General features: G+C 42.2%; 1 protein-coding gene across 1 annotated transcript; it reads right to left on the reverse strand.

The window, feature by feature from the left end:
* Nucleotides 1–23,829: 23,829 nt before the first annotated feature.
* On the reverse strand, nt 23,830–38,167 carry FGF6 (fibroblast growth factor 6). The gene is made up of 3 exons (XM_049881484.1): nt 37,822–38,167; nt 36,243–36,346; nt 23,830–24,006 (listed from the first exon to the last, which is right to left on the reverse strand). The coding sequence occupies exons 1-3, from the start codon at nt 38,165–38,167 to the stop codon at nt 23,830–23,832; spliced, it is 627 nt and encodes a 208-aa protein (XP_049737441.1).
* Between the last annotated feature and the right edge of the window lie 33,922 nt (nt 38,168–72,089).

The raw sequence follows: 72,089 nt of genomic DNA on the forward strand, positions 1-72,089 counted from the left end.
ACTGATAGTCTTGGTTTACAATTTTGACATTTTGTTCATCATGGATTTTTTGCATTAATTTTGAGTTTTAAAAATATTGCATTAAAATGTTATTTGTATTGATTACTGAGTTTTTTGGTACTCCCTTAGATTTTGCTCCCAAGGCAACTCCCTCACTCACCTCACCCTAGTCATGGCCCCGGAAGCTGGACTGTCCTACATAGTCTCATTCTTTCAGCTTTGATGGAAGCAGATCACCAGGCATTTCCTCTGTGGTACCTCTGGGTGGGTTCGAAATGTTAGGTTACCTTGAGGTACCAGGGCTGAACAAACTCCTCAAAACCCTACAATGTCAGGTTGCCAGAAAGTGGCCAGAGTTCAGGCCAGTCCTCACAAGGCCTTGCTGTGAAAAGCCTCTGAGGTACAGGCAGCCAACATGAGTCCCTTCACTTGGGAAATACCTCGAGTGCAGACCCCACTGAGAAACCCACTGCTTGAGCCCAGATGTGATCACTTCCGGGCCTAGCACCTTCCCAGCACTTTAGCTCTTTCCTTAGATCTTCTGCTTAGAACAAATTCCTTCCATGGGTCAGTGCTCAGCAAAGATGCCAAGATCCCCACCCTAAGGATGCTTTCAGAAAGTTACTTAGGGTCAGGGTGACAAGTCTCCTATTTTGCCACCCCCTGCCAGGGAAGTTCTATTCTGTAACACAGTGGGTCGCTGTGAGTTGGAATTGACTCAATGGAAACTAACAAGAGCAACAGAAAGGTCCCGTTTGCTCCATGTCTATATAGTCTTTTATCAATCACGTAAGTAGATAATTCTTGTAAATAGGGGTGGAATGGGAGTGGGCAGAATCTGTCACTCCACAATTAGAGCAAATAAATAACTAGAATCTGCAGAGAGTAGCCCTGGTGGCACAGTGGTTAAGAGCTATGGTGAGCTTTGGCTGCTGACCAAAAGGTCAGCAGTTCGAATCCACCAGCCACTCCTTGGAAACCCTATGGGGCACTTCTACTCTGTACTATAGAGTTGCTATGAGTTGGAATTGACTTGATGGTTTTTTTTTTTATGTGCAAAGAATATTCACATAGATGATCTGATATTTTTTAAGACACTGACATATTTAATGATAATCCCTTGCATGTTTATAAAACATTCTCAGTATATGGATTTATTTATCCCCATGGTGACTATTATTAACACCGTTCTATGCTTTAAGCTGGAAACCCTCATGGTATAGTGGTTAAGAGCTAGGGCTGCTAACCAAAAGGCTGGCAGTTTGAATCCATCAGGTGCTCTTTGGAAACCCTATGGGGCAGTTGGAAACCCTGGTGGCATGGTGGTTAAGTGCTACGGCTGCTAACCAAAGGGTTGGCAGTTCAAATCCGCCAGGCGCTCCTCGGAAACTCTACAGGGCAGTTCTACTCTGTTCTATAGGGTCACTATGGGTAGGAATCGACTTGACCACACTGGGTATGGGGCAGTTCTATTCTTTCCTATAGGGGACTATGAATCAGAATCAACTGGATGGCAATGGGTTTTACACTTTACCCTCAGTCAAACTGGGCCAAACTGGTAAGGGCTACTGGAGTGGAGAGCTTTTGAACTTACAACGATTTAGAAGAGAATTTAGCCATTGTGTGTTTTGTCCTTTTCGCCATCAACTTCCCATTCCCCTCCCCATATCTAATTCCTAACATGCGAGATTACACAATTACAAGAAGACACCAACTTATGAGATGCTAGTTTCACTTATTTGGTAAAAAAAAATTTTTTAATAATTTTAAATTTTTTGTTGTTGAGCAAAAACATACACTAATTCAAGTTGCTACTTGTACAATTCAGTGACGTTAATTACATTCTTCCAGTTGTACAACCATTCTCACTCTCTTTTTCGGAGCTGTTCCTCTCCTAGTAACATAAACTCACTCTCCCCCTAAAGTTACCTAAGTTGTTGAGTAGCTGTTACTTTGATCCCATATACGAAAAAGAACCTCGCTGTCGTCGAGTTGATTCTGACTGATAGCAACCCTTTAGGACAGAGTAGAACTGTCCCATAGAGTTTCCAAGGAGCTCCTGGTGGATTCGAACTGCCGACCTTCTTGGTTAGCAGTTGTAGCACTTAACAACTACGCCACCACGGTTTCCTGATCCCTTATAAAAAGAAAAATAGATAGTTCCTAAAAAAGCATAATGCTCAAGGCAGACATTATTTACTAGTTAGCTAAACTATTCTTTGGTTTTAAGAAGACTTCAGGGGATTTAAAAAAAATTTTTTTTATTGTACTTTAGATGAAGGTTAAAGAACAAACAAGTTTCTCATTAAACAGTTAGCATACATATTGTTTTATGACATTGGTTAAAAACCCCACGACATGTCAACACTCTCCCTTCTCAACCTTGGTTCCCTGTTACCAGCTTTCTTGTCCCCTCCTGCCTTTTAGTCATTGCCCCTAAGCTGGTGTGTCCCTTTAGTCTCGTTTTGTTTTATGGCCCCACCTAATCTTTGGCTGAAGGGTGAATCTTGGGAGTGACTTCATTTCTGAGCTACAAGGGTGTTCAGGGGCCATACTTTTGGGGTTTCTCCAGTCTCTGTCGGGCCAGTAAGTCTGGCCTTTTTGTGTGAGTTAGAATTTTGTTGTACATTAATTCTAATCTTTCTCGAGATATTTTTGGCTTAAGGTTTAAAGATTATCTCATGTAATAGTTTCGAGGGTTCATTCAGCCTCCATGGTTCCAGAAAGTCTGAATTCCATGAGACTTCAAAATTCTGTTCTGCATTTTCCCCCTTTTGATCAGGATTCTTCTATAGACTCTTTGATCAAAATGTTCAGTAGTGGTAGCCAGCCACCATCAAGTTGGGCCTCACAGCAAAGGAGGCAGTTGTTTATGAAGGCAATTAACCGCACATTCCACAATTTGATTTTGAAATCCATACTTTGCTGTGAATATTATCATCTTCCTTTCAGGCAAGGTATAAAAAGCTCAGGCAGACGTGGAGCTGAGATTCAAACCAGGTCTTCTAAGTTTCATATTCTTTTCACTTACATACTATGCTGCTTAAATTAGTAGGCATATTTATAAATCTGTAGACTGATACGGGAAAGGGAGAGTAGGAAGGCAAGGGCTTTCCAAATGGCATGGAAGGGCATTCAGATAGGTTGCCAGATAAAATACAGAACACCCAGTTACGTTTGAATTTCAGATAAAGCACGAATGACTTTTTAGTATGAGTATCTCCCAAATATCACATGGGGCAATTTTAAAAATTAATGGAACAGATTAGAGAAAGGTTAGTCCAAAGGACTAATGGACCACATCTACCATGGCTTCCACAGAACTGGGTCTAGCACAATTAATTATATGGTGCCCGGTTACCACCAATGACTGCTCTGACAGGAATCACAATAGAGGGACCTGAACAGAGCTGGAGAAAAATGTAGAACAAAATTCCAACTCACAAAAAAAGGCCAGTAATGGCCTGACAGAGACTACAGAAACCCCAAGAGTATGGCCTCCGAATACCCTTTTAGCTCAGTAATGAAGTCACTCCAGAGGTTCACCCTTCAGCCAAAGATTACACAGGCCCATCAAACAAAATGAGACTAAAGGGGTACACCAGCCCAGGGGCAAGGATTAGAAGGCAGGAGGAGACAGGAAAGCTGGTAATAGGGAATCCAATGTAGGAATGGAGAGTGTTGATATGTTGTGGGGTGGTTAGCCAATGTCATACATTTATTTGTTGTTTATCTGAAATTGAATTTTAGCTAGGCATCTTGTATTTTTATTTGCTAAATCTGGCAACCCTACATAGACAGTATTAGTTGTCATCAAGCCAATTCCAACTCATGGTGACCTATGTGTGTCAGAGTGTAACTGTGCTCTATAGGGATTTCAATGACTGATTTTTTTGGAAATGAATTGCCAGACCTTTCTTACAAGGCACTTTTGGGTAGACTCAAACCTCCAGCCTTTTGGCTAGCAGCTGAGTGCCTAACCATTTGTGCCACCCAGGGACTACAACGACACATTGTTATTATTGTGTGCAGTTGAGTTGATTCCGACTCACAACCACCCTGTAGGGCAGAGCAGAACTGCCCCATAGGGTTTCCTAGGCTGTAATCTTTATGGGAGCAGATCTTTCAGGAGGTGCTGGTGGGTTCGAACTACTGAGCTTTCAGTTACCAGTTGAGTGATTAACCATTGCACCACCAGTACTCCTTAACCCTACATTAAACCCAAAAAAACCCAGTGCCATCGAATCGATTCCGACTCATAGCGACCCGATAGGACAGAGTAGAATTGCCCCATAGAGTTTCCAAGGAGCACCTGGCAGATTTGAACTGCCAACCCTCTGGTTAGCAGCCGTAGCACTTAACCACTTTGCCACCAGGGTTTCCCTAACCCTACATTAGGAGTATGCAAAAAATGAGCAGAAAAGTTAACTTTTTGAAGTTCAAACATTTATGTGTGTGTGAGGATGTTACAGGTCCCAGATGGAAGGGTTAAGTTGGAGGGAAAGAGAAGTAAGCGTAAGAATTCAGCCCGAGATCCTGCCATGTCTTTAGAAGAGCTCTGGAGGGGTCACAGCCAGCTACATCTGGATTGCTCCGTACCTGAAAAACACAGGCGAAGCTCAGGCTGCTCCTCCTGCCTGCTCAGCATCCTCTCCGCAGGAGAAAGAGTGCAGTGCGGCAGGGTGGAGCAGAGGATGCTGTGACTCAGTGAAAGTCACACTGTGGACAGGGGCTCAGGGAACCCAAATCTCCCACACTGTAAGTGTGGGGCTTACTCCTCTGCCTTAAAGGGATAGGAAAACACAAACCTCCCACTCCCTCTCGGCCCCTCCACCCCTGCCGTTATGAGCTAATATTGAAAAAGAACTTGGAGCTTTTCTCAGAAAGATGCTCTATAAATATGTCTTCTTGCTAGTCACGACTCCAGGGGTGACAGACAGATCGCCAGAGGGATCCAGTTGGGGAGGAAGGGTCCCCTGGGGACTCAAATTCAGCCCAGGCAATTCAGCTCAGGCCAGTGGCTGTGAAAGCCCTCTGTGCTGTCCCCAGGAGGAACCGTCAGGGGAACACTGTTTCTTCTTTGTAATTTGGGGACTTCCCCTGCCCTCAGTCACAGACCCAGAGGACCATGGATTAATATGGAATTTTGGATACACAGTATGAATTTTTATCAGCAACTGTTGGGACATCCTCCCTTGTCCTTGCTGTGAGGTGCTCAAAACCCATTGCCACTGTGTCGATTCTGACTCATAGCGACCCCATAGGACAGAGTAGAACTGCCCCATAGAGTTTCCAAGGAGAGGCTGGTGGATTCTAACTGCTGACCTTTTGGTTAGCAGCCTGAGCTCTTAACCACTTCACCACCAGAGGTGCCCAGGCTCTGCTAAATCCAGACCAGACAAGGTGGCTGCTCAGACAGACCTTACAGAAACCAGCAAGACCAGGGAGGCGTGGGATAAACTAATTTCAGAGGGCGTTCCCAATCTGACCTAGTAATGGCCACCAGGGGGTTCTGGGAGCTTTAACTTCACCTTCTCTAGTTAAATGAGGTAACACAGTAATTCTCTACCCTATCATACAATATTTGATAACAAATATTTTATAATACCTCCTTTACTATCTTAAAGTGAGATTTGTGGTTAATATAATTTACGGGTTGCTGTTGTATGCCATCGAGCCAATTCCAACTCATAGCAACCCCATGTGATAGAGTAGGGTTGCCCATAAGGTTTTGTAGGTTGTAATCTTTATGGGAACAGGTGGCCGCTGGTGGTTTCCAACTGCTGACCTTTGGGTTAGCAGCTGAACACTTAACCATTGCTCCACCAGGGCTCCTTATGATTTATGTACACTCATAATTTTAAAAGAAAAAATCAACATAATGCCTTAACCATAGGAAAAATAAAGGGAAAGTAATTTAAAATAGCCTGTATTTCAGTATCTATATGAGCAGACACAACTACATTAAGCAACATAATGAAGTAGTCAGATATGTGTACCTAGTTAAACCTAGTTACAATGAAAATATAAAGAAAATATGTAACTAAAATTTTTGCATTGCTTTTTTTGCATTTGAAATATGGGTTAAATCAGCGTATCTGTGTAAATATACACAGAGAGAATCGCTGTGAACATGGCAGCTCATAGTATTGAGTCATCAGTACAACTACATCCGTAGCTGCCGTGTTCACAGTGATTCTCTCTGTGTATATTTCCAAAACGGTTTCTAAACAAAACCAAGTACACTCTTCCCTGGATTTACACCCTACTTACCCACTCCCTATAGGGTCGCTATGAGTACCAATCAACTTGAGTGTAATGGGTTACCCATTCCATACTCCTGCCTTAGAGTCCTTGCCCCATCTAAGGCTGCCTACTGCACCCAGGATACTGGTTACGGGTTACCTGTTGCCATCGAGTGGATTCTGACTCATAGCCACCCTACAAGACAGAGTGGAACTGCCCCATGGGGTTTCCAAAGAATGGCTGGTGGATTTGAACTGCCGACCTTTGGGCTAGCAGCCAACCTCTTAACCATTGCACCAGCATGGCTCTCCTGTAAAGATTACAGCCTGGGACAGTTCTATTCCATCACAGGGGGTTGTTATGAGTTAAAAATTGACTCGAAGGCCCCTGACAACAACAACGATATCCGTTGAATCAGTTCCCGTCCTTCTCCTCTCCCACCATTGCTCTGCCCGGGTTCTCTTCACTTCATACCCTGGCCTATACAGGCCTTACTTCATGCTGCTCGTCCCCTTCTCACCAGCCTGCAGCTGCACTGGGCTTCTCTCCGTTCAACTTCTCAAGTTCAAGGTGCACATGCTGCTTCCCTTCCTGGAATGCTCTTCTCTGTTTTTCATAAGACTAGTAGTGCCTTCTTTTTCTCCAAAGTCCATTTAAATCTCCCCTCCTGGGAGAACTCTTCCATGACCACCCTTTTCTATTCTAAAGCAGACTCTTTGGTTATTCTATATCTTAGCCCCATGTTTGTTTCCTTGCCAGCCCTCTCCATGATGTGTAATAATGTGATATTGTTGTGTGGTTATTGAATGTATGTGTCTATTCTCCATTAAAATGAGTTACCAGTAGGCAGGAGCCAAATAGCTAGCAAGTTCACTGTTCTTCAAAAGTATTAGTGCAATGCCTGATACATAAACCAAGAACCAAACCCGATGCCATTGAATCAATTCTGACTCACATCAACCCTATAGGACAGAGTGGAACTGCCCCCTTAGGGTTTCCAAGGAGCACCTGGTGAATTCAAACTGCTGACCTTTTGTTTAGCAGCCAAGCTCTTAATCATCGCGCCACCAGGACTCTGCCTGATACATAAAAAAAAAAAAAAAAAAATTTTTTTTTGATACATAGTAAGTTTTAAATAAATATTTAACTAATAAATGAATTAGCAGCTTCCTTGCTTCCAATCTTTTATCCTCTTCACAAGCTCTTCCCCTTACAATAAGGTCACATCACGCCACTTCCCGTGCAAAAATCTTCAGTGGTTTACCACTACCATGTTTTTACATAAATACCATGTATGCTCTATGTTTGCTTGCAAACGGAGGACATCTTGCAGAGAGGTATTTTCTTAAGCGCCACTGTGCTGATTTTTTTTTTTTTTACAGCAACATGTAAAAAAAAAATTGGCATAGAGGAGCTTACAAAAATACCTGGTGAGGGGAGGGCGCAGTTGGCAAACAAAAGTAGAAGGTATGTATTATTTGCATAAAAGTACGGTATTGTAAATTTTGAGCTCCTTAGCTTAGCATTCAAGATCTGGCTCCTACTTGCACCCTCCTCCCTACCCATCCATGCCACCCACATTCTAATACACCCTGTACCACTCACCATTAGTAAAAACAAAACCCAAATCTATTGCCGTCAAATTGATTCCTATTCATAGCAAACCTATAGGACAGAATAGAACTGCCCCATAGGGTTTCCAAGGAGTGGCTGGTGGTTTCAAACTGCCAGCCTTTTCCATAGCAGCTGTAGCTCTTAACCACGACACCACCAGGGTTTCCACTCACCATTAGTAGCTAACATTTATTGAACACTATTTGTAGGCCAAGATCTATGCAAAACACCTTAGGTACATTATTCCATTTAATTTTCACTAGGACTCTAGGCGATAGGCACTATTATTATACTCATTTTTATAGATGAGGAAACTGAGGCTTAAGTAACTTACCTAAGATCATACAGATCTTGAATTGGAGACCTAGAACTTGAATTCCCACCTGTCTGCCGTCCAAATGCATACTTTAACCTCCATATCAAACTGAACTTATCTTGTGCTTTCATACCTCCAAATTTGGAGAAAATTTCATACCTGTGTGCAAGCTCTTCTCTCAGCCTACAGTATCCCTTCCACTTCTCCATGTGCCTTTCATCTTTCCAGTCCCAGCCCCAGTGACCCTTCGTCCATGACTCTTCCCACCCAATCCACTATGGTGAGTCACTTTCTCCTCCGTGGCTTCAAATGTATTCTGATTTAAAGCAGCTGTAGCCGGACAGGTGACTGTTTTCCACATAAGCAAGGACCGTGATCTATTCACTTCTAAAATCAGCATCCAATCCCAACACACAATGGCACTCATCAAAACTTCTGCGCATTTGATGATGAAATCTAATGATGAAATCATTATTATTAAGGAAATAACCACAAGGGGGCAGTACCAACAAGCCTTGTAATGGATTGCCCTGACTGGTCTGGGAGACAGATTTTCTGTGTTAGAGGCCCTTTATGTTTAAAACAATGGCCCTGAAGGGCAGAGGAACCAAGGTATAAAATAATTGGAATTTGATCAGCCAAAAAGGCAAACAACACTGCGAAACATGGTGGTGGGGGGGGTGGGGGAGGAGGGAATGGAAGAAAGGGAGAAAAAAAATCTTTATAGAAGTTTTGGAAAACTTTTCAAATTTTTTTTCAAAAAAATTTCAAAGACATGGGTGAACTAACTTTTACTGCTGAGTGTTCTTTGATCTTCTCTATAAAATATTTACATCTTTAATTTCCCAAACCCAGGTCAAATAGTCCCTACTGCCCATCTGCCATCCCTATACTCTGGAGAATTCTTTTTTTTTTTTTTAATTTTTATTGTGCTTTAAGTGAAAGTTTACAAATCAAGTTGCTCTCCCCCTAATATTTTATATTAATGAGACAGCACAATTCTTCTCTCCACCCTCTATTTTTGTGTCCATTCAGCCAGCTTCTGACCTCTCTGCCTTTTTGTCTCCCCTCCAGATAGGAGATGTCTACACAGTCTCGTGTCTACTTGATCCAAGAAGCTCACTCCTTACCAGCATCCCTCTCCAACCCATTGTTCAGTCCAATCCACGTCTGAAGAGTTGGTTTCGGGAATGGTTCCTGACCTGGGCCAATAGAAGGTCTGGGAGCCATGACCACCGGGGTCCTTCTAGTCTCAGTCAGACCATTAAGTCTGGTCTTATGAGCATTCGGGGTCTGCATCCCACTGCTCTCCTGCTCCCTCAGGGCTTCTCTGTTGTGTTCCCTGTCAGGGCAGTCATCAGTTGTAGCCGGGCACCATCTAGTTCTTCTGGTCTCAGGCTGATGTAGTCTCTGATTTATGTGACCCTTTCTGTCTGTCGGGCTCATAATTACCTTGTGTCTCTGGTGTTCTTCATTCTCCTTTGCTCCAGGTGGGTTGAGACCAATTGATGCATCTGAGATGGCTGCTTGCTAGCATTTAAGACTCCAGATGCCACTTGGAGAATTCTTTAAAAAAAATTTTTTTTTTCTTTAAATGTGGTTTTGATGAAAGTTTACACAGGAAATTAGGTTCTCATTTAACAATTTCTATACATATTGGTTCAGTGACATTGGTTACATTCTTCATAACATGTCAACATCCTCACTATTTCCATTTTGGTTGCTCTGTTTCCATTAATCTAGCTTCTCTGTCCCCCCAGCCTTCTCATCTTTGGTCTAGGGTAAATGTTAACCATTTGGTTTCATCTAGATGGTTATTTTGAAGAACACAGTACTCATAGGTGATATTATTTATTTTATAGACCAATCTGTCACTTGGCTGAGAGGTGACCTCTTGGAGTGGTTTGAGTTCCAAGTTTAAAAAGTATCTCAGGGCAATAGTCTGAAGGTTCATCTAGTCTCTACCAGTTCTTTTTTCAGGAATCTGAGTTTTATTCTACATTTTTCTCCCATTCTACCAAGGATACTCTACTGGGTCTCTGTTTGGAATGGTTGGTAGTGGTAGCCAGGCACCATCTAGTTCTTCTGGTCTCAATGTAGGTGATGCTGTCGTTTGAGTAGACTATTGGTTCTGTAGACAGTTTCTTCTTTGAGTCTTTCATTTCCTTCTTTCTCTTTGGCTCCGGAGAAGTAGAGAACAATAGTTGTATCTTAAATGGTTGCTCACAAGCTTTTAACACCTGAGTTGCTACTCACCAAACTAAGATGTAGAACATTGTCTTTAAGGACTGCATTATGCCAATTGACAGAGTTGCCCCTTGAGACTGTGGTCCGAAATCTTCAGACCCAGTGGACCAATCCCGCGAGGTGTTTGTTTGTGTCTAGGAAGTATCTGGAGAATTCTTGATAATTCACTGCCTTTGTCACAAACCCAGAAGGACTTCTTGGGGATCAGGTACGTAGGTGTAAGGGTTGATAGTTTGAAGTTTCTCTTTATAGACTTTACATTCTAACCAGGATCTCCAGTGAGGAATAGTATAAGAATTTCAGGCTAAACAAGAGGAGTGGTACACCTTAGAGCAGAGTATCTCAGTCTCAGCACTGTGACATTTTAGGCTAGATAATTACTTGTAGGAGGCTACCCTGTGCAATGTAGCATCCCTGGTCTCTATCCACTAGATGACAGTGGCACTCCTCCCCACCCCCTGGCCATTGTGACAACCAAAGATGTCTCTAGACATTTAAAATGTCCTGGGAGTCAATATCACCCTTGGTTGAGTGCCAGTGCCTTAGAGGTAACTGCCTCTTTCACCTTCTCGAAAGAATTACCAGTAACCAGTTGCTGGCAACCCCACGTGTGTCAAAGGTGAACTGCTTCATGGGGTTTTCAATGGCTGTGACCTTATGGAAGTAGTTCATAAGGCCTTTCTCCCGAAGTGCCTTTGGGAGGGTTTAAACTGCTAACTTTTCATTCAGTAGCAAAGCACTTAACCGTTTGTGCCACTTATTGTTGTTAGGTGTGGCTGAGTTTGTTCCGACTCATAGCAACCCTATGTACAACAGAATGAAACACTACCTAGTCCTGCGCCATCCTCACAATTGTTGCTATTCTTGAGCCCATTGTTGCAGCCACTGTGTCAATTCATTTTTTCAAGGATCTTCCTCTTTTTAGCTGGCCCTCTTTTTTTTTTTTTTTCCTACCTTATCAAGCATGATTTCCTTCTCCAGGGATTGGTCCCACCTGATAACATGTACAAAGTATGTGAGACAAAGTCTCACCATCCTTGCTTCCAAGGAGCACTCTGGTCATGCTTCTTCGAAGACAGATTTGTTCGTTTTTCTGGCAGTCCATGGTATATTCAATATTTTTTGCCAACACCATAGTTCAAAGGCATCAGTTCTTCTTCGGTCTTTCTTATTCATTGTCCACTTTCTCATCCATATGAGGCGACTGAAAATATCAAGGCTTGAGTCAGGGGCACCTTAGTCCTCAAAGTGGCATCTTTGCTTTTCAACACTTTATTTCTATCTCTCTCTCTTTTTGATTGTATTTTAGATAAAGGTTTACAGAATGAACTAGTTTCTCATTAAACAATTAATACACATATTGCTTTTCTGACATTGGTCGCCAACCCCACAACATGTCAACACTCTCCCCTTCTGGACCTTGGTTCCCTATTACCAGCTTTCCTGTCCCTTCCCGCTTTCTTGTCCTTGCCCCTGGGCTGGCATGCCCATTTATTCTTGTTTTGTTTTTGGATCTGCCTAATCTTTGGCTGAAGGGTGAACCTCAGCAGTGACTTCATTACAAAGCTGTAGGAATGTCGGGGGGCCATACTCCAGTCTCTGTCCGACTAGTAAGTCTGGTCTTTTTTGTGAGTTAGAATTTTGTTCTACATTTTTCTTCAGCTCTGTCTGGGACCCTCTGTTGTGATCCCTGTCAGAGCAGTTGGTGCTGGTAGCGGGTATCATCTACTTGTGCTGGACTCAGTCTTGTGGAGGCTGTCAACATTTTAAAGAGGTCTTTTGTAGCTGATTTCCCCAATGCAATTCATTGTTTGATTTTTTTTTAACAATAACATTAATTGCTGTTAAGATTTATTATAAGATCGGCTTCATAAGGACAAAGACATGGCCTGATTTGAGTGCTTGTTTGTTACCTGAATCCCCAAGGATTTTTGCAGTGCCAGGCATACATGATTGATTGGTAGATAGACAAACAGACAGCTTATTCAGTCAACGCTGATTCATGGTGACCTTATATACAACAGAATGAAATGTTGCCTGGTCCTGCATCATCTTCACAATTGCTGGCATGTTCGAGGCCACTGTGCCAATCCAACTCACTGAAGGTCTCTTTCATTCTTGCTGGCCCTCTACTTCACCAAACATGATGTCCTCCTCCAGCAAGTGATCCCTCCTATAGCCCTGGTGGCGCAGTGGTTAAACATTTGGCTGCTAACCAGGGGGTTGACAGTTTGAATCCACCAGCCACTCCTTGGAAACCCTATGGGGCAGTTATATTCCGTTCTATAGGGTCAGTAGGAGTCGAAATTTACTTGATGGCAATGAGTTTGGATGATGTGTCCAAAGCAAGTGAGTTGAACAATGTTCTGTGGTGATCCATAGATTTTGCACTGGCTAATTTTTGGAAGTAGATTGCCAGGCCTTTCTTCCTAGTCTGTCTTCATCTGGAAGCTCTGCTGAAACCTGCGTCATTTGATTTCTTGACTGTTGCTTCTGTGGGCATTGATTGTGGATCTAAGTAAAATGAAATATTTGACAACTTCAATCTTTTCTCCATCTATCATAATGTTGCTTATTGACCCAATTGCGAGGATTTTTGTTTTCTTTATGTTGAGGTGTAACCCCTACTGAAGGCTGTAGTCTTTGATCTTCCTCAGTGAGTGGTTCTAATCCTCTTCACTTTCAGCAAGCATTGTGTCACCTGTGTGTCACAGGTTGTTAATGAGTCTTCTTCCAATCCTGATGCCACATTCTTCTTCATATAGTCCAGCTTCTCAGATTTGTTCAGCATACGGATTGAATAAATATGGTGAAAGGATACAATCCTGATACACAGTTTTCCTGATTTTAAGCCACACAGTATCCCCTTGTTCTGGTTGAACAACTGCCTATTGGTCTATGTACAGGTTCTGCATGAGCACAATTAAGTGTTCTGGAATTCCCATTCTTCCCAAAGTTATCCATAATTTATTATGATCCACAGAGTTGAATGCCTTTGCATAGTGAATAAAACATAGGTAAACATCTTTCTAGTATTCTATGCTTTCAGCTAAGATCCATCTCTCATGAGCAATGATATCCCTGGTTCCATGTCCACTTCTGAATTCAGCTTGAGTTTCTGGCATTCTGTCAACGTACTGCTGCGACTGCTTTTGAATGATCTTCAGCAAAACTTTACGTGCATGTGACGTCAATGATATTGTTTGATAATTTCCACATTCTAATGAATCACCTTTCTTTGGAATGATCAAAAATATGGATCTGTTCCACTCAGTTGGCCAGGTAGCAGTCTTCAAAATGTCTTGGCATAGATGAGTGAACACCTCCAGTGCTGCATCCGTTTGTTGAAACATCTCCATTGGTATTCTGTCAATTCCTGGAGCTTTGTTTTTTGTCAGTGCCGTCAGTGCAGCTTGGACTTCTTCCTTCTATACCATCTATTCCTGATCATATGCTACATCCTGAAATGGTTGAACATCGGCCAATTCTTTTTGGTACAGTGACTCTGTGTATTCCTTCCATCTTCTTTTGATGCTGCCTGTGCTCTTCAATATTTTGCCTGTAGAATTCTTTAAAATTGCAACTTGAAGCTCGAATTTTTTCTTCAGTTCTTTCAGCTTGAGACATGCTGAGTGTGTTCTTCTCATTTGGTTTTCTAACTTCAGGTCTTTGGACATTTCATTATAATACTTGGTCTTCTCCAGCTGCCTTTTGAAATCTTCTATTGAACTCTTTTACTTCATTTCTTCTATTCATTTTAGCTACTCTGTGTTCAAGGGCAAGTTTCAGAGCCTCTTCTGATATCCACATTAGTCTTTTATTTCCTTTCTGTATTTTTAATGACCTTTTGTTTTCTTCCTGTATGATGTCCTTGATATCATCCCACAACTTGTCTGGTCTTCAGTTATTAGTGTCCAATGCACCCATTCTATTCTTGAAATGGTCTCTAAATTCAGGTGGGATATACTGGAAGGTTATACTTTGGCTCTCATGGACTTGCTTTAATTTTCTTCAGCTTCAACTTGAACTTGCATATAAGCAATTGATGGTCTGTTCCACATTTGGCCCCTGGCCTTGATCTGACTGATGATACTGAGTTTTTCCGTTGTGTCTTGCCACAGATGTAGTTGATTTGATTCCTATGTTTTCCATCTGGTGAGATCCATGTGCATAGTCATCATTTATGTTGTTGAAAAAAGGTATTTGCAATGAATAAGTCATTGGTCTTGCAAAATTCTATCATGCAATCTCTGGCATCCTTTCTAACACCAAAGCTGTATTTTCCAACTACAGATCTTTCTTCTTTGTTTCCAACTTTCTCACCCCAATCACCAATAATTATCAATGCATCTTGATTGCATGTTTGATCAATTTCAGACTGCAAAGGTTGGTAAACATCTTCAATTTCCTCATCTTTGGCATTACTGGTTGGTGTGTAAATTTGAATAATAGTCGTATTAACTAATTTTCTTTGTAGGTATATGGATATTATCCTATCACTGACAGTGTTGTACTTTGGGATAGATCTTGAAATGTTCTTTTTGACAATGAATGCGGTGCCATTTGTCTTCAATTTGTCATTCTTGGCATAGTAGACCATATGTTTGTCTGATTCAAAATGGCCAATACCAGTCCATTTCAATTCACTAATGCCTAGGATATTGATCTTTATGCATTCTATTTCATTTTTGACTACTTCCAATTTGACTAGATTCATACTTTGTAAATTCCACATTTCTATTAATAATGGATGTTTGCAGCTGTTTGTTTTCATTTTGAGTTGTGCCACAACAGCGAATGTAGGTTCTGAAAGCTTGATTCCATCCATGTCATTAAGGTCAGATCTACTTTGAGGAGGCAGCTCTTCCCCAATCGTATTTTGAGTACCTTCCAATCTGAGGGGCTCATCTTCTGGCACTATATCAGACAATGTTCTGGTGCTATTCATAAGATTTTCACTGGCCAATTTTTAGAAGTAGACTGCCAGGTCCTTCTTCCTAGTCTGTCTTAGGCTGGAAGCTCTGCTGAAATCTGTCCACTATGAGTGACCCTCCTGGTATTTGGAATACTTGTGGCACAGCTTCCAGCATCACAGCAACATGCAAGACACCATAGTATGACAAATTGACAGACTCGTGGTGGCTGGCACTCAAAGACCCCCAAATTAGCACTACTTGTGACTGTAGCAGATGCCTTGGGGGGTTTGTTAAATGGGCCAAGTGCTAATTTCCTCCCTGGAATGTTTTTAGAATGACACCAAGACTAAGATTGGATTTCCCCAGATGGGAGTGTGACATTCTATGCACTTCTCCAAGAAGGAGGGAGAGGCAATGCCCTGTCATCCTTGGAACTACTAGTAGCCTTGCCTCATGAGGAGATATGCCCAGCCTGTTGGATGGAGACTGTTCCATTAAAACCAGATGAGAGGGGTCTTGAACTCTTTGTAAAAACATCTAATAATTAATCATTGATATTTATCACAAGCAATTAAAGTGACTGTACCTTGTGACTCTTCAACCTTCTCAACAGCCTGAGGCTCCCAAATGGCCACAGTTATCAACCTCTCTTCTCTCTTGCAGGAAAACCTCAACAGGAATGCTCAAAAGAATGAAATATCTGGGTTGCTTGATTCTTCTTAACTGAGTATCAAACTCTTTTTTAGGGGGTGTTCCAAGTTTTGTATACTTTAAAAAGTATACATTTATTCCTCAATGAACACCTTTGTCAACTTTGCAGGTTTTTTTGCAGGATTTTGCAGGTCTCAGAATTTTCATTTGGAACATCGTTTCGTAATATAGAGACTATAGCAGAACATAGTATAGACGTTTTGACTGAGTGTGAAGAGATGCCAGAGTATCCTTGAGATCTTGTTTTCACAACAGAAGTTCAACACTCAACTGTCTCCTTTGCCATGAGACCAGAAGGACTGGAGGGTGCCCGGCTACCATTACTGAATTTTTTTTTTTTTTTTTGTGGTCATGATGTATTATCCTTTCAGTATATTGCTCAATTTATTTGTGAACGTTTCTTTTTAATTTTATTGTGTTTTAGGTGAAAGTTTACAGCTTAAGTTAGTTTCTCATTCAAAAATTTATACACATATTGTTTTGCGACATTGGTTGCGATCCCCACAATGTGACAGCCATCTCTACCTTTTCTCCTTGGGTTCCCTGTGTCCATCCAGTTTTCCTGTCCCTTCTTGCTTTCTCATCTTGCTTTTGGGCTACAGTTGCTCATTTGGTCTTGTATATTTGATTGAACTAAGCAGCATATTCCTCATGTGTGTTATCGTTTGTTTTATAGGCCTGTCTAATTTTTGTCTGAAGTGGACTTCAGGAGTGGCTTCAGTTACCAGGGTGTCCAGGGGCTATAGCCTCCCAGGTTCCTCCAGTCTCTGTCAGACCAGTAAGTCTGGACTTTTTTTGTGAGTTTGAATTTTGTTCTATATTTTTCTCCAGCTCTGTCCGGGACTCTCTATTGTGATCTCTGTCAGAGTGGTCAGTGGTGGTAGCCAGGCACTGTCTAGTCCTTCTGGACTCAGGTTGGTGGAGGCTGTGGTTCATGTGGTCCTTTAGTCCTTTGGGCTAATATTTTCCTTGCATCTTTGATTTTCTTCATTCGCCTTTGCTCCAGATGAGATAGGACCAAATGATGTATCTTAGATGCTCACGCAAAAGCTTTTAAGACCCCAGATGCTACTCGCCAAAGTAGGATGTAGAATATTTCCTTTATGAACTATGTTATGCCAAATAACCTAGATGTCCCCTAAGACTATGGTCCACAGCCTTTAGCCCCAGTAATTCCGCCCTTCAAGTTGTTTGGATGTGTCTAGGAAGCTTCTATGACTCTGTCTTGGTCAAGTTGTACTGATTTCCCCTATATTATGTGTTGTCTTTCTCTTCACCAAAGTTAACCCTTGTCTGCTATCTAGTTAGTGATTTCCCTCCCCACCTTCATAACCATCAAAGAATTTTTTTTTTGAGTTTTTATAATAGTGGTCTCATACAGTATTTGTTCTTTGTGATTGACTTATTTCACTCAGCATAATGCCCTCCAGATTCATCCATGTTGTGAGATGTTTTACAGATTCATCATTGTTCTTTATTATTGCCTAGTATTCCATTGTGTGAATGAGCTATAGTTTATCCATTCTTCTGTTGATGGGCGCTTAGGTTGTTTCCATCTTTTTGCTATTGTAAATTGTGCTGCAGTGAACGTGAATGTGCATATGTCTATTCATAGGATGGCTCTTATTTCTCTAGGATGTATTCCTAGGAGTGGGATTGCTGGATCTTGTGGTATTCCTATTTCTAGCTTTTTAAGGAGGTGCCATATCATTTTCCATAGAGGTTGTACAATTTTACATTCCCACCAGCAGTGCATAACCGTTCCAATCTCCCTGAAACCTCGCCAACAGTTATTATTTTCTGTTTTTTTGATTAGCACTAGTAATGCTGTGGTGAGATGGTATCTTATCATCCTTTCGATTTGCATTTTTCTAATGGCTAATGAGCGTGAGCATTTCTTCGTGTGTCTGTTAGCCACCTGAATGTCTTCTTTGGCAAAGTTTCTGTTCATATTCTTTGCCCATTTTTAAACTGAATTATTAGTCTTTTTGTTGTCGAGATGTTGAAGTATTTTGTAGATTTTAGAGATTAAGCCCTTGTTGGATATGTTGTAGCCAAATCTTTTCCCCAGTCTATAGGTTCTCTCTTTACTCCATTATTGAATGTTTTGATCAAAGATTCTGTAGAAGAATCCTGATCAAAAGGGGGAAAACTTGTAATAGAATTTCAAATTCTTAATGGAATCTAGACTTTCTGGAGCCTTTTGGGCTGGATGAACTCCCGAAACTAATACCTTGAGATAGTCTTTAAATTTAAACCTTAAACCAAAACTACCCCCTGAAATCATCTTTAAACCAGAAAGTAGCATATCTTAATTAGTAAAGTGCATCTGCTTTGAGCTTTGTGCTCTTTTAGAGAATTATCTATGTGAGATCAAATGACAATGGCAACTTGAAAGTTGGGTGGAAATCCTATCTGGCAGTGAGTGTAAGATAATGGTGACTGAATAATTTGGAAATGGATAGAGGATGATAGCACAACTTGAAGAATGTAACCAGTGTCACTGAGTTGTACACGTAGAAATTGTTGAACTGGTGTGCCTTTGGCTGTGTATACTTTCATCAAAATTTAAAAAAAAAAATTAAGGAAAAAAAAAGAAGAAGAAAAAGAAGTTCCACACTGCATGACCTGTTATCATCTTGTTTTCTTGGCATTTTGGCTTTCTCTTAAAGCTTAAGAAAGGAGGCAAAGCAATCATTCTGGTCATGTACTTACAAATTTGTAAAATGAGGTTGTAATGTCCCATTGTCGGTGTTCGGAGCCATCATGCTTGACCTCAGGTACTCGATGATAGACACAGGTAACAGCAGGAGAGTCTGGCTTATTGGCTGAACCACTTAAGGGACATGAGTGCTCAGACAAAGACTAGGAAATCACAACAGACTCAGAATATGGTGGAGGCACTTCTTATGCCTTTTAGGAGCATCAGGTTGGGCCTCTGAAGAGCTCCCCGGTTGAGCACTGAGGTGGCCCTCAGACTTTCTTCCATTCACTGCCACTGCTCTGTCCAGTTCCTCTAGACTGGGACACTCCAAGCACCCCCAAACTCTTTTCCCTGCACACACTCTTGCCCCTCCCAGTCGCTTTACAGAAGACAGTTGACACTATCTTTCTAAAACCCCTATCTGGTCATGCTACTTCTTACAACACACAAAGGGACTCTCTTTGTTTTTAGGTTAAAATTCAAGCTCCTTCAGTAAAAAAAACCAGATGTGAGAAACAAATGATTCTTGATGTGTGAATAAATGAATGAATGAATTTCATGGTCACAGAAACGTGGATATCTGGCTTTAATGAAGGCAGAAGATGAAGAAGGATGCTGCCTCCCTGTGGCCTTGGGCAGCTCCCTTCTGCCTCCTGGGCTCAATTCCCATTTGTAAGATATGGTGACCCACATGATTTCTTCCTGCCCCCATAATCCACAACACCATGAATATTCCCATTTCCATTTACCTGTCTCCTGAGAGGTAGAAGAGAACTGAGATGAAAATCAACCATGATCCAAAGATTTGTTGTCAGTTTTAATAAGAGGGGTGTAGTCAAAACAGTTTCGAGAAACGTATAAAAAGACCTTTTACTTTTTTTTGTTTTTTTTTTGTTGGAACATGATATGGTTTGTGCATAGCACATACATATTAAAAAAAAAAAATAGAAGCATCACATCTTACAAGCAAGTAGTTGAACAGCTTCTGGGTTTTCCTATCTGTTGTACCCAGGCTGGAGGACAGCTCTGCCCTGGGACCCAACCTGAAGTACTTATTGATTTACAGAGAGAGAAAACCACATGAGAACACAGCTGTCTGAATGCTGGAATTCCAGTAGTTCAATGAGGTATACAAACATGGTTTTGTGTCGGCTGTCTGCACAATGGACTAGATTCGGAATTTGTTTTGGGCATAATCACTCTCTGTTCCCATTCTGGGACGAGGAAACCACCAACTCAGGAGTAAGTGCAGTCGGAAGTACTTCTATCTAATCTTCTGGCCTCATCACAATCATTCCTACCTTTGAGTTTTTCTGGGAGGTAGTAGGATGAATGGTTGATGCCCTGGGGAGGGGAAGATGCAAATATTAGATACCCACTTAGTAGGCACAGGAGTGGCAAGTAGAAGAAAATACTTCCTCAATGACAACTGATCCAGAGTCTTTGGGGAAAAGCATTGATACACAAAGATGTAGGAGTTTTCTAGCTGATGTCCACATGAAAAGAGACAGAAGGGGACAGAGGACAGAAAGGATATTCTCGTGTCTCGCAGGCCAGCAAACACATTTGGTAGTTACACTTGCACCAGATATGCATGCACCATTTTGGTACAAAATGGACAAAAGCAATGGACATCAAACACTGGGAGAAAGGACTTTTATATTTCTGTCTTGCTTTAGGACTGTCATAGAGTGAGAACCTGAAGGATCTTGGGTCTAGAACAAGATAGGGCCCAGAGCTAGCATGGGAAGAATTCCAAACTGTCTAGGATAGGACTGGGGTCAGGAGAGAATTCCAGTGATTGGCTTGGGAAGAAACATATATGTGTAAAGAGGAGAGAGGTTTGTACTGAGTATCAGATGACAAAAGAAAATATTCTCTTTCTCAAGCCGTAGAACAACGCTGACTAGGGGCTTGGAGTGTGTGCGAGGCTATGTGTGTGTTGGAGGTTTAGGAGGTGGTGGCAGAGGGGGAAGGTTGTGAAGGATAATGATAGGGAATTAATTACAAAATTAGAGGCTGCTTTCCAAGGGAGGTTCAAAAACATATGGGAAGTGGGAAGAGAAGGGGTGGTGAAACCAACATAATCAGCAACTTGTATAAGGCATTTGGAGTTTTCTGGTTTTCTATGCCATCCATTCATTGCCCTAAAGAGGGTGGGGACTTAATAAGGGAGCTGAGGCACCCCATCATTTCTGTGCTAGCCTATTCCGAGCTGAGAAGCCCATCTTCAAGGATGTGCAGATATGTTCCTTTCTTCTTTATCATTTGCTCTTAAAGAGGGACTAAGTCAGCGTCTTGGCTTCTGGAACCCCAAGTTTGCATGGAGCTGCCAGAGAAGGTTCAGAATAGAAGAGAGGCCAATTTGTTACTCAATTCTATAAACCAGGGACACTGCTCAGGATTTGGGGGAGGGAGACCCAAGTCATTCTTACTAGATCCTCAGTGGGAAGGTGGGGCTTGCTCTTATTCTATTGCCTTGGCAAAGTCTTTTGTAGCCTCTTGGATCCAATGGGGCTGGGCATGGTGAGAAGGTAGGAAACAACTTCCCACACCTGTGCACAGACACAGTCGCGGGAGAGAGGGAACTGAAAAAGCCCTTTCCTGATCTCACTCTATTCCTGTTCCTTAACCTACTCCTGTGAACAAAGATGGACTTCCTTACGCCTAAGTCACTTACAGGTCAAAGAGAAAGCCCTTGGGATAATTCCTGTGGATGAGAAGGATTTTAAAGAATCAATTATATATTCCTGCATGCAGGGATGATATTCAAAATATTCAATGACTAGTGCTACATAGGCTCTGGTACCAATTAGAGCAGGTGCCCAGCAGCTCATAGTGGATGCCGCTCATAAGCTACCAGTGTGATGCTGCCTTTCCATACTGGCTGAATATTAAACCTGCTGGATCCTAGGCATCTCATAGCTTCTCCTTCTCACCCCTAGCGTGAAAAATGGAGATGGACATTTGGGTAAGCTCTTTGTCAGGATTTGGCAAGCCCTTAGAGAGATGCAGGAAAGGTCTAGCAGCCAAGGCCTTGTGACTTTCTTTAAAAGATTTCCTCTTCTCATACCAAGTTGGCTCAAAGATCTAGGAAGAAAGGAACTCATGCTTTTGGGACCTAAAATTTTTTCTCTTATCTAAACCATAGTCTTCCCATCCAGCCTCCCTACAATCCCACCAGATTCCACTGGGAATTGATAATACACCTCAGATTCTGAATGCATCAGTTTCTAAAGTACTGCATTAAAGAGACCCATTCGTTTAGATCAAATCTCCTGAGAGAACAATCAGCTTTGCCCCCTGCCTCCAAGCAGACGTGTACTTTAAACCATTAAGGTAGACCAACTTTCTTCCCTTCCACTTGATCCAAAGACCCTGCCTCCCTCCAGTTTCCATCCAAGGTTTGGCCATGTCCACACTTGTTCTTGAGCTCTTACTGTTTGTTCAGTCACTTTGATATGGCCTTCTCCTCCTCACCCAGCACACATTCTCCCTGATATTTTTTGGGCAGAGGAGAGGGCCAGGATGGTGTCTCTCCCTTGCATTGCCAACATCCGTCTTGAGCTCACAGTCCCTCAGCCTAGATCTATCTATAGATGGACATATCTGCAAATAGAGCAGCATGTTGAAGATGAAGGTATTTGCAGCAGATGAGGGATTGTCTTGCAGGCAGGGGCCCCCGGAGAGTAGTAGAGGGTGTCAGGTCATTTTGTAACACCATGGTTCACATATGCCGAAAATATTTGCACCCTGATCTCGCTCTCTCTGGTTTCAGATTTAGGAACGTTCCAATGGTTTAGGAATCTGAAGGCCCCAGTAAGACAACATTTATAGTCACTTGGGGAACCTCTGCTTTAAATACTTGCAAAGAACAGGAGGCAAGAAGCTGCCTCAGCTTGGCTTTTTGATTTCACAGGATTAACACTACTCTCCTACTGTAGGGAGAAAGAGGGGGAGAACTCTGGAGGTCATGGTGCCCATTCGACTGCATCCAGGCCACTGTGTATATGCGAATGAGGATGACTAAGAAGGAAGTGAGAATATCAGATGAGAACTTGGGTGAGTTTCCTGGACATAGTTGGAGACGAATTATCATCTGGAGTCCAAAGCCTCTCTACTTCCTTCATGCCCAATTTTGCACCTTCCATGCCTCGCCAAAGAGGTTGCCATTATTAGGATCCTTGTCATCTGAGGTTAAAATAAGACCCGGTTCAAAGTGAGAAAAAATGATGGGCAAGCAGCCTGGCCCTTGCTTGTTCCTGGAGCCACACACAGCATCGAATCCTCCAGGGAGAATGGCTCTCCACAGAACATCCAGTCCCTTCTACTGCCTCCTTCAGGCCTTCATCCACTGCCTTTGACACTGCTCTATGGGGAGTCTAGGAGTATCTGCCCCCTCTCTCCCAGCTCCCCAACAATGCATCCCTCACTGTCAGGAAGTTTGGGCTGCCTGATCACTATCTTTCTGGGTTGCGATTAAGTCTTATTCCCTCTCATCCTGCCCTCTCCCCACTAAGAGGACAGCTGCTCCCCACTACCCATGCTGCCCATGCAGTCAGTGACCCCTGCATGGAAAGATGATTGGAAAGAGGATGAATGGGAGCACACATTAATCCTGCTGGTTTGACAAGTGACATTCTTGCAGGCAGATTCCTGCAGCGAAGATGCTGGCAGAGAGAAACCCGATGCTTTGAAATGCCTTTGCTCTGAGAATACATATCAAGATGTATGGATCTACATCGGCACACACATACTCCCATCCTGGCCTCCTCCTGAGCACAAGGGCACATTCCACAAATGTCATCTATACCTTCCCTCCTCAGGTGAGGTCAGAGCTCGGATTCTTTGCCATTCTAGGAAGCTGGCTGTAACTCCTCACTTGGGTGGGTTCCATGCCATGCGGTCCAGTGGCAGGAGGATGGGAGGCAAAGGTGGCCAAGGGAACCAACTCGGTCTCCTCCAGGACAAGAGAAGACCGAGGAGCCATGGGGGGTGTGAGGAGTTGTTCATATGTGCAAAATTCCAGTAGAAAAGATGATGCTTTCAACCTATGAGCCTTCTTTTGTGGGTCCTTATATCCTGGGAAGGAAGTGGGTGACGGTCATGATTGGGGACACCTTGTTGCCCCGCTTTACCCGTCCATATTTGCTCAATGCGATGTAGGTCCCTCGGTACAGGTCTGACTCATAGGCATTGTAATTGTTGGGCAGGAGGGTTTCTCTGAATCTGCATTCCTCTTGGAAGCTGGGCTGTGGAAGAAAGAAACAAAGAGCAGAGGCTGAACTATGAGTGAGCGGAACTGTAAAATGCAAGCTGAGTCTTGGACAGTAGGCCCCTCTGTCAGTGCCCCTTCCCTTTGCAAAACTACCACCACAAGATCTAAGCCATCCTAGGTGGACAGAATCATGAAAGGCTAGAGCTGAAGGAGACTTCAGAGCTCACATGGTCCTGGCTTATCCTCCCTCCTTTAGGAAACCAAGGCTCAGGGAAGGAGAAGGATGGTCTATGTCACTCATATTGGAGCTGAAGCTATTATATCTGGGCACTCAGTAGATAAGAAGCACTTAGAAGATAATCTATTCCATTTAGAGAAAGGACACACTAGCAGTTTTCTCAAGTCCACCATGACAGTAGTCTGGTGGAGTAAGATCAAGAGCTTGTACTTCTGCATACAGGCTTTTCCACTCCCTGGTTGTGTGACCTTGGGCAGGTTCCTCCCCTCTCAGCCTCATTTCTGTTTTATGTAAACTGTGTGTAGTGGGGGACAATGGGAGCAGGGAGTGGGAGGGCTGAAGAGACAGATGATTGCTTATTTCTCTCTTTCCCATCACTGTCTGTTAAACATGTTAGCTTTTTCTCTCTACTGTGGGCTCCCCAGTCTGCTTTTCCTACCATTCTTGGTTTTGCCTTTGAGCCCAGAAGATGCCCAGTGCCTCTTAGGCATCCATGGTTCTCCAAGGGCATGGAGGAACAGAAATGGTGAGGAGCAGTGATTTTTATGGGGAAAAGAAGGAGGTTCCCTATGTGACAGGTGGTGCCATGGAGTCTGGGACCAATGACAAATCGCCCCCTTCAGTGCTAATTTGGTGGAGGAACGTGTGTGGACCACCTGTTCAGAAAATGAGCGCTGGACTTCCTGTCACACATCAACAAGTTTATCCCCAATAAATCACCCAAGCCCTCCTTTATTCCTAGAAAAAAAGTGCCATTTTCTCCCCTAGCCTGCCTGGGTTGTTCTGAGGGTAGCTGTAGGGATTTCTGTGCTATTTGAGGGGAAGCAGCTTGGAGGGTCTAGAGGAAGAGAGAGCAAACTGGGAGCCAGGATACCTAGGATGCAGTCTTAAGAAGAAATAAAGAAGGAAAGAGAGAGAGAAATAGTGGAGTATAAATTCTGACTCCTTCCTGCTGACTGAGGCCATCAGCTATAAAAAAAACCTACTCAATGGCTGACCGGCTGTGCCAGGAGTGTCGTCTGACCGTCTCTAAAGGAATAGTAGTGTGAGTGTCCTGGCCTCGCCGGCAGTGGGGGATGGACGATTGCCTCTTCCTGTTATGAACACATGGCAACGAGCTAGCTCACTGGGTCTCCCAGCCTCCCAGAGCCTATTGTGTGTGTCTCACTGGCAGCACTTCACAACATAGTATGCAATCCCTATTGACATGCTCTTCTTTCCTGTGAATTTTGCCTTGTTGGGCATGAGATGTTGAATGAATGCTGTTTTAAAAAGAACAACACTGAGAGAGGAATCCCCTGGTGGTGCAACGGTTAAGTGCTCCACTACTAACTGAAAGTTTTTGGCTGTTCAAACCACGCAGCGTGACTTGGAAGAAAGGCTTGGAGATCTGCTTCCCAAAGATCACAGCCTTAAAAACCCCATGGAGTGCAGTTCTACTCTGCACACATGGGGTTGTCATGAGTCAGAATCAACTTGATTACAACTTTTTTTTAACATTGAAAGATATGGATACCTCCCCCCCCCCCATATATGGCTCTTTAAATGCAGTATAAGAGTGAGAGAGGTGGGAAGTATGGTTTAGGGGAATATGGTGATCCTCTCCCCCATTTCCAGTGCTAAATGCATGTCCCTCTTTTCTCCTCTCCTGCCAGTAATTTGGAGTCCCTGGGTAGTGTACTGAGCCCTGGTGGTGCAGTGGTTAAGAGCTTGGCTGCTAACCAAAAGGTTGGCAGTTTGAATCCACCAGCTGCTCCTTGGAAACTCTATGGGGCAGTTCTACTCTGCCCTATAGGGTCGCTATGAGTCAGAATCAACTCGACGGGAATGTGTTTAGTTTTTTTTTTTTTTGGTTTGCATAATGTAAAATGGTTAACATGCTAGGCTGATAACTGAAAGTTTGGAGGTTCAAGCTCACCCAGAGACACCTCGAAAGAAAAGCCTAGCAATCCACTTTTGAAAAATCTGCCATTGGAAACCCTATAGAGCACAGTTCTACTCTGACACATGTATCACTATGAGTGAGTCAACTGAACAGCAACTGGTTTTTGCTTTTGGTTTTTTTGCCTGTAATTTATTATTTTCAAAGCACTTTCACAGATGTTAATTTGCTCGAGATGAATATGAACGGCTTCATAGGCTACATGAATTGGCTTATGAAATACCACACTAGAGTGTTTTGGTCTTCACAAGCTTCCCTTTGTTTCTCTTGATATAGGTGCTCAGTAAATATTGGTGGAATGGATGAACGAATGATTGCCCCAAAGGTAGAGAGTACAAACTAATAAATGGGGGTAAAGAGCATATTGGCACAATAGCTTTGAAGCTGAACTGAGATCATGATTAAATCTCAGCTCATCTGTCACTTAGCTATGTGAATTTGTACAAGTTAACTTCCCACGCCTCCGTTCTCTCATCTGTAAACAGTATGGGAACAGTATGTAGTATGCAGTATGTAAAGTTGGAGTGGGCATTAATTGAGATAATGCATGGAAAGCCCTTGTTACAATGCCTGGCAAATGGTAAAATTAAAATACTAAGTATTACCCCAAGACTATGGCCCCCAGATACTCTGCTAACTCAGAACCGAAGCCACTCCCAAAGTCCACCTTTCAGCCAAAGATTAGACAGGCCTATAAAACAAAAAATAACACAGGCAGGGAAGTGCTTCTTAGTTCAATCAAGTATATGAGATCAAATGGGTAATACCTGCCCCAAATCAAAGATGAGAAGGCAGGAAGGGACAGGAAAACTGAACAGATGGTCACAGAGAACCCAGGGTAGAAAGGCAAAGGGCGCGAGTGCTGACACATTGAAAGGATTGCAACCAATATCACAAAAAAATTTGTGTATATATTTTTGCATGAGAAGCTAATTTGCAATGTAAAGTTTCACCAAAAGCACAATAAAATAAAATAAAACTAAACATTATTACTATTATGATTCCCCAACTGAACCATAAACTATTTTATATTAAAGGGCCCTAAAGAGTTCTTGAAGGAGCCCTGGTGTTGCAAGAGTTAAGTGCTTGAATGCTGACCTAAGGTTGGTGGTTCAAACCCACCCGGAGGCTTCGAGGGAGAAAGATCTGTTAATCTGCTTCCCTAAAGATTAAAAAAAAGGTTCTACTCTATCACATGGGGTTGCTATGAGTCGAAAAGTGACTCAATGGCACCTAACGACAGCAACAAAGACTGCTTATCCTGAACTGTTTCTATAACACTTGGGGTGTGTTATTGGACAAGTCAGCTGTTAAGCTCTGCAGTCATTGACTGAATGACTGGGACACAACAAGCTTGCATGAAAAGAGCACAGAGCCAGAATAAAGGGAGAGGTAGGTGCTCTGGTGCGGTGCTGTCTCATCGAACACCTCTCTGGACCATGGTTTTCACCTGTGCACGAGATGTAGCATCAGTCACGGGGTATAAGATAGTTGATGGACAAAGCTCTGGAAGCAATGCTTCCAGAGAGATTAAACTCAGGATGGACTGCAAAAGTTAACTGAGAAATAAAGCCACACTTATTACAACTCTGGAACAGTTCAATAGACAAAATAGAGGCCATAAGTAGATCCAAACACATACGAGAAGATAAAAGTGAATCTAAGAATGAATATGAAATAAAAGTGGCATTTCAAATTATGGGGGAAAATGTGGTGTTGCAACAACTGGATAATAGGTTAAAATAATAATAAAAAGTTCAATGCAGGACTTTATTCCCTATATCAATTTTTTTCCAAATGGAGTAGTAAATGTAAACAACCATAAAAGTCTAGGAAAAATTGTTTTTTTTTTTTTTTAATCATTTCAAAGTCAGGAAGTTTTTTTTTTTTTTGGAATATCTTTCTAAGTAGGACACAAGGATCTAGAAACCATGAAAGAAAGAAAAAAAGAAAACCTAATAAATTTGATTTCTGCCTGGAAAAAATTAAACAAAATCAAAATATAAACAGCAAACTGGATAAAAATATTTACAATGCATAAAAAAAAAATGTCAGAGTAATTCCTTACTACATTCAGAACCCTTAACTCAATGAAAAAAGGACAAAGTTTATGAAAAACAATTCACAGAAAAGGAGATGCAAATAGCATTTAAACATAGGAAAATATGCTTGGTATCACACATAAGGAGATAAATGTACATCAAAACTCTGAGACCTCGTTTGTACTTGTCAGATTTCATAGAGTAAAACGTTTGATACTATATTTTCATTGGTGAGGGTCTGGGCATGAGAATATTTATTTAATATCCGTCAACACCTATACTGTTAAAACCTCCATAAAGAACAATTTGATATCTTTTGAAATAAAAAAATGAATATATCTTTGATCAACAATTCTACTTTAAGAATTTATCTTACTGGTTGCTGTTATTGGGTGCCATCGAGTCACTTTTCAACTCATAGTGACCCCATGTGATAGAGTAGAACTGCCCCATAGCATTTCCTTTTTTTTTTTTTTAATCTTATAGGGAAAGATCTCCAGGTGGGTGGGTTCGAACTGCCAACTTTGAGTTAGTAGCCAAGTGCTTAACCATTCATTGTGCCACCAGGGCTCCTATCTTACTGGTATACTCACACATGTATACAAAAATTACTCATTGCAGCAGCATTTGTAATATTAAGAGACTGGAAACCACCTAATTGTCTATTAAAAGGGGAATGGTTAACTCAGTTATAGCCCATGCATCCAAAGGATTATACTACGCTGCCATGAAAAAATCAAGGAACCTCTCTGTGCACTGATATGAAATGGTCTCAAAGGCTACGGTCTCATTCATGATATGAAGTGAAAAAGCAAGCTTCAGAACAAAATGTATAGTATGCTACCGTTCGTGTGATTTAAAAAAAAAAAGGATGCCAAATAAGTGTGCACAAACACGCATAGGTTACTCCTGGAATGATACACCAGAAGCTTGTAACAGTGGCTGCCTCTGGGGAGGAATTTGGAGGCTGTGAGACAATGGTGGGAATGAGACTTCATTTCCATTGCATATTCTTCTGTACCTTTCTTTCCCTTAAACTCTGTTCACGTATTACCTATCCAAACACATAAATTATTGAAAAATGGAAAAGGAATTCAGGATAGAAGGGGAACCAGGAAATGGTGTGAGAAATTGGTAGTCTCCTTGCTCTGCCACAGCCTCTCTGTGCCCACTTGCTCTCCCCTGTCTTCTCACTTTATTTATCCCTGGAGAGGAATTTGCTTCTGACAGTTTCCAGGAAAATTTATTTCTGACCTGAATGGGGCTTAAGGGAGAGATTTCGTGTGTCATCTGCATAGTCCAGAGAGGAAATAAAATCTTGGCCAGGGAGTGAGGAGAGAAGGAAAGGAAGATGAAGGGGGAGGAACTGGGCAATTTTGGCAAGGAACTCCAAGGGCATTTGTCCATTCCCCCTGTCTAGAACACATCCATTTACAAGCCCAACCTTTCCTAAATGTCTGGGTATCCTAAGACCTTGTGTGTTTAAACGGACATGAAGGTGGTTTGCATGCACTGTACGTTGTTTTCTGCTCATCAGATTTTGATTATTTAAACCCCTCACCCTTCTTAAAGTTCCCTGCTTTTGTTTCTTTCTATTCTGTCCTTTTCCTCCAGTCTAGCTCATGTTCCTAGCCTTTCCCAGAATCCTGTACAAACCTAAAGTGAAAAAAAGAGAAATCGATGCAGCAGTTTGCTTTAGAAGACCCCTCCCTTTCCTTCGTCCCTCTTTCAGGCCCCCCCCCCGCCCCCCATGAGGCTCAGGTGTATACGAGGCTTGTGGAACTAGGTGAAGAGGATGCATTTTTCTCTGAGCTCTTTGATGTGTAGCCTGATGCCTTAGGCTAGTGGGATTTTCCTGCTGACCAGACTGGTTCTCAGGCTTGTATCAAGACCCAGGCCCTTAATTCATCTCGATTGCATCCCTTAGCTCTGAGTTCTCAAGACTCAGGAATGTTGGCTTCTCAGCTCTGGTGAGCAAAGTCCTCGAGCCAACTGAACGCTGTGTTAACAAAAGCAGCTACCGTATATTATTACTTGAACAAGTGAAAAATAATTCCACCAGCTCACGTTTCCTGGGCCTGCTCGGCTCAAGCCCCATTGTGACAATGTCTTAAATTCCATGGAGGTCTAATCAGACTTACATGGAACCAAACTCTAAAGCTTTCAGCTCTCACTATGGACAAGGGCAGATCTTTGGGTGCTTCAGCATGAGTTACCTCGGGCAGAAATGGCCCTAAAAGTCTTGGGTGGACGAGACATCCATCCTTTTGTCTTTTGTACCAGTTAACAGTTGCTCGAGCCAACTCTGACTCATGGCGACCCCACGTGTGTCAGAGTAGAACTGTGCTCCATAGGATTTTCAATGGTTGTGTTTTCATTAGTAGATCACTACGCCTTTCTTCCTAGGTGCCTCTGGGTGGACTTGAATCATCAACATTTTGGTTAGCAACCAAAGGCGTCAAACATCTGCATCACCCAGGGGCTCCCCTCTTGTCTTGTTGTTGTTGTTAGGTGCCATCGAGTCGATTTCAACTCACAGTGACCCCATGTTACAGCGTAGAAATGCCCCATAGGGTTTTCTAGGCTGTAACCTTTAAGGGGGAAGTCCCGGTAGTGCAATGGTTAAGAGCTTGGCTGCCAACCAAAAGGTTAGCAGTTCGAACCCACCAGACTTGGAAGCTCTATGGAGCAGTTCTACTTCTGTCTTGTAGGGTTGCTATGAGTCAGAATGAACTCCATGGCAAGGAGTTTGGATTTTTTTTTTTTTTTTGGTTAATTTTTAAGGAAGTGGAGCCGGTGGGTGGGTTTGAACCACTAGCTTTTCAGTTAGCAGCCAAGCACTTAACAGTTGTGCTACCAGGGCTCCTTCTTTTGTCTTTAAACCCCGTTGCCATTGAGTCCATTCTGACTCATAGCAACCCTATAGAACGGAGTCGAACTGCCATATAGAGTTTGCAAGGAGCACCTGGTGAATTCGAACTGACGACCTTTTGGTTAGCAGCCGCACTTAAACACTATGCCACCAGGGTTTCCTATCTTGTCTTTTAACAGAACTAAATCACTGGACTATTCCTACCTGTAAAGTCTTTATCCTATGGATCCCTTTGGCCATTTGCCTCTGCTACCCCTGGCTGTGGGGGTGGGGTGGGCTGGGGTAGAAGGTGGGGCAGTGAGGGAAAAAAAAAAGAAAACTCTTTGTCCTAGGACTCCTTCCTTCTGCAGCTTTTGCCTGCTTCTTTTTCGGTCCATAACTGAAATGGAGAAATACCTCCCAGCTCTGAAGCTAACCACTTTTCCTAACGCACCATCTGCACTGTTAATTTAGAAGCGTTTGAAAATCGTTTTCACCTGGTGTATCATTCTTCTCATTCCTGCACCACTCTTCGTAGCAGGTGGGCCACAGGCAAAGTTATTTGTAAGACTTGTCTGCAGGGTGCCTAGAGACCCCTAATTTACAGCCCAGACCCTTAGCATCTCCCAGAACATCTACCTGTTAACATACGTATGGATCCTTTCCCATTCCCTCAGGAAGCCTGTTCTCTGCTACATGAGAGTAGCACCTAACTGAGGGAGGGAAAGACTGGTCCTCCTGTTCCAACATAACGCCCCAGATGAGAACCAAAGGCTACTATGAATGAAATAAATATAGTGTTTTACATGTTGTTGTACTATCATTTATTAAAAGGATGTTGTGTTGTTGTGTGCCATTTAGTTGATTCCGACTCATAGCGACCCTTTAGGACAGAGAAGAACTGCCCCATAGGGTTTCCTAGGCTGAAATCTTTATGGGAGCAGATCACCAGGGCTTTTCTCCCATGGAGCAGCTGGTGGGTTCGAACTGCCGACCTTTTGGTTAGCAGCTGAGCTCTTAACCATTGCACCACCAGCGCTCCTCCTAAAAGGGTGTAGGTGTTGTTATGATTAGTAAAACTAAAATCACTTAAAAATATAACTGAAATCCTAGGGCCTTTTTGTCATTAGGTATTTTTCGCAACCAAGGGATTCTAATAGAACCACTGTCAGCTGGAGATCCTTGACTTTTTTTTTAAATGTATTTTAAAGAGGACCAACCAAAACCCGTTGCCCTTGAGTCTATTCTGACTCATGGTGACCACATTTGTGTCAGAGTAGCACTGTACTGCACAGGGTTTTCAATGGCTGGTTTTTCAGAAGCAGATTGCCGGCCTTTCTTCCCAGGTGTCACTGGGTGGATTTTAACTGTCAACCTTTTGGTTAACAGCTGAGTGTGCTAACCATTTGCACTACTCAGGGACCTAAAGAGGATCAAATCAAAACTAAACCAAACTGGTTGGTTGCTGTCGAGTCGATTCTGACTCATAGTGACCCATAGGACAGAGTAGAACTGCCCCATAGGGTTTCTAAGGAGCGGCTGGTGGATTCAAACTGATGACCTTTTGCTTATCAGCCAAGCTATTAACCACTGTGCCACCAGGGCTCCAAAGAGGATCAAGGAGGTTGGAATTTACTAATTTCTGCCTCAGTTTATGCCTGAGAGAGCAGAGATCCAGACCCAGAGAAGTTCAGTGACTTTGCCCAAAGTAAGATAAGTAGGCCGAGTGGGTTGGGCCTGGACTAGAACTCGGATCCCAGTCTATACCACCAAGTGCACCTGTGCTGCATGCTTTACGTGCACTATGTGCAGAGCCCCAAGGGGACAACTCTCCGTGGCTCTACTGTCCTGGAGACAGGTCTGCATACAGATGTGACCGGACCTGAGACCCTGGAGAAGTCCCAGCTATTGCAGACTTGGAGACATGGTATCTGCATCTGTAAAGTGAGGATAGTGATCAAATGAACCTCACAGGGCTACTGTGAGATAATGCCTGTAAAGCACTCAGCCAGGCCTGACGAACTGCACTCAATGTTAAACAACAACAAATGAACCAGTTGCCGTCAACTCAATTCCGACTCACAGCAATCCCATTTGTGCAGAGTAGAACTGCTCCAGAGGGTTTTCGTGGCTGTGGCCTTTGGGAAGCAGATCACCAGGCCTTTCTCCCGAGGTGCCTCGGGGTGGATTTGAATTGCCAACTTTATAGGTTAGCTATTTATATTGTTGGTTCACTCGGCTATTTGCTAAGTGGGGCAGAACAAACTGCCCTGAGGTAGACATGTGGGAGGCCACTTCTCCTGGTTGGGTTTTCCCAGCTCTGGATTCTTTGACCATGGATTGTTCCCTTGTCCCCCCCCCGCCCCATTGTCCCTCCAAACATGCCCACGGTCCTCCCTCTCCCCCCTGAGAAAGCCCATTAGCGGCAGCAGCAGCTGAACCACAGAGAGATGAGGCAGCTCTGGGGGCTTAAAGTGAAATAGTGTGAATGAAATCATCACCCAGCGAGAGTCTTCCTGGCTCCGGGCATCAGTTGGCAATTGTTTTTTTAGACTGTGATAATGGGCCCCTGAGGGGCAAAAGAGGGAGGGTTAGAGAGTGTTGGGAACACCTGGTTCCCAGCCACACAGTTCTGCCGGAACCCCTGCCCAGCCCCACTTTCCGTATAGGGCCGCCTAGAAGGAGAATGTCCCACCTTGGAGAAGGTACTCTTCCGCAAGATGCTTTGGAGAAAGGGAAAGGCGAGGATAAAGAGTGGGAGGGCCTTCTACCAGAGAAGTCCCTCTTCCTGGACTCTGCTCAGTGAGGGAGCCCTACAGCACGTAAACCCTCTCGACCCCTTTTAAAGTCGCTTGGCTAATGGAGCTGCCAGGTGAGGGGTCAGGGGTGCCCCGTACACTATGAGTCAGTCTACACACCAAAGAGATGGCGTCTTTTCATTTGCCACTTGTGAAAACTTCCCTCTCTGTGCAGTGCTTTTTCTTTGCAGCCACTAGATTCGAAGTGGAAAATGGATAAATTTATGCTATATGTGTCCCCTTTTCCTCTCTCCAAAACTGGGTTCCTTTCTGGGTAGAAGAAATAAAAAAACTAATTTGTTAATAGAGATGGCAACGCTAAACCAAAAAACCCCCAAACCAGTTGCCATTGAGTCGATTCCAACTCATGGAGATCCCATGTGTGCAGAGTTGAACCAGTCCATAAGTGTCATGGCTGTAACCTTTTGGAAACAGATTGCCAGGCCTTTCTTCCAAGGTGCTTTTGGGTGAGTTTGAACCTTCAACCTTTCGGTTAGCAGCTGAGTGCTTAACCGTTTGCGACATTCAGGGACTCTGTATATTCTGACTCCTGGCAAACCCATAATAAAGATGTATTTAATTTGAACTTCCTTCTGGGAGGTTTACCTGTTTAAAAAAAAAAAAAAAAAAAACCCTACATAGAGTCCCAATCCCAGGGCTGTTTGATTCAGTGGGATTCCTGGCACTAGGTAGGCTGGTTAGAAGGGGCTCTTTGGGAAGATGTCCTTCACGTCACTCCACACCGGGGTACCTGCCCCCACTGAAACCGAGGTTGGGTCCTAGGCTCTCTCTTGTCTATCACTTTTCTAGAAAGTGGTAGAAGAGCGCCTGAGCATTTTAAGTCCAATCCTTTGTTTCACTTCACCCAATCCTCGGAGGAGTTTTCGGGGATGGTGTAACTCCTGGCAAAGGGTGATTCCCTGCCCTGCAGAGGTTATGCAGCCTGGTAGTTCCCACACCTGCCCGTGCCTCCAAGACACCTGAGAAACTTCAAAACAAACACAAACCAACAAACAGATTTCCAGGCCCTTGTCCCAACCCTTCTGAATAAGACTCTCTGAGGGAGGTCCCTGGAAATCTGTACTTTTAACAAGTTACTAAGATGATACTGATGTAACCAGTCCACAGAGCTGTGCCAAGACCCACTGATTTTGATCTGTCCCTATCCCCACGTAAACCAACCCAGAAGCCTGCCTCACTTGTAGGCGTTAGTACTAAAGAGCTCAAGGCAGAGGCCACCTGGGCAACCCAGTGTAGTACGTTATAGATCTCCTCTCCAGAGCCCAACAGCCAGCACCAACCCAGATCCTCAGTCTGTCCTCCAAGGAGCGGCGGGACAGCCCTCCACACCCTCTCCATAAATAACTCTGGTATTCCCTGATGGCTGCTCTGAGGTCTTCCTTTTTAGCCTTCTTATTTCTGTCCAAACAGTTCTGTTTCTTCAACCTCTTAGGGCCATTTCCCCCAACCTGTGTTTTGAAATAATCCTAATCACAGGCTGAGAGACTCAGAAATGAGCAGGTCAAAGAAACAGCTGAGGTTTTGGTAAACGGTTTAGAAGTTTGTTACATTAACCAAAGTATGGGCATCCGCCCTCCCAGGAGTGATATATGGCTGAGTAAGAGGTGTAGGAGTGGGATGGGGGGCCAGCCGAGGGTGTGTAACGGAGAGGGTGCATCTCCAGTTTGTGGGATTACAGGCCAGAGGTCTTAAAACCTTAGCATAAACTTTCAACAAATTGTTGAAGGCGAGCAAAAATAGCCTGCATTTTTACTCCACCTGTGTAAGAAGGACCAGGGAGGGGGAAGGAAAGGGCGAAGAATGGGTCATGGACGGCAACACGCTCAGGCTGAAAGACAGGCTTGCCTTCCCTGAGCCTGACTGTGAGCCTGGATGACCGTCTTATGCCAGACGCACGTTTCCTTCCGACCCAATAGCTTTCTGAGCTACCATTCCTGTTTGATTGCAAAGGTCCAGGCAGGTGGGATTAGGAAAAATAGGGCTCATGCTGAGGCCAACTAACTGAAGCTAATGAGGTGTGGCAGCGGGTCAGCAAAAAACGAAGGAAACCCTCAACGAGATGGGTTGACACAATAGCCACAATGACCATGAAGATGGTGCAGGGCCGGGCAGCGTTTCTTTCCATTATACGTAAGGTCACTACGAGTCGGAGCTGACTCGTTAGCAACTAACAACAATGAGGTGTGAGCCTGTGGCCCCTCACTTGCGCTAATAATTACTTTTAAATAGATGACATGTCTATGTCCTTTCACAGCTCCTTCTTGTCTCATTCCAGATACGTTTTCACTTCTCTACTCAAAATTTTATATTATTATCTTAAATTGTATAAGCTTCCAGCCTCATAAAACCTGGAGCATTCCCTGTTCTGATGAACTCACCGTTGTGTACAATCTTCCTTTACTGTTCATGGCAATGAAGAGGGCACTTTTCACTCCGAAGAGACTCACCACACCTCGCTCCACTGTGGAAATTTCCAGCAAACCTGACAAAGAAACGGGGGCCACGTTACCTCCGTCTTGTGCAGATCGGAGTGGGAGTCAGCCTAGTGTGATCTGAAAAGAACATCCAAGTCCATCCCCTGCTTCTAGAGGGCCAGATCCTCCATTGTCTCTTTCCTTTTCCTTCTAACTTTGGGAGATCCCTGCTGCTACTAAAAAAAAAAATTTTTTTTTTTTTTTTAGTAGCAGCAGGGATACTACACTGTTAAAAACCTAAGTCTGCAAGGAAAGTTCCGACATCAGGGTTAGGGAGTGAAATGGCCACCTCGAGGTTAGCTTTGAATCTGGGCTTTCATTGTCAGTGAAATTACATGAGGTCCTTGACTTGAATAAAAAAAAAAAAATTACTGCTGATTAGACTTTTTTTTTTTCCTATTTTTTAATACATACTCCATATGTTTCAACAAATTCCCACCACCTGATCTCTAAAACACTATAGTCACACAAAGGCTGATGGTTTGCCTGGATGCTCCCTCCCATCCCATCCTCTCTTAGATAGGAGAGCCTATCCAGGCAGCAACTCATCAGATGGTAGCAGAGGGACCTGGAGACAGAGAGGGCAGGTGGAAAGAAAAAGAATAATGTACCTTAGCTGAAAATTTTGCAAAGCACTTGCCTTTCCTTCTCAAAGAATCAAGCTGAATAAAAATAAGCTGCTGTCTAATTTGGTTTAAGTACTATTCCTAACTTGTCCTTCCCACCCTTGCCTTATGCCTTTCTAGGTGGATGGTTCCCGGTGGTCTGTAACCGGCTTGTAATGGGCCAGAAATGCTGGAGGAAGAAACCTTGGTGGCACAGTGGTTAAGTGCTTGGCTGCTAATCCAAAAGTCAGTGGTTGGAACCCACCAGCTGCTTTGAGGAAGAAAGATGTGACAGTTTACTTCTGTAAAGATGACAGCCTTGGAAACCCTACGGAGCAGTTCAACTCTGCCCTATAGGGTCGCTGTGAGTTGGAATTGACTCAATGGCACACGACAACAATGCTGAAGTAATTAGTGCCACAGGGGCTCTGTAGGGTGACGGCCAAGGAGAGCCGAGGTGCTTGGCCATTGGTACACTGAGCCTGCAGCCAGGCAGGGTAAAATTGAGTTTGGGAAGGTAGGTATTCTTATAGGCATGTCTATGCTAAATAACATTTCTTTCCCCTTTTCTGGTTCAAACAGTTAATACACTTGGCTTTTAATCAAAAGGCTGGAGATTCCAGTCCACCCAGAGGCATTTGGAAGAAAGGCTTGGCAATCTACTTCCGAAAAATCAGCCACTGAAAATCCTGTGGGACACAGTTCTACTCTAACACACGTGGGGTCGCTATGAGTCAGAACTGACTCAACGACAGCAACCGGTTTAACTGGTTCTCCTTTAGAGTCAGATCCCACCCAGGAGAACAAGTCCCCATCATCTTTTGGCCCTGCTTGAGCCCAAGCTCCCAAGTATCCCAACGGGCTGCAACTGCACTTACTGTAGGGGTTCTCTTCGTGGGTCCCGCGGACCCGGCCGTCGGGGGGCACCTGGAGGTGAAAGCCGATGCCAACGTTGCAGTAGAGCCTTCGCTGCCGCTTGATCCCCACCAAATAGCCGCTTTCCCAGTTCACCCCGGCAATATCTCCAGCGAGCCCAGCTCGAGACCGGGACAGCAGGGTGCCCCAGCCCCTTGAGTCCAGCAGCGTGCTGTTGGCGCGGGTGCCTGCAGGCGAGGGCACCACCATGCCCACTAGGACGCCTAGGAAGACGAGAGCCTGCAGCGTGCCCTGAAGACGTCCTGCTCCCCGGGACATAGTGATGAACAGCCTCTGTCCCAGGGCCATCCACCTTGCCTCTCAGGCACGTGGTCAGAATTAATGGCCCTAAAAATACCGCCCTTCTTGTTTTTCTCCCCTCGGCATGGCGGCAGGGGCTTATTTTTGGAAGGCAGATGAAGGCTGCTGACATGAAACCAAAGCCTGCTTCGGGCACTCGGGTCGGGAGCAGAGGGACCCAGGCTGAGCCGCGGCTGGTAGGGACCATGGCTCGGGGACACTCGCTCGCCAGCTTGCTCTGTCCCGAGTTGATTATATTTGATTTGACCTATCTTTATAGTTCAGGAGCCCGGCCCTCTCCTCCACCCATCATCACCCTGACGTCAACTGGCCCAGCTCACTGATCCGGCCTGTAACATTAACCTCCTCCTGGGCCTGGCTGCCTCCCCAGACCCCCATTACCCTCCCCACTCCCCAGGGATTCTGGGAGCCACTGTCATTCCAACTATGAGGCAGGAATGAAGTAAGCGGGGAGCATCTCTGCAGGGTGGGGGGAGCTGGCTGGGGGCCCAGGGGAAGAGGGAGGCCAAAGGCTACCCAGGACCCAAATTGGGCAGAAGTTCTTGGCCTGGCAGAGCTGGCTTCCTTATTTAGAGGAGGAAAGGATAAAGGCAGGGATGGGGGAAGGCTTGGTGGTGGATGATGACCACGGCCTACAAGTTACCTCCGAGACCTTTTCATGGAGAGAGCTCATGGTTGAGGGCAAGAGAGGCCAGGATGGCTCTGAAAGGCTAACCCCTTCAGCAGGAGAGGACAGACATTCTGATTCCAAGGTGCTTTAGGATTATGAAGGGGTAGGGGGGCGGGGGGGCGGGGGGGAGGAGAGGTAGGGTCAGGCTTCCTTTGCTCCCCACCCTGGTCGTGGGATTCACCCAGCCAATGGGATGCAAGTTGTGTCTGACACTCAACATAGTTCATGGGCCACTTTCCTACCTGGGCTCATCCCTGGCATCTGACCATTATTATTCCCATTTTACAGATGAGGAAGCCAAGGCATAAAGAGGTTAAGTGACTTGCCTGAGTTATCACAGCTAATAAATGGCAAAGTTGGAACTTAAAACGTCTGCCTGAGTCCAAAGCCTGTGCTATTAACCTCTACATATTTTCCATAGCAGCCATTAGATTTCCAGGCCGGCCCACAAAGTCTGTTTAACTCATTATGTGCCAACAGTACACATAGGATTATTTTGTTAGTACAAAACAATCGATTTATTAAAAAAACATTTGTTGAGTGCCTTTGGTGTACACGGGAATGTCTGCATTTGCAGGTAACGTTTGCTACGTGATATTGGTTAGAACCTAGCGAAAATATTTCTAAGTAGTTATCCTCACACCTGATTTTCTTTTCCCAAATTACTTTTAAATAGATCACATGTCTGATTGAAGTAAAAATCCTTTAAAGCAACCTACAAGTTGTTATGCAAATATAAGGTAGAAGCAGCTGTCTCTCTGGGAGTGAAGTTGACAAGGGTCATATGGTGAATTAACTTGACTCAAAAATCTAGGGTTCTTGTCTTTCAATCCAGGCCTTAATCTGTTGGTAGTATTTCAAACCTTGACTGCGGAGGGATTGAAAGAGGTGTCTGTGGAAAGGGTGAGGAGTGAGTTTGAACATCCTGTGCAGAGAGGAGCAATCCTAGGTAGCAGGCTCCCTTAGCTACACCCGGCACCACATGCTTAGAGCAAGTTCCACTGCTCAGGGAGTCTTCTGGTTTACCACTACCTCCTCTTGAATTACAACCCGGCTGCTCTGGTCTGAGGTCCCAGCCTCTGGTCCGTGGCTTCTGCTTGCCTTCTACCCCTCTGCCTAGCTCATTTGGACTGATGCTTTGGTGACATTTTTCATTGAGTTGTGTGTTTCAGTTTTGCCCTGTTTTGCTCTTTCAGAGCCCTTGAAGCCCAGATACCCCTCTTCATTACCCTCAGATGGTAAAATGAGTGGGAAGGGTTATATGTACCTCCACTTACTATCACCCTCACCACTGGACTTCCACGCTTCCTCTCCATCTTTACCCTCCATTGTCCTATGTCCAACCTCATCATCACAAGCGCCCCTATTTCCCACACCAATGAGAGGCCATCACTTTGTGGGCACAGAATGGGTCTACTGAGCACTCCTTTGTTGAAAATTGTTTAAAAAAAAAAAAGGAAAGAAAGACAAGAAAAGAGGCATGGAAGCGTCTTTCTGCAGAGTAGGAGGGTCATGAATAATCCAAAGACAAAATTGTCAACAAAACACATTTTCACTTCGGTTGATTTCATGTATCTAAGCTTTTATGTATGCAGGAGAGCAGCAGGGACTTTCTCTTACTGATGTTTAGTTTGGAATCCTATGGTAATTAGCTTTGGCTTGTTGTATTCACTTAGGGAGGAGGCAGCCCAGAAACATGTTGGGTAGTAAGGAGAAGCTCCCAGAAAACAAAAGGAGAAGCTAGCCTGCCATTAAAACTTGCCTTAGAGATATCTGGTATAGGCAAATATACAGTGACCAAAGTTAATTAGTGGTTACCAGGGATGGGAGGGAGGGGGAAAGAGGGAGTCACTGATTAGGGGGCAGTGTATATATATATCTCTGTTACAACCAGGTGAATTACCATCTCTGACTCTTGTTTATTACATAATGAAGTTCAGACACCTCAGGAGTAACCATATGCATATAGATAAGTAATTCATACGAAGCTCAGAAGAGCCATGCAGGGGTAGATTGTGGTGTAGTGGGTAAGTGGGTAAGTGCTACAGCTGCTAACCCAAGGGTCAGCAGTTCGAATCTGCCAGGCGCTCCTTGGAAACTCTACGGGGTAGTTCTACTCTGTCCTATAGGGTCGCTATGAGTCGGAATCGACTCGATGGCACTGGGTTTTGGGATACATATATATGTATATATACATACACACACACACATATATATATACACACTTACAAAAAAAAAAAAACAACTTGTCTTGGATAATTGCAGAAGGACTCACCAGCAGAGGTCAGAATCTCATGGTGGAATTCTTCTTGGCACCACCTTAGAGGAGAGACAAACTATAATAGACCAAAGTCTATTGGAAAATTTAAATGGAAAATCTCTTTAGATTCACCTCACTCCACGTTCCTCTCTGCAGAAGTTGTGGTTGGTGTCCTATAAATCAATGGACCTTTGAATGAAGGAGACCTGAATTTGAATCCCAGCTCTGCCACTTATTAGGTATGATGTGACCTTGGGAAAGTTTTGTACCTCTCTGAGCCTCATATTTTTCATCTGCAAGATGAGATCGTTACATTATAGGGTTGTTCTTCGTGATAAGGTATGCGATAGGCCCAGTGCAGGGACACAGTGTAACTCTTCCTCCACTCCTTCTCTGAAACAGCCTGAAGATCTCTCACCCAAATGAAGGAGGACAGACCCACAGTGAGAAGGACCATCTCTCATTTTAAGGGATGAGAGAGACACATGGGCTTCCAGCACCTAACTGCTGTCCAGCAGAGCACACGTTGTGATGGCTGTTAACATATGCAGAAGCAGGCAGCCCAGATTCCTAAAATATTCTGAAAACCAGTTATAGCCTTGGTGTCGTCCCCTGTTAAATATAAAACTTAAGTAATTCATTCTATTAAAAAGCCTGCATCTTATTTTTATCGGGTGATGTGATGAGGCCCTGTTCGAAATGCATGTCCTGTGCCCGTCTCTATAGCAACTCCACTGTGCTCATATATCCATATATTTTTCCTGAAGGCTAATTAAGTTGACAACTGCTGGGCCTTCTTGGTTTACCAGATTTGCACTTGACCCTTCTCTTGGGGCTTAGGGACCCCTACGGATGTGAAGTGATAGAGAAAAGGGTAACAGGTGGAAGAGGCCTCTCTATGGACCCCTCTCTCAAATAGTTGCCCAGCAACCTCTGGGGCTTGTCAATCACTCTCTCTGCATGAGCCAAGATTTAGTGTAGGTGGGTGGGAAAATGTTAATGTCTTTCTCCTTCTACGACGGTGTTCTTTTCCCTGAGTGGGCCACCATGAAGTATGGATTGGTCAGATTTGGTGGTACTTAGCTACACCTACTTTTCATATCATCTGCACAGTGGAACGATCTCTGTTACAACCAGGTGAATTACCATCTCTGACTCTTGTTTATTACATAATGAAGTTCAGACACCTCAGGAGTAACCATATGCATATAAATAAGTAATTCATACAAAGCTCGGAAGAGCCACGCAGGGGTAGATTGTGAAAAATCTTTGTACTTTCTACATTTGGTTTTTAAAAAGTAACATTCACCTGTTTCTATGGATAATTCAGAGTCCCTGCGGGGTGCAAACAGCTAACACACTTGGCTGTTAACTGGAAGGTTGGTAGTTTGAGTCCACCCAGAGGCACATTGAAATAAAGCCCTGGTGATCTACACCTGGAAAATCAACCATTGAAAACCCTGTGGAGCACAGCTCTAGTCTGACACACATGGGGTCACCATGAGTCGAAATTGATTCAACAGCAACTAGTTTGGCTTTTTAAACAGATAATTTGGGAAATACAAAAAATTAGAAGGTAGAAAATAAAATAACCGATTGTATTTAATGCCTTTATATATGTCTTTTGTCTCCAAGTTTTTCTTTGTGCCCCCTTGAGATAGGGGCTTTGACTTCTCCCTTCGTCTCTCCCTCCCTCTTTCTCAGACAGGCCTTTATGCATTTATCCCTGGTGTTTAATGGTAGAGGATGCTCACTGGACTTAATTGGTATGAGATGAACATGTGAAGAAGTAAAGGAATAGGAAAGATCCCTGCCCTAGATTTGGTGCTCATGAAACGTGCCAGAAGTAGGAGGATTCAAGAGAAAAAGTTTCAACCAGAACAAAGGACTCCAGGATGGATTTCCTTAGGGAAGAGTCAGGTATTATCTGGCTAGCTGATCCATGGATAAACACATACTTTGTACTTTCTTAATGAAACTCAACTCACCCCAAGTCTCACCCACAAAAGTGGGAGCCCATAGCAGTCATACTCCAAATTTCCTTAGCTCTTGCCTCTATGATCTCATGCAGAACTTCAACCCACTACAGATTACCCCCTAGTTATTTCTGGAATTCCAGAGGATGGCTCACATGTGTTTGTGAACACTGACTGCTCCTGTCTGGGACCACTGCTGGGCATCTGTGAACCCCTGTGCCCACAGCCCTTCCACCTTCTGCTGGGGAGCTGATAGTTTGACCTTTCTCATTACAGCTCCAGCCCTGAAGCCTCAAGGAGCCAAAGCTGCTTTATGTTCTGTTTCAAAGCAAGGAAGAATGCCTACATCCCCTTCTTCATATTATACTCTTTAGGGGATTACCTGACCAGTACTCCCTGTGCCTTGGAGTTTTATTCTTTTGAATTTTGTTTTCAGACTTCCTGCCCTGCCGAGGACTCAGTCTTTCTTATGGGCCAAGCTCATCAAGTTGGGTTCCCCTTTCTCCAGGATGGATTGTTTCCCAAGAGGCTCTTGAACTCTTAGCCAAATAGACTTCTGCTGCTGTCAGGCCCACCAGTTGTATAGATCTGTCTGGAACCTTGGCATGAGTTCAGAGTTAAAACCCTGTTTTACTCCCTGCAACCCCTACACTGGGGAGGGTGTGAACTCCTGGACTCTCGGCTTTGTATCCCCATCTGAGCCCTCCTCTTGCTGTGTCTCTCACTGTGACTTTCTGTCTCTGGGCTCTCTGCTTTTCTTCTTTGTCTCTCTGTCTCACTCACTCTTTTTCTTCTTTCTCTCTCCCCTTCTTTTCTCCCCCCTCCCTTTTACTTTCTCTCCTTACTATTCTCCAGCCATGTATACAAGCCTGGAGCGTTAGCTAACTGCCAAGGAGGCAGCACCTCAGGGCTGGCTGATCACCATGGCTGCACATCTCAGCTGAATTTGCAAAGGGGCAGAGGAGTCAGATAACTTTCTGGAGCCTCAGAATGCAAGGGATTTTGGCTCTGCTCAGAGTTTTGCGGTTTCTCAGATTTGCTTTTCATGATCATCATCTAATAATACCTACTGCGTGCTGAGGCGGGCATGCACTCTGCAAAGCTTCATGCAAAATTATGTAAAGGACTTAGCTCTTAGTGGCAGGCTCCCCAGTGTGGCACGAAAAGCCCTCTGTGTCCTGACCTCTGCTGGCCTTTCCAGCTCCATCTCCTGCCTCTCCCTCTCTGAGAATTTTTGCTCCAGCAACCTCAAATGGCCTGCTGTTCCCTAGCATACATTGTGCTGTTTTTGACTCCACATCTTTGCTCTTTGCCTTGGCTAATTGCTTTCCATCTTTAAAGACTCAGGTTAAACGTCACCTCTGAAAGCAATCCCTGACAACCTTCCACCTGTCCATAAGCTGGAGTTGGTGCCCCTCCTTCCCTTGCACCTTGTTGAATGTTTTGCACAGGTTTCTTTCACTGCCCTTTACCAGGGTTTCATAATAACCTCCTTGTGGTACTCACCTTGACAGTTGAAGCAGCAATGGTGTCTTATTAATTTCTTCAACCTAGCACAGTGCCTGCCACACGGTTTACAAAATGTTTGAATAAATGTTTTTGAATTCAAGGTTTTGAATCCATGGGTTTCACTAGATGAATGATTCTTAACCAAGGACCAAGTCCTTTGTGACCTGAATTTTGGTGAGGGTGAGGCATATTGATTTGAAAAAATACTTTCAATGTCGTGATTTATATTTTGGTCATTAAATTGCAAGCCTGCTTCTGTCATGATGGAGAAACTTATACTGAATTTTTACTCCCATATAACCAACAAGAAAACTGGACAAATAAATGAAGCAGCTGTTTTTAGACATTGGATAACAGGCAGCACAGGACAATGATTTCTGAGAGAAAGGATGCTAGTAGATCTTCTGATCACCTTTTCTTCCTGCCTAGAGGCACTTTCCAGACTACAGAATCAGAAGAGTGAACCCAAGCAGAGCCCAGAAGTCACAGTTAGTGAGTTGAGGAGACTCATATCAGAATTTGAAGAGGCTAAGAATCTGCAGGGCTGGTTACCAAAGAGGAGGGAGTTATGTAGAAAAACAGCTCCTGAAATCTGTATAGGTTTGCCCTTGAATTTGTTGCTGAATACTAAGCCATTCAAGTATAGGATGAAACTCCATGAGGCCAGGCAAAAAGCATTCCTGGGAATCTATAAGTTGAATAGTTCTTAGAGCACACACAGAGCTGGGGGATGCTTGTACTCAGACAAGCCATAGTGGAGAACACTAGATGCTCTCAGTTGAGAACATTCAGTAGAGACTCCAGAAGCATCACACCTTTGTAAAAGTCTTCCAGCCAAGATGTAGTAACAGGAACTGGATTTACCTTTCTGCCTGAAACAACTAAAATATTGGACAAAATAAATCAGTTTTTAAGACATTAGACATCAGGCAACAAAGAACAGTGATTCCTGAGAAATGGGAAACTAATGAGGTGAATGGTAAATCTAGGCAGAGCCCAGTATACTCTGAGTTGAGGCAATGAAATTCACCAAAGGAGATAAAGGCAAAAGGAGTTTTGAGGGCAGAGTACCAGAGAAGAAAGAGTTGCACAGAGAGAGAAAACTCAGAGATGCGCAGTGGGACCCCCTTCAGTGTCAGCAGAGTGCTGATTAGCACACAAATAAGCTACCTGACATTGGGGGAAAGAACTACCAAAAAGAATAATAATTTGTAAAGCATTGGACTGAGTACTCAGATGGATTTCACCTCAGTGGTGGAGAATAATTATTCCCAGACCAAATGCTTCTCTGGTTCCACCTAACAAATATTAAAAGGAAAACCCAAAAGGATCAACTTGTTTTCAAGTAACTTAAATGCAGTCTGGGAAAAAGCTTAAGATTTAGAAAAATACAAAAATGTCCAGCCCCCACCAAGGCAAAATTGAAAATGTCTGGCACACAATCAAAAATTATCAGTCGTGTAAAGAGGCAATATAATACTAGTCATAATGAGGAAAAAAAAAAAAAAAAAAAAGAATTGAAACCAACCCAGAACTAAGACAGATGGTAAAATTAGCAGGCATATACCTAAAAACAGTTACGATGACTGCATTATATATGTTCAAAAATCTAGATGAAAAATCAAACTTGTTAAGTAGAGAGATGGATCATGTTAAAAAAAGTTCAAATCAAAATTTCTACAGATGAAAACTACAATGTCCGAGATGAAAAATGTCTGTGGAGTTAATAAGTATGACAACAATAGCACAAAGCGCAGGAGGGAAGAAATGTATGGTTCTTATCCTACACATGAAGTGGTGTAATATAACTTGAAGGTAGAATGTGAAAAGTTAAAGATGTACACTGTAAACAGTGAAGCAATCAATCACTACTAAAATAACAGAGCTAATATGCCAATAAAGGAGTTAAAATGGAATCATAAAAAATTAACCCAAAGGAAGGTGGAAAAAGAGGGTAAAGGGAACAAAGAAGAGATAAGATGAACAGAAAACAGCAAGATGCTAGATTTAAACCCAAGTGTATCATTAATCACTTTAAATGAAAATAGTCTGTCAGTTAGCAGGCAGAGGTCCTCATATTGGGTTTAAAAAAAAAGCATGACTCAATATATGCTGCCTAGAAGAAAACTACTTTAAATATCAAGATCCAAATACATGAAAAATCTGTTGAGAGAAAGCTGGAGTGTCTATATTAATATCAGACAAAATAGAGTTCAGAGCAAACAATACTATGAGGAATAAAAGTCATTTAATAATGAAAAAGGGTCAATTAATCAAGAGGACATAACAATCCTAAATAATTATGTACCTGATAGTAGCATTTCAGAAAATGTGAAGCAAAAACAGATAAAACTGTAAGGAGAAACAGACAAGTCACACGTAGTCAGAGATTTCAATACCCTTCTCTCAACAGTTCTAGAATAAGCAGACTGAAAATCAGTGAGGATAGAAAAAACTTGAATAAGACTATCAACCCACCTGATCCAATTGACATTTATAGCACTCTCCACCAACAATATCAGAATACCCATTACTTTCACGGATACATAGAACACTTATCAAGATGGACTATATTATGAGCCAGAAAACAAATCGAGGATTCAAGTCATATGAAGTATGTCCTCTGACAACAATAGAATTGACTTAGAAATCAATAATAGATATCTGGAAAATTACCAGATATTTGAAGCCTAAATAACCCACTTCTAAATAATCAATGGGGTAAAACAGTGTTTTGTATGCTTACAATGTAATGATCTCAAAATCACACATGTGTGAAATGTGTTATGTGGACTTATATGTTTAGGTAGTTTTAAAGCTGACAAACTTCTCTGTCCTGTATAATTTCTGATATTATTGCCAGCTATGTCATTGTAAGACAGCTGCTTCATTATGATAAGGTGTGATATCACCTTTAGTTTGTCTATGTTAAGAACATGCACTCCTGATAATAGACCTATGACATAGGTTACCCTGATGCCGCATGAGTCAGGTACCACCCTGACAGACCATTATCAGGCAAGACAAGTGGGACTAAAATCACATACAAAGAAACTCCAGGTTTTTGCCCCTTCACTGAGAACAAGTCAAAGGCAATTAGTTCTCCAAGTTGGTCTGTCTCTTGAGCTCTCCAAAGACTGAGTGCTGCCGGAGGCTCTGGCAGGAATAGGATTGCCTCATCTCTGACAACCTTGAACCCTGGCACTTTTGGCAAGTGCAGCTGAGTGCAAACCATTTGCACCGCCCAGGGACCTTCTGACATCTAAAGATTTGGATTATAGCCATTGGTCTAACACTGTAATTGTTAACTCTGATTCTTTGGTCATAATTGAATGTCTTGTGTTCTTATCTGTAGCCTTGTTATGACTACCTTGCAACAAACTAAATGAGTTTATGCGTGACAAACCCGGGCATTTCTCCAAATCGATTGCTGTTGAGTCGATTCTGACTCGTAGCAACCTAGAAGACAGGGTAGAACTGCTCCTTAGGGTTTCTAAGGCTGTGAATCTTTATGGAAGCAGACTGTCACATCTTTCTCCCAAGGAGCAGCTAGTGGGTTTGAACCACCAATCTTTTAGTTAGCAGCCGAGCATTTAACCATTGTGCCTTCAGAGCACCTTTTATAAGATATGGGGGTAGGAAACAAATTTAGAAGCCAGATTGCTGAATGCAGGGGCCCATCAGCCTATGTTTTAAGTCTCGGTCCATGGTGATTCAAGGTAGCTTCTAGAAGCAGCCTCTTTAGAGTATTGTTCCTCACTCTCTTCTGACAAGATGGCTCATTGTGGCCTGGTGAAGACTTGTGAAGCACCATGTCTATGTAAACCCTGGATTATCCACTTCAGGGACCAGAGGATTAGGAGACTTGAAGAACTAGAAAAAGTAATGGATAATCCCCCACCAGGAGTATTTGGTTTAGAAGCATGGTTGGCCACATACACTCAGTTGTATTTGCATGTGATCATACCCAGTCCTCACTCTACCTCTTTCCTTCCTCTCTATCTGGGGAAGATTCTCAGTGGGGTTCCAGTTAGGAGACAAGTCCTTGTGGCCCTGCCAATATGTCACATCATTTTCTACAGAATCAAGTCAAAGTCATTTGGCTGGGCTTTCAAGGGTACCCTTACTCTGGTATACCCTCCTATCCACATCTCAGTGTGCCCTTTCTTCTGCTTTTGTCAGTCTGGTCTTCTTACTTTCCCTGGCATCTCCACACCCAATTCCATTCCTCAACACGTCCATGCTTTCTTCTCCACCTTCCTGTCCAAACTTGACCATCTTTCATTGTTTAATTTAAGCCCCTTCTCTGCCTCAAAGCCTCTTTCCCTCTTCACTCCCCATGACAGTCTGTACCATGGAATTTAACTGGCGAGTTCAGTCTTCCAGAATAAATTGTGAACTCCCTGCAGAAATGACCACATAGTGCACACAACAGACTGATGGGAACATCAAGAAAGCCCTAAGGTGATGTGTCAGGAAGATGCGGACACCAGTGTGCTAAAGGTCAAAGACATCACTCCTTTGTGGTGTCTTCATAATACCAACCCCTTACATGTGGATAGCCCCTTAACAATAGTCACGGAAGACCCTTAGAAAATTCCCCAGGTGGACCTGAGACCCTGAAATGGCAGCTTATCCTCAGGAAGCTGGTAGGGCCAAGAGAATGAGACTGATTTTTTGGCAAGGTACACCACAGTCCTTTGCCCACATAGGACTTGAGACCCTGCAATGCCACACATCTGTCATGAGGCAGGAACTCCCTGGTCACCTCAATGCCCCCTGTTAAATACTCAGAGGGTTTATAGATCACATACATTAGGCGAAAACATGTCTACCTGTGTCTGGCAACTATAAAGTGAGAGTATGATGGGATGCCACCATAGATTCTTTCTGCCCAAGCAAGACAATAAAAGACATAAAAAACAACTTCCCTTGCTCAACCACCATGCTCACAGAACAATGGTCTCAGGCTGCAAGGACAGTCCTCGGCCATCTGTTCCCACTGCTGAGTGAGACAAGCCCTGAGATGAAAGAGAACACTACCTGAGGGCCAAAACCTCAAGAAAACAAAAAACTGCTATTGAGTCGATTCCGACTTGTAGCGACCGTGTAGGATAGAGAAGAACTGCCCATAGGGTTTCTGAGGCTGTAATCTTTACAGAAACAGACTGCCACAACTTTCTCCTGCAGAGCAGCTGGGGAACCCTGACCTTTCAGTTAGCAGCCAAGGCCTTAACCACTGGGCCACCATAGCTCCTCAAGCATACCTCTACTTACTATAAAATAAACCCCACTCGGCAAAGAAGAAATTAAAAAAAAAAAATTAAAAGAGTGTTTTGAATTGAGTAAAAATTAAAATTCAGCTTGTCAAAATTTGTAAAATACCACTAAAACAGTAGAAATTTATAGCACTAAATGCCTATATTAGAAAAGATCTTAAATCAAGGACCTCAGTTTTGATTTTGAGAAAAAGACAAAATTAAAACCAAAGTAAGCAGAAGAAAGGAAATGATAAAGATCAGAACAGACCAATTTAATAGAAAAAGAAAAGTGAACATTAGTGAAACCAAAAGCTGACTTTATTATTTTTTTAAATGATTCCTGCTTTCTCCCTCCGTCCCGCATAACGACAGAAACTGTTTCTAACAACCTTTGGCCTCTATACATTTTTCCCTTCTAGATATTTCATATAAAGGGGATCATACAGTATTTGTCCTTTTGTGACTGACTGGCTTCACTCAGCATGTTTTCAAGGTTCATCCATTCCGTAGCATGTATCAGGACTTCAATTCTTTTTATGGCTGAGTATTATTCTATTGTTTTTATATACCGTATTTTGTTTATTCATTCATCTGTTGACGGACATTGGGTTGTTTCCACCTTTTGGCTATTGAGAATAGTGCTGCAATGAACACTGGTGTACATATCTCTGTTTGAGTCACTGCTTTCAAGCCTCTTGGGTATATACCTAGGGGTGGAATTGCAGGGTCATGTGGTAGTTCTATGCGGTTAACCTTTTGAGGAACCACTTAACTGTTTTCCATAGAGACTGCCCTAGCAATGGAGGAGTCTTCCAGTTTCTCCATATACTTGCCAACATTTGTTGTTCTCTATTTTTTTTTTTGTCAAAAGCTGACTATCTTTTGTACTTTTTAAAAAAATTTTGTTTATTGTACTTTAGATGAAGGTTTACAAAAAAAAAAAACGATTTTTGAGAGGATCAATAAAATTGACAGACTCTAGCCAGACTGATCAAGGAAAAAAAAAAAGTTCTAGAATAGCAAAAACAATTTCAAAAGAATAAAGCTGGAAGACTTCATTATCTGATTTCAAGACTCTTTTTTTTACATAGCTACAGATGTCAAAAGAGTATGGTGCTGGTGTAATACAGATCTATAGATCAATGGAATTGAATACAGTCCAGAAATAGATCCACACATATACAGACAACTGATTTTCAGCAAAGATGCCAAGGTAACTGAACAAATGGTGCTGGAACAGTACATAGATGTTGTAGGCAGGGTAATGGACCCCTAAAGATGACCATATTCTAATTCTGAGAATTTGGGATTATGTCACCTTACATGAGAAAAGAAATTTTGCAGATGTGATTAAATTAAGGACCTTGAGATGGGGAGATTATTCTCAAAATAGACCTGAATGTAAATCCTAAGACTAGAAAACTACCCAAATAAAACATATAAGAAAATATTTGTGATCTGGGTTAGGCAAATATTTCTTAAGTACAGCATCAAAAGCAGGATTCATAAAAGAAAAGATACATTTTAAGTTGAAGTTCATCAACATTAAAAACTTCTGTTCTTCAAAAGATAAACCAAAACCAAACCAAACCTGTTGCCATAGAGTCAATTCAAAAGATAATGTTAAGAAAATGAAAAGCCAAGCCACAGCTGAGAGAAAATATTTGTAATACGTACATCTGAGAAAGGACTGATTTCCAGAATGTATAAAGAACCCTCGCAGCTCAGTTTAAAAAAATAAGCATAATTGTACATGTAAAAAAAATGTTGAATTGGCAAATGCTGTGTTATATATAAAATACTTATATTTTACTGCAATAAGCAAGTGAGCAAAAGATTTGAACAGATAATTCATAAAACAAATATACAAATGGTCAATTAGCACATGAAAAGATGCTTAACATCATTGTCAGGGAAAGACAAAAACCACAGTAAGAAACTACTTCATATCCACTATAATGGGTAAAATTAAAAAGTCTGATAACGACAAGTGGTGAGAAGGATGTAGAGCAACTTGGAACTCTCAGCACTCCTGATGAGAATGCAAAAGGATACAACCAGCTGGCAGTTCTTATCAAATTAAACATAAACTTACTGTATGACTCAGAAATTTTACTCCTAAGTATTTACTTAAGAGCAATAAAACATATGTCCACCCAAATAGTGCAAAGTTGTACACAAAAATTCAGACCAGCTTTATTTATACTTGTCCCAAGCTGGAAATAACTCAAATATACGTAACAAACAGTGGTATGCCCATACAATGGAATACTGCTCAACAATAAAAAGGAATGAACAACTCAAATGCAGTAACATGGATGAATCTCAAAAACATTTTGCTGAGCCCAAGGCAATTTACACAAAAGAGTTCATTTTTTTTTTTAAATAATTTTTATTGTGCTTTAAGTGAAAGTTTACAAATCAAGTCAGTTTTTTACATACTCCCATTTACTCTCCGCCTAATGAGTCAGCCCACTCCTTCACTCCAGTCTCTCCTTTCATGACCATTTTGCCAGTTTCTAACCCTCTCTACCCTCCTATCTCCCCTCCAGACAGGAGACACCAACACAGTCTCAAGTGTCCACCCAATACAAGTAGCTCACTCTTCATCAGCATCTCTCTCCAACCCATTCTCCAGTCCCTTCCATGTCTGATGAGTTGTCTTCAGGAATGGTTCCTGTCCTGGGCCAACAGAAGGTTTGGGGACCATGACCACCAGGATTCTTCTAGTCTCAGTCAGACCATTAAGTCTGGTCTTCTTATGAGAATTTGGGGTCTGCATCCCACTGTTCTCCTGCTCCCTCAGGGGTTCTCTGTTGTGTTCCCTGTCAGGGCAGTCATTGGTTGTGGCCGGACACCATCTAGTTCTTCTGGTCTCAGGATGATATAAGTCTCTAGTTCATGTGACCCTTTCTATCTCTTGGGCTCATAGTTATCGTGTGACCTTGGTGTTCTTCATTCTCCTTTGCTCCAGGTGGGTTGAGACCAATTGATGCATCTTAGATGGCCACTTGTTAGCATTTAAGACCCCAGACGCCACATTTCAAAGTGGGATGCAGAATGTTTTCATGATAGAATTTATTTTGCCAATTGACTTAAAAGTCCCCTTAAGCCATAGTCCCCAAACCCCCGCCCTTGCTCCACTGACCTTTGAAGCATTCAGTTTATCCCGGAAACTTCTTTGCGTTTGGTCCAGTCCAGTTGAGCTGAACTTCCCTGTATTAAGTATTGTCCTTCCCTTCACCTAAAGTAGTTCTTGTCTACTAAGGAGTTCATTCCTTATGATTGCATTTTTTTTTTTTACTGTATACTTGTTTATATATTTTTTTGAATCATGTGATTTTGTTCAAAAATTAAATTAACAAGTACAATAAAATCCTCATCTGTTACTTTAAGAAAAAAAGAGGATACGAAAACTGGGAAAATATATGCACAGGTGAGTTCATTGCAGTTTATGACAATGCCTTCAATGGAATACTGTGCTATGCATCTATTAAAAACAACAATGTAGGTCTTAATTGACATGGAAAGATGTCCACTACACTTGGTTGAGTGGGAAAGAAGTCAAAGTTGTTGTAAAGATTAAATGAGATAATATACACAAAGAACTTGGACAATGCTGGCATATATTCTCTATAAACATTAACCATTAATTTGACTTTCTTTCACCTGTAATTGTGAAACACTGGGTATCTCCTACAATGTTATTTTTTCTTTTATACCTGTATTTGTCCATGCAGTTCTCTCTCTCTCTCTCTGTCATTCTCTGTCTCTTAGAACACTCCTTTTTCCTTGCCAATGATTCCTTCCCCTTCCCCCTCAAGAAAAAAAGAAAACAACTAAGGTTTTCTTGTACAGGGCAAACCCATTTGTTGTCCTCAAACATACTCCTTGTTCAATGCCAAAAACACATCATCAGTTCCAGGATCTTAAACCGTGGTACAGAAATCAAATCACGCTTTGTTCTTTGATACCAGCTGGGTAGCCAACTGCTCCATTCTTATTTACTCCTTTCTCTTCTAAAGGCAAAGGAGCCCTGGTGGCTCAGTGACCAAGCGCTTGGTTGCCAGCCGAAAGGTTGATGGTTCTATTGGGAGAAAGATATGGCAGTCTGCTTCCATAAAGATTGTTGTCGTCATTAGGTGCTGTCAAGTCAATTCTGACTCACAGAGACCCTATGTACAACAGAATGAAATACTGCTCGGACTTGTGCCATCCTCACAATTGTTGCCATATTTTGAGCCCATTGCAGCTACCATATCAATCCATCTCGTTGAGGGTCTTCCTCTTCTTCTCTGACCCTCCACCTTACCAAGCATGATGTCCTTCTCCAGGAACTGGCTCCTCCTGATAACATGTCCAAATTACTTCAGACAAAGTCTCACCAACCTTGCTTCTAGGGAGCATTCTGGCTGTACTTCTTTCAAGACAGATTTGTTCATTCTTCTGGCAGTCCATGGGATACTCAATATTCTTCACCAACACCATAATTCAACAGCGTCATTTATCCCTGGATTTTCCTTATTCATTATCCAGCTTTCACAAGCATATGAGTCAATTGAAAACACCATGGCTTGGGTCAGGCACACCTTAGTCTTCAAATGACATCTTTGCTTTCGACACTTTGAAAAGGTCTTTGCAGCAGATCTGCCTGATGCAATGTGTCCTTTGATTTCTTGACTGCTGATTCCATGGGCATTGATTGTGGATCCAAGTAAAATGAATCTTTGACAACTTCAATATTTTCTCTACTTATGATGCAGAACTATTAAGTGTTCTGGAATTCCTATTTAAGATTTCACTTTTTAATGAAATACTAGAATAGGCAAAACAAAAAACAAACCTACAATGACAGAAGGCAGATTAATGGTGCCCTGAGCCAGAAAACCCTGGTGGCGTAGTGGTTAAGTGCTATGGGTGCTAACCAAGGGGTCAGCAGTTTGAATCCACTGGGCACTCCTTGGAAACTCTGTAGTGCAGTTCTACTCTGTCCTATAGGGTCGCTATGAGTCAGAATTAACTTGATGGCAGTAGGTTTGGTTTGGTGAGCCAGGAATGGTGGGAATTTAATGCAAAGGGACATGAGGGAACTTTTTGTTTGGGGTGATGTAAATGTTTTATACCCTGACTGTGGTGGCTGCACATTTTTCAAAACTTATTGAATAATATACTTAAAATAACTGCATTTTATTCCATGTACTGTACTTTGAGAAAGTTGATTAAAATATAACTTCGAAATTTTGAGTAACAAAAGGAAGGTCATAAAATCTGATTACAAGTGAAAAGGAGTGTTGACTCCTATGTTTGAGAAATACAGGGTAGTCTCACATCCAGCTTTAATATTCTGTGACTTCATGAAATAAGATGAAAGCTCCACAAAAAAGTTTCAGGGTTGACTTCAGGAAGAAATTCCTGGCAATAAATATCAAAGAATCATTGATTTTGGAGTTAGAAGAGAACTTGGTGGTCCTATTTTATGTAAGTGTTCATCCTATATAGTAATTCCCATTATAGAATCTTTCACAGGGTAACACAGAGCCAATGCTTGCAGACACCACCCTGCAGAACAAATCTTCAATTATTAGATTTTTCTGGTCTTAGTTATCCAATTTCAGTCTTCACTGTTATGAGTGAAAATCCTTTGGGGGAAATGTACCCCTCCTGTAAAAACATGAGACATATTCACCTGTGTGAATTCAGAGTGACCAAGGCAGTCCCCAGTAAAAGACTTTGCTAGTACTTGCATAATTCTTGCTACATGCCAGGGACTCAGGGATTGTTCCCCAAGCAGGTTGACCTCAACTTTTTACATTTCTTACATTTCTGCACTTTGATTAAATGCTATGCCATATAGTTATGCTGCCCAAGTGAAGTTACTAAAGTGAAAGGAAATCTTGGCATACAGCTGTGTTCTTCAGATGGTATAGAAGGAATGCAAACATCAGATGGGGTTTGACTTAGTGATCTCTAAGATCCTTTAAAAGCCCAAGAGCCTATGATTCTAGGACAGTTACATATATAGCGTTTCATGTTACTCAATTCAGAGCATCACAAATGTACGTATATTATCAAGTTTCTGAGGCAAGTACTGTTAGCAGACACCCTACAGATAGTCCTTTCTTCTTTCTGTTTTTATATCTAATTGTCTAAGTATATGCTGTGAGTTGTGGCAATCATCTTGTGACCATGAAGGAAAAACCATGAAAACTGCAGAAAAGTTGCTAAGAGCCTAGTATCATTGAGCTGCTGAATAAAACAATTCTGAAAACTCCCACCTCTAGACCCTTTCTTAACTGAAATAAATTCTATTGTTTAATTTAAGGGGGGTGTTATGTTTTGTCCTCTTTCTTCAAGCAAATGCATTCTAACTAATAAAAATTCTTAGGCCATCCTAGTACAGTGAAACCCATGAAATCGGAACTTGATAGGACTGCCTTGTTTTTCTGGGTCTCACAAGTTTTCTGCCTTTGACAGCGTGCACTCTTACCACTTTTCCATCAGTCTCCATTAGTGGAAAACATTTGAGTTTTCCTTCTCTGACAGGTTTCCCACTTACACACGTTCTGGATTTTACAGGTTTTACTGTATACTTACTGTATACAGATCCTAGACTGAGGCCATAGCTATCTATATCTTTTAGCTCTCTTGGTTATTAGGGTGGTAGGCAGCCAGTTTCTAAGATAGGCCCCATTGATCCTTGCCTTTTGATATTTACATTGTTAGTTAGTCTCCCCCATATGGAATCAGGGCTGGTCTGTGTGACCAATAGAGTATGTTGGAAGTGATGGTATGCAACTTCTGAGGCTAGGTCATTAAAGTTTTGCAGCTTTTCACTTGGTTTTTTAGATTGCTTGCTCTGGGGCAGTTCAACACTGTCCTATAGGGTTGCTATGAGTCAAAATCGACTCGACGGCATTGGGTTTTTTTTGTTTTGCTCTGGGGGAACCCAGATGCCATGTTGTGAGGACCCTCAAGCAGCCCTGTGGAGAGGCCTATTTAGATAGAACTGAAGCCCCTCATCAGTGGTCAATAGCAACTTGTCAGGCATCAGTGAAGCAGATCCTTCGGTCCTAGTCAAGCTTTCAGATGACTATAGCCCTTGATGACCTGTAGACTTATGGTACCTTATGAAAAACCTTGAGCTGTATTGCCTGGCCAAGCCATTCTTGAATTCTTAACCTAAAGTAACTATGAGGAGTAATAAATGTTTTTTTTTTGTTTTAAGCCACTAAATTTTGGAATAATTTATTACACAGAAATAGATAACTAGTAGATTGTAGGACTCAAATTCTACTCCTTAGTTCCTGGGCAAAGCTGCTTTCCTTGTAAACACTGAAAGCTCTACTTGATGATTTCTTAAAATTCACCTACAAATTACTCAGGCTGGGATCTTTTTTCCCTGTGTACTCAGACCATAGGTCCAGATGCTCCAAGTTGTTCCCATTCTAAAAAAAAATTACTCATCCTTCCTCTCTCCTCCTTTTCTTCCTCTTCCTTCTCTTTCTTTTCTTCTCCACTTTTTCTGATTCTGCGAATACTCTAAAAAGCTCAAGATTTTTCAAAACTGGGTCTTCATAGTATTAAATCATCTAGGCTAGGGGTCAGCAAACAATGGCCCAATGGCCAAATCTGACCTTTTGCCTGTTTTTGTAAATAAAGTTTTATTGGAATATAGCCATGCTTATTTGCTAACATATTGTCTGCGTCTGCTTTTTTGCTACAATGGCAGAGTTGAGTAGCTGTAACAGAAATCATACAGCTTGCAAAGCTTAAAATATTCACTATTTGGCCCTTTCCAGAAACAGTTTGTAGACTCCAGACTTAGGGTTTCTAATGTTTCATAATGTTTACCTCTCTTCCCAGAGCTTCCATGTTACAAAACTCCAGATGAGAAGTAGTCACAACATAGGGTGTCTATTACTCTTAGTTTCTCATCTCCTCGCCTACAATAAACACCAATAACCCACAGCCCAATCTCAATTCAATATTTCTGCTTTGTTCATACTGGAGTTCTCAATCCACGTGTGAAGTTGTGGGAGCGAAGGGGATGGTTCTTTCTTTTCTTCTTTCCCTTCCTCCTTTCCTCTCAATAAAGATGGACAAAATGGCAAAACCATTTTCATTCATCATTTGTAAATTGAAAAACAATGCAAGGAGATGGGAGAATTTTAGTTCTGGAAGTACACATTCGCAGACGTGCACACATACACTCACGCACACACACACACATACACACAAAACCAGAGACGGGCAAGTTTGGCATAGAGATGTCATACCCTGGTCCATAATCACAGAGCACTTCTTAGCTGCGGCCCTTCAAAGAGGAAGAGGAACAAGGGTAATTCCAGCTATTACAGGCTCCTGGGCACCAAATGAAACACTCTGCTGTAAATTGTATGTAATCAGGGAGGAAGACTTTTATTTCTTTGTGGTTATGAATGGGACTTTTCCTTCCTCTTGTCTAGGAGGAAAGGAACTGGTTTAGATCAGTCTGGGGGAGTTTCGTTTGGCCAAGATGACCAGAATGCCCTCTGGATCCTAACAGGGCTCCTGTCCTACATTCAGGACCGGTGTAAACAGGTTCTTATGTATCTTTTCTGATATCAAAATCTTCCTTCTCCTTCCCACACAATTTCTGTCCTTAGGGCCAAGTATATCAAACTACAAGGTGGTGGAAATTTTCAGATTGTTGAAAGCGATGAGTACAGAATATAAACTCCTGCTCATCCTGTAATATTTTTGCAACTCTCTACATAAAGTCCATGCTTTCTGGGAGTTCACAACTTTGTAGGGGAGATTGCGAATTTATAGAAAAATGCTGAGTTACAGAGGTTTGGGCCCTCAGGGGATATACCATCAGATACTGCATATATTGTTTTTTCTGTGCCTAGGTGGGCTGGATGACTTTTAGAGATAAACCTTCAATGGGAGATTGATGATATCCCACAGGATGGTGAAACCCTGGTGATGTAGTGGTTAACAGCTATGGCTGTTAACCAAAAGGTCAACAGTTCAAATCCACCACGAGCTCCTTGGAAACTCTACGGGGCAGTTCTACTCTGTCCTATAGGGTTGGTGTGAATGGGAATTGACTTGATGGCAACGGGTTTGTTTGTTTGTTTTTTTGGTTTACAGGATGGTGAACATGGTAATTGGACATTGTCATGCTCTTTCTATTCCCACCTCCATACCAGGGCTGCCATTTAACATATTTTCTCTCAGCCCCACACTGTGCAGTATACCAAGAAAGTATGAGTGGTAGACAGCACTTTTGATGGGAACATAATCTTCTGAGATGGAGATAAGAATTGCATACACAAAACATCAAGAAATCCAGACAGAAGGAAATAGATTACTGAACTGTTCAGAAAAGAACAGGGAGTTCCTAAGAGAAGGAAATGGGCAACATGGGCTGGAAGCCAGGGAAGATGGAGCTGAGCTGCATGGGAGTGGGACGGGCAGAGAGGAGTGGGCAGGCTAGGCAAGGGGACAGCAATCCTGTTCACCCCACAGACTGGAAGTCATTCAATCCCTCCTTACCGAGTCCTCACCACCACCCTCTCTTTTTCTTCCCCTTTGTGGGTTTTTTTTTTTTCCATTTAGCATCTAACATTACTTTCTGTAGATCATTTGAGTTTATCACTTATGTGAGTTGATCTCTATCACTTATTTTTCCCTCCATTTTTCTATTTTTTCCATTATATGACCTATTTACTTGTCAGCTTTTATTTCATATTCATCAGTCTGTCTGATCATCTAATCATCTATTTCTCTATCCTTATTTAACTTCATCTATCTGTTTTTATTTTCCTGTCCTTTCACCTTTATGTCTAAATGGTTAGCTACATTCCTTCATCCTTAACATTCCCCCTCTTCTTCAGTTTTTGCTTCTTTGTTCCCCCTACTTCTTTTCTCACCTTGAATCCACACAATAGTTCTCCTCTCTAATGGTCAACACCCATTCCTCCCCAACTATTTATTTCTCTCCCATTAATTACATCCCTTAATAATAACAGCTAACACTTATATAGTACCTTCTATGTTCCAGGCAGCGTTATTAGTGTTAACATATGTTAATTCATTTAGTCCCAACAACTCTGTGAAATGGTTGATTCTCATTATCATTCTAGGTTATAGAGAGATTAAGTAACATGCCGAAGGTCCAACAGGTAATAAAAAATAGAGCTGAGGCTCAAACCCTGGCAGTCAGGCTTCATCCAGATCTGTGCTATAGACTGCTATGTCATACTACGTCTCGAGGAAGTACACAGTACTTCACCTTCTTTAAATGTGACTCTAAGCCCCATCCTGCCAATCTGGTGGTTAATGCAATCTCCATCATTATTGGGGCTCCCCATGTCCAGGATAAGGCAAAATCAGAGGAATCCTGTATAGAGCAGTATACTTAGGAGAGGTAAGTCTGATTTTTCAGTCTGCCTAGTCACAGAAATCCTGGTAGCATAGTGGTTAAGTGCTGCAGCTGTTAACCAAGAAGTCAGCAGTTTGAATCCAGCAGGTGCTCCTTGGAAACTCTACGGGGCAGTTCTACTCTGTCCTATCGGGTCACTATGAGTCAGAATTGACTCAATGGCAGTGGGTTTGGTTTTTCTTTTGGTTTAGTCATAGTTGATATACTCACTGTCCAAATCCAGTGGTTTCTTGGTGCCAACAAAAGATTTCTGTGGCACTCTCGGACATAGGAGTACTTTTTGAGGCTTGAAGTGCTGGAGCTCTAGAGCCTGGGCTAAGCCTCCTAGAGCCATACCCTCTGAGGTCCCTGCTACTCTCAGAACCAGAAATCACTGGTCCTTTGATGTTTAGGGGAACCTCCTTTACCTCTCTTCTCTCTGCTTTCTCTGATCCCTTAGGTTTAGCTTTCCCTGTCACCAAAGGATCTCTTTTCACCCGTTCTCCAACATAATCCCAACATTGAGTTCAGAATTCCTAAGACAGGAGCCAGAAGGAGAGGTTGTCCATAGGCAACTTGCTTTTAGCCCAGCTCCCTAAACTGCTTAGGCTAGGAACACAAATGTCTGGCCACCTTCTTAGAAGGAGGGAGGGAAAATATAAAAAGCACAGATTTCGATGAAATATCCTGACATAAAGCCCACTGTCATAGATGGAGTGAGAAGACCACAGAAAGGAGGTGGAATTGTGCCCTATTTTGGCCCAAGTCCCCAAACCTCTGAGCCTCTTAGCTTGCCTCCTGTGTCTAGTTTCTTACTCTGTAGTCATTCCTGCTCTGGTAGTTATGGTATTCTGCTTGAAATACAATTTTGTTCCATCAATTCTCTGTTGAAAAATGTTCAGAAGGATATTATCTGTCTGGAATTAGATAGTGGTAATGGATGACAATCTTGTGACTATACTAAAAACCACTGAATTGCCTACTTCCAAAGGGTGAATTTTATGGTATGAGAATTATGTTGTTAGTTGCCCTTGCGTTGATTCCAACTCATGGCAACTCCATGTATGCATAGGGTTTTCAAGGTTGTGACTTTTCAGAAGCAGAATGCCAGGCCTATCTTCTGAGGTGCCTCTGGGTGGCTTTGAACTAACAACATTTCAGTTAATAGTCAAGCCCTTAACCGTTCCCTACTGCTCAAAAGTATCACCACCTTGACCTTTAAAGTTAAAAGCCTGATATTCAAGGTTTCCCACAACATGATTCTTGTTTATTTCTTCAGTCTTATCTTCCACTACTCAATTCTCCTCTCCACACCCCACACTCAGTCGTCCTCCACACCTCTGCTGATGTCATTTCCTCTATCTGAATTCCTTTTTTCCTCCCCTTCTTGAGCTTCTATCCCATACTATCTTCAAGACCAGTTAAAGTCCTATCTGCTTTATGGCCCCTTCTCTGAAAACTCTAGCCTTTATTAATTTAATCAGACTCTAAACCCCCTTTGCTTTTATAATAGTCCCACTTTGGCATAAATTTTATTAGACTGACAGTTCCTTGAGTGAAGGGACACTTCTTTTGCATCTTTATAAGCCAGCAGCTGGCACAGTACCTGGCACTGTGGGTAGGCACTAAAATAAGTGAATGAGTGAATGACTACATTGTATTTTTACTAATCTCTGGATGATACATATGTGCCTGTCTTGTTTTTTCAACTAGATTGTAAGATCCTGTAGACAGGGGTTGTGTCTTTACGTGAGATTTAGCACTAGTTCAGAACAGGACACTTGGTTGACCCTTCAGCTAGTTGACTCTTCAACTGTTTGATTACCTGATGACTTGCAAAGAGAGTTGCCCTTCTACACTTTATTGTGATGGGCTGGAAAGGGAGGATACTGAACAGGCGGAGACAGTCCCCAGGATGCCTGGCTGTATGGCGGTTTCTCCACCCTTAACCACAAATGGTTCATTGTCCACTGCCTTTGGCATCCACAACAGCCTTTGGAAAGAGATGTAGCAATTTCCCCCCTGGGGCTTATTTTTAAAATGGGTGGCTAAGAATGTTTGCCGGAAGAGGGGTCAGACAGACCTGAGAGTTCTGAGCTGCCTGGTGGATGGGATGGGTGCTGCCTGAAAGGAGATACAGTGGCTGGTCCTTAATTTTGGGCCTCTACTACTTTGGGAGAAGAAACCAGACCAAAGGGAAAGGATGACTTGCCCAAAGCAGATCACAGCTTCCATGAAGGTACAATCCCCTAGTCAGAAATTATTTTCCTTGGCCCTACGGTTTTAAGACTAGGGGTAGAGGACTACTGGCTTTCCATTCATTCAGTGGAAACAATAGGTTCACTGACTGCCTATATGTGCCAAGTATTCTGCTATGCAGTAGGTATTAAAGTGTGGATCTGACATAGTTTCTGCCCTCTAGAAGCTTAAAGACAATTGAGAGAAGACAGACAAGTCAACATTAGTGTGGTAAGTTCAAAAATGGAGGAAGGGGGATAGGAAATCCAGGGAACAATTCTTTGAAGAATGGCATCTAAGTTGAGATCTGATGATGGATTGAGGTTAGGCAAAGGAGGAAGGCATTCCAGACAGAGAATAGATTATGCAGAACTCAAAAGACGTGGGGGGTGGGGGGAGTCATGTTCACAGATTTGTAGGTAGTTCTCTTTTTGTTTTAGAAAAGCACCCACAAATGAGGGCCTTTTGGCCAGATCCAGTCTAAATAAATAAATAAATAAAAGTTCTATTTGAGCACCACCCCATCCATTCATTTATGTATGGCTGATTTTGTGCTACAACTGAAGAATTGAGTAGTTGCCACAGGGAACATATGACCCTTGATGCCTAAAATATTTACTATCTGGCCCATTATAGAAAAAGTTTGCCAATTGCTAATCTTGAGCATGTAGTTCAAGTGAGGGATATGGAAACTGGGAAGAAATGAGGGTAGAAAGTAATCAGGAGGCAGACTATGAAAGACCTTTAAACCGGGGTAAAAAATTCACCCTTCATTCTAAAAGCAACTCTAAAGTAACTGAAGTATTTTAAGCAAGAAAACAACATGATGATATTTTCTTTTTAGGTAATTATGGTGGGATGAAGAAAGGAGAAGAGGCAAAACTGGAGTCAAGGAGACAAGTTTTGGGAGGATGGTATCTAGGCAAGAAATGGTGGCCTGGCTTATGGCCTGGCACCTATGAAATGGATGGAAATGGACAGACCCGAAAGAAAATAAGGAGGATTTGTTTAGACATGGGAGTAAGCATGAGGGATGGTCCAATAGGGAAACCTTCTCCTTGGAAATTTTCTAAGATGAGGAAGAGGCAGTAGTGATCTTTTGACCCTACTCAATTTCTTTCACTTACTTGAATGCAATGCACCAGAGTCTTTCTTATCTCAGGGTATTTTTTTTTCTTTATAGTCTATTTAGAATCAATATTTTACTACTTCAGTGGAATGTAGAAACCTTATCACCATACAGGCCCCTTTACCCTCCTCCTTTTACGTTGTAGATGTTTTACGCATTTCATCTACATATACTGAAAACGTCACTAGAAAATGTTACAGTTTCTGCTTTCAACCATCAAACATGTTTTAAAGAACTCAAGAAGAGAATAATCTATTATATGTACCCAGACATTTACCAATTCTGTTGCTCTTCCTTTGTTTCAAATTTTCCCCTGAAACTCATTTTCCTTCTGTCTGAGGAGGTTCTTTTAGCAATATTTCCAAACTAGGTATGCTGGCAACAAATTTTCCTAGTTTTCATTCATTAGGGAATGTCTTTATTTCATCTTCAGTCCTGAAGAATATTTTTTACTGGATATAGAATTCCAGTTTGGCAGTTCTTTTCTTTTAGCACTTTAAAAAGATTATTCCATTTTCTTCTGGTTTCCATGGTTTCTGGTGAGAAATCTGCTGTCATTTAAGTGGTTGTTTCCCTATAGGTAATGTGCTGTTTTTCTCTGGTTGCTTTCAAGATTTTTTTTTTTTGTTGTTCTTTGTCTTTAGTCTTCAGCACTTTGATTATGACACATTGGGGTATAGACTTCATTGAGTTTATCCTGTTAAGGGTTTACTGAGGTTCTTGGATCTATAGGTTCATATCTACACAGTCAGGTATTGCTTAACATCCACGATACATTCTGTCAAATAGGATGTTATGTGATTTGGAAGTTGTGCATACACCTAAGTCCATGGGGCATGAGGCTTACAGGCGCACAGGCTTGGAGGCTGCTGTGGGGCCATTGGCCTGGGTAGCTGCCACTGTGGATGTCTCAGGTGAGTTCTCAGCAAGTTCCTGTCCAGGATGCTCCCCATGAAGGTCATGGCCCTGTGAACATCATGGCGGGGAAGCTCCGGGCAAGGCCCAGGGCAGCAGGAGAGCAATCTTGGTGACCTGGTGCCCCCTCCCCCCTGGGTCCTGTTATGCCTGCTGACCTTGGGTGCTCTGGAGCAAGACTTGGTGCCCACCTCTCAAAGCAGCAGGGGCAGCTCTTCCCATGGGTGGGGAGTGGTGGGGTGATCTCACTGCCAAGTTGGGCTGTAGGCTTCCCCCAGATGGCACATGCCAGACCAGGGACATATAAGCAATCAGATGTTGCCCAAATGAATGTCGTGTGGTGCATGACTGTGTATAGATTCATATCATTCACTATATTTTGGGAGTTCTCAGGCAATATTTCTTCAAATATTTTTTCTGTACCACATTGTTTCTACTCTTCTGGGGCTCCAATGACATGAATGGTAGACCTTTTGGCATTTTCCCAAAGGTATGAGGCTCAGTTAATTTTTTTCCCTCTGTTTATCAGTATAGATAATTTCTATTAAGTTCACACTGATGCTTCTCTTTGTCACCCTCATCCTGCTTCTCATCCTATCCAGTGAGTTTTTTTTTTTTTTTTTTTTTTGGTGATTGTATTTTTTAGTTCTAAAATTCTCATTTTGGTTCTTCTTTAGCTTCTATTTCTTTGCTGAGTCTTTCTAATTTTTCATTCACTTCAAGAGCATTCGTAATTATTTCATGAAGCAATTTTATAACAGCTGCTTTAAAGCCTTTGTCATATAATTCCGACATTTGTGTCATCTTGGAACTGGCATCTGTTAACTGTCTTTTCCCATGCAAGTTGAGATTTTTCTCGTTCTTTGTATGAAAAATATTTTTGGATTGTATCCAGGATAATTTTAGTTTTATATTACCAGATTTTGGGTTTTGTTTAAATCCTATGGAGAATATTGATATTTTTGTTTTAGCAGGCGATCAACTCAGTTGGTTCCAGGGCACAAGTTCAGACCAATTTTGTGGGTTGTAGCTTCAATGTCAGTTCCACTTTGAAAGTCTTTTCCATACTACTCTGTCTCACATGTGTGCCACTCAGTGGAGAGTCTGGGACCTGGCTGATGGCAAATCCCTTGGTACAGTTCTCAGTGTCTTGGATATAATGCTTAGGATCAGATCCATGCTGGCACAACTCAGAGGAAGCCCAAAAGTTCATAAACAACTTTATGGGGTAGCTTTTGAGCCCTCCCTTTCTTTGAGTTCCCTGATACTTTCCGTTAACTCCTCTTTTTGGTCCTCTAGCCAGAAATCTGGAGCATTAGTTACCCTACACTGCTGCATTCTTCCTGTGACTGCTGGTTTCTTTTTCCTCAGCCTAGGAAAGCATCTTCTGCCACTCTTTGCCTGGTTAATTACTACTGATTTTTTAGGTCCAAGATTAAATGTCATTTTCTCCTAAAAGCCTTCCCTTATTCTTGTATCAATTGTGTTCTCCTTGTTATTCTCTCATAGGACTCATCATACTTTATAATTGCATATGTATTTATTGATTGATTTAATATATGTCTCTCCTACTTGACAGACATATCTGTCTTTTTGACCATTATACAGTTTTTCCTATATTTGAAACAGTGCATGGCACACAACACATACTCAGTAAATAGATATTTACTTAATGAGTAATTCTATTTTCCTTTCATCCACTCACCCACCCCTCCATGCCCTGCCTCATCCCAAAAGTGATATTAATATCTTCATGTTCAAATATGGCCTTGCCATTAAGAATCACATCTCATTTTTTTTAAACCTGCTTCTATGAAGTAAAGAGGGAATAAAGATATGAATCATACTTATAGATAAGGAAATTGAGATTCAAAGAGCTAAAATAAGTTTCCCAAAATCACATTTAGTCAGTAGTAGAGGTTATGTGTAGGGCAAGGAGGAGGGTGAGGCAAATGAGGTGCCTAGGGAGCAAGATTTAGGAAGGTACTCCTTCTCAAGATTGTGCAAGCACTTGTGAATACTTGCACAGCCCTGAGTGGGTACTTTCTTAAAATCTGCATTTTCTACATCTTGCTTACTTCATCCTTGTCTTAGCCCTGCTGGTGGTTCAATCCAGATTTGCCTGACTCCAAAGTCTTCTTTGATGCTTTGACAGAGAGTTCTAAATAACTGTAACCAGTCATGCATTCAGATCTCACCTTCATTAGTGTCTTGATGAACTTTGGAGACACAGAGATCTGGGTTTGGGTCCTAACTCCTCTACTTATTTATTTCCAGCAAATTACTTTTCCTCAGATGGAAAATGGATACATCTATTTCACAGGCTTGCTGTAAAGATTAAAATGATATAATGTAGACATGGCAGTCTGCTGGTTGTCCTTAATATCTGTTCTCCTCTTGCACAGACACAGGATCCCCCAATTTTTAGCTCAGTGTATGGCATCCAAAAAAGGACTCCATTTTTCAGAAACAGATGTTTCTCTATTAAATCTCATTAACATGGATATACCTTGAGGTTTCTTCTATGTCTGATATAAACTCTCATACCCACCAAAGTCCCATGGTACCAGGTACAGGGCAACCTGTAGAGGGTATACTTAGGACAGAGATGCTGACTTTTCCAGGACAGCAACTTCAAGTCTAAAAATATTTTGGATTTAACACCTGAAAACCCTCTATCTATAAAATCTTAGGAAGATTGAATAAAATATGATAAACGTTGTTTTAAATGCATAGCCATAAGCTCACAGTAATTAAAATTTTGAGGAGCCAGAAACAAAAATGGAACAATAAAGAAAGAGTGAACTGTCTCAACTGGGGCTCTGTTGAGAAAGATTGCTAGTTTTTATTACACAGTTATATTTAATGCCCACCCAAGGATAGGAAGATGAGGTCTTGAGCCCAAAGGAGGTAGGAAGTTGGAACTGAGATTTCTGCATAAGATTAGAACTTAGAAAGAGCTATCCTCTGAGTGAAAAGGTAGAATTTAAGAACTTCAGACATGCAGTATAGGGAGATGATTATAAAACTTGAATGTCTTATCTTGGGCTCAATGTGGGAGGAAAAGTCCATGCCACAAGTAGGTTTAGGGTTCAAATTTGCACTAATCATGGGTTTTAGCAACAACTAACTGTAAAAAAAAACTTAACATAAAACTTGACTCTGGGCCAAAAATACCTTTGGGCAGCCTGAAAGAAACATATGTCAAACCTTTCTAGAGATTATACTCCTAAGAACTTAAAATAATTGAATGGTTTGACAGAGATATATCATAAGCATTTCTTAAATAATTAAAGTCATAGAAAGAACATAAAACATAAGAAAAAATGATACTATGGGAAAAGACTAGGCATATCTAAAAAGAATTTCTAGAAATAAAAATAATGTAGAATTTCTTGATGAAAAATGTTATGGTCCTTTTAAATTGAAGGTAAATGGAATCGGAATAATTAAACAGAAAAGGGACAAAAATTAAGAGAAACAGTGAACTGAAGACAGATAAAAGGAAATGACTTAGAATGTAGCAGAGATGGAGAATTGGAGGAACAGATTTAGATATTGAGAAATTCTGATGAGGGAAATGATACAATCTTGATTTAAGTAAGGCAGATGTGCCAACAGAAGGACATTACACAGAGACAGTCTGTCATGTGTGCTGCATGGATGTCTTAGCCTGGGTTCTCCAGAGAAGCAAAACAAGTAAAGTGTTGTATATATAAAAAAATCAGAACCAAACCCGTTGCCACTGAGTTGATTTCAACTCATAGCAACCCTATAGGACAGAGTAGAACTGCCCCATAGAGTTTCCAAGGCTGTAATATTTACGAAAGCAGACTGCCACATCTTTTTCTCTCTCTCTAGAGAGAGATTTAAGGAAACCCTGGTGGCGTAGTGGTTAAGTGTTATGGCTGCTAACCAAAGGGTCTGCAGTTTGAATCTGCCAGGTGCTCCTTGGAAACTCCATGGGGCAGTTCTACTCTGTCCTATAGGGTCGCTATGAGTCAGAATTGACTCGATGGCACGGGGTTTGGTTGGTTTTGGGCATAGAGAGATTTATATCAAGGAAATGGCTCACGCAGTTTTAGAGGCTAGAATGTCCCAAGTCTGTGGGTTAGGATAGAGGCTTCTCCTGATTCACATAGCTATAGGAGTTGGTGAACCCAAGATTGGCAAGTCAGACAGCAAGGCTCTTGCTCACAGGTTGCAAAGACCAATGGATCCCAAGATCAGCAGGCAAGACAGCATGTAAGCTGGTAGCTCAAGTCCCAAGAACCAGAGGTCAGATGAACAGGAACCAGCTGCAGGATCCAGAGTGAACAAAAGCCTGGAAGCCTTGCAAGAAAGTCCATTTATATTTGATGCAGCCCACACCCTCAAGGAAACTCCCTTTCAATGGATTGGCACCTCACAGTAGATCCCAGCATGGAGGTGATCACATTATATCAAATCTTATCATGGAAGTGATCGCATCATCATATGATTGCCAAGCTACATCGTAACTTCCAAACCACTGAGAATCACAGCCCAGCCAAGTTGACACACAGCCTTAACTATCACAGTGGCTAAAGTCTCAAGATTTTTCAGAAAATCCATAAATAACTAACTTTTTTTCCCTGATGACTTGGTCAACTAGCTTTTGGCCTTTTACTGTTTTATATGAATAAATTACATGCTATATATTTATTCCTTTCCTTTGAGATTAAGTTTCCTTCTTCCTGAACCAAATCTTTTAGAAGTTCTTTTAGTGAGCTTTGTTAGTTGAAAACTCCGTCTTTAAATGTGGTGCAAACAGTTAGACTCTTAACTACTAGCTGAAAGTTTGGCAGTTCAAACCCACCCAGAGGCACCTTGAAAGATAGGCCTGGCAATCTGCTTCCAAAGTGTCACAGCCTTGAAAACCCTAGGAAGAGTTCTACTTTGCTCACATGGGTTGGAACTGACTTAATGGCAACTAACAACAATATCTATATATCTATTTATCTACTATCTATCTGTCTGTTTATCTATCTATCTGAATGACCTGAGTGATAGTTTAGATGGGTATAAAATTTTGAGTTGGCAATTATTTTCTCTTAGCTTTGATAATTTTCTGGCTTCTGTTGTTGTTGTTAAGAAGACTTCCATCTTTCAAATCTCTGTTTATTCTGATTACTTTTAAGATTTTTATCTTTTTTTTGGCTGGTTTTTTTTTTTTTTGTGGTGTTACCCTGAAGGGTCTAGAGGTAGATTTATTTTTACTTTTGTGCTTAGATCTCAACTTGCTTTCTGAATCTGAAGAGTCACATTTATCAGTCCTGCAAAAGTTTTAGTCATAATGTATTATATTATTGTCCTCTCTCCCTTTCTCTATATTCAAATAAAATTGGATGCTTACTTCACAAACAAAATGAATACCAGATAAATTAAGAGCCTAAATAAGAAAAAGGAAAATGTTAAAACTCTTAGGAGAAAACCTACAGTTCACTCAGAAGTGAGCCCAGCCAAGGCCAGAACTGCTGAGGTGACCCATAGAGTCATGAACAATAATCAACACTTACTGTTTCAGGGGTGGTTTGTTACTCAGCAGTAGCTGATGAAAGAGGGGAGAATAGAATTTGGGAAAGATGCAAGGGGGGAGTAGTTCAACTTTATCTGTGATGTTTTATGTTTTTTTAAAAAAAGGAGACCTAAAGCAAATATAGCTAAATGTTAAGATCTAACAAATCTAGGTAGCAGGTACATGGGTATTTGCTAAATGATTCTCCTAATGTTTCTCTTTTTTTTGAAATATTTCACAATAAATAAAAAAGCAAATAGAAGAGTAAATGTGCTGGAATAGCCAAGACAGCCAAAATGATTTTAAAAAAGAACAAAGAGACGTACTTGCTCTTTTGTCTCCCAGCCCTCTCTCCCTGACCACCACACAAAATAGACTATTGATTTCTAGGTTAGAGGTGCCTGAGTCTGATCCTCTTCTCTCATCCCCAGGATATCTTCCTCTTGCCATTTAATCCTCCTGCCAACATTTACTCCTCTTGTCTAAGTCATCTGTAAGATGGGAAACATCTGATCAGCTCACCGACGAGTTTTAAGCAGAGATGAACCAGGGAAGCATTATAGGGGCAACTTCTATGTATCTGCTATGTGGGTAGGAGTCTTTAAATTTCATAACTACTTCATATTATTGTTATGTCTAAAATCCAGACTCACCTGATAAAAATGTGATTGTCCTTCCTGCTCCACTCAAATAGAGTTAGTCGCCTACCCTGTGACTTCCTCCTGACATTCTAACCTGCCCCGTCCTTTGTATCTGAAGCTGTTGCCACTACTGGCACAGGTGGCATTCTGTCTGCCAGGAGGACTTGTACTTGACCTATTGAGAGTGACAAGGCTACCAGAGAATAACACTGAGTCTGTCACTCTGCCCAGAGTTACACCCACTCAATGCCAGAGAAAAGCAGGACTAAGCAGTCTGCTCTCAAGGGGCTCAACATCCCTCTCAGCCTAATGCATTGCTAATGTTTCTATTTTGACTTCCATAGCACTGTGTGTACTCTTTATTCTGTACTGACTGTATATCCTTACCAGATATAATGGCTGGTACTGAGTTACCGCGTATAATCTTCTCAGCTCTATTATGCTATAAGCTCCTTGAGGACATGATGTTTTGAGTGACTTTGTATCCCTAGTGAAAGGAAGGAAGGAAAGGAAGAGAAAGGTCAGACAGAAAGGAAGGAAGAAAGGTGAGACAGGAAGAAAGGAAGGAAGGATAATAGTAGCAAATATTTATAGAAAAGACTATATGCCAGGTAGTATGTACTTTCTTATTTAATCCTTCCACATACTCAATGAGGTAGATACTATTATTAATTTTTCCTAGCTTACAGATGAGGGAACATGCTTAGAAGGGTTAGGTAATATGCCCAATGTAACGAGCCACAACAACTAAGTGAGGGTGTCAATATTGAACCAGGTTTGTTTAACTCTAGGGTCTTTCTCCTAATCCATGATGCTATACTGTTGCTCTAAGTAGAGAGTTCTGAGCACAGGTGAGCTGTGGGATTCATTATAAAGAAAGAAAACGGGGAAAAAGGAGAGAAGGATAGAAAGCAGGAGAGGAAGAAAGAGGGAGGAAGAGACCTATCAATATATTCTCCTCTTGCAAATTTCACATCTGACACATGGCAGAGAGCATGATTTCTGCTTAAGTCCTAAACATCTCCAGACAGAATCTGTTTGGTTCTTTGATAATCTGTTCCAGGTCTCATTCTCCATGTGCAAAGATACCCACAGAGAAGGCACACATATATGGACTGAAGTTCAGCCAAGTCTTAGATATATCTTAGATTTGGGTATGTCAGGAAACTTGGATTTCAGTAGGAAAACAGAAAAAGAACAGCAAGAGAGATTTGAAGTGTTTCTTAATAATCTGGGAAACCCTGGTGGCGTAGTGGTTAAGTGCTACGGCTGCTAACCAAAGGGCCGGCAGTTCGAATCCGCCAGGCGCTCCTCGGAAACTCTATATGGTAGTTCTACTCTGTCCTATAGGGTCGCTATGAGTCGGA

Source organism: Elephas maximus, chromosome 4 (assembly GCF_024166365.1).
Source record: "Elephas maximus indicus isolate mEleMax1 chromosome 4, mEleMax1 primary haplotype, whole genome shotgun sequence".
Taxonomy (NCBI): Eukaryota; Metazoa; Chordata; class Mammalia; order Proboscidea; family Elephantidae; genus Elephas; species Elephas maximus.

Bases quoted from the DNA above. Each gene is read 5' to 3' on its own strand.
- FGF6 (XM_049881484.1), bottom strand. From the start codon at position 38,167: ATGGCCCTGGGACAGAGGCTGTTCATCACTATGTCCCGGGGAGCAGGA. The intron at 36,347-37,821 runs GTAAGTGCAGTT...TTTCTTTGTCAG, and splicing joins CCACGAAGAGAACCCCTACA to GTTTGCTGGAAATTTCCACA. The intron at 24,007-36,242 runs GTGAGTTCATCA...TTTCTTCCACAG, and splicing joins AAGGAAGATTGTACACAACG to CCCAGCTTCCAAGAGGAATG.